At 33.9% G+C, this 72,089-nt stretch overlaps 7 protein-coding genes across 22 annotated transcripts; 3 read left to right on the top strand and 4 right to left on the bottom strand.

The window, feature by feature from the left end:
* Nucleotides 1-11,258: 11,258 nt before the first annotated feature.
* On the bottom strand, nt 11,259-14,685 carry LOC127254973 (uncharacterized). 6 transcript variants are annotated; one of them, XM_051280361.1, is made up of 5 exons: nt 14,554-14,685; nt 14,373-14,456; nt 13,666-13,941; nt 13,471-13,577; nt 11,259-12,244 (listed from the first exon to the last, which is right to left on the bottom strand). In XM_051280361.1, the coding sequence occupies exons 1-5, from the start codon at nt 14,620-14,622 to the stop codon at nt 11,506-11,508; spliced, it is 1,275 nt and encodes a 424-aa protein (XP_051136318.1). In that variant the 5' UTR covers nt 14,623-14,685; the 3' UTR covers nt 11,259-11,505. The 6 variants fall into 6 exon arrangements, with proteins under 6 accessions (XP_051136318.1, XP_051136317.1, XP_051136316.1 ...); XM_051280360.1 differs by having other exon boundaries at nt 14,379-14,456; nt 14,542-14,661; XM_051280359.1 differs by having other exon boundaries at nt 14,542-14,660.
* Nucleotides 14,686-32,475: 17,790 nt separating this feature from the next.
* LOC127254017 (pentatricopeptide repeat-containing protein At5g61800) lies at nt 32,476-34,540 on the top strand. Its single transcript, XM_051278870.1, has one exon. It carries the CDS (start codon nt 32,597-32,599, stop codon nt 34,199-34,201), a length of 1,605 nt encoding a protein of 534 aa, XP_051134827.1. The 5' UTR covers nt 32,476-32,596; the 3' UTR covers nt 34,202-34,540.
* A 266-nt stretch (nt 34,541-34,806) lies between these two features.
* LOC127255012 (sucrose nonfermenting 4-like protein) lies at nt 34,807-39,010 on the bottom strand. Of its 4 annotated transcripts, none has more exons than XM_051280418.1 (14): nt 38,851-39,010; nt 38,632-38,719; nt 38,389-38,476; nt 37,425-37,604; nt 37,184-37,318; nt 37,006-37,065; nt 36,833-36,922; nt 36,398-36,535; nt 36,130-36,280; nt 35,863-36,036; nt 35,651-35,714; nt 35,509-35,578; nt 35,327-35,426; nt 34,807-35,251 (listed from the first exon to the last, which is right to left on the bottom strand). In XM_051280418.1, the coding sequence occupies exons 2-14, from the start codon at nt 38,697-38,699 to the stop codon at nt 35,130-35,132; spliced, it is 1,440 nt and encodes a 479-aa protein (XP_051136375.1). In that variant the 5' UTR covers nt 38,700-38,719; nt 38,851-39,010; the 3' UTR covers nt 34,807-35,129. The 4 variants fall into 4 exon arrangements, with proteins under 4 accessions (XP_051136375.1, XP_051136376.1, XP_051136373.1 ...); XM_051280419.1 differs by having other exon boundaries at nt 37,425-37,599; XM_051280416.1 differs by having other exon boundaries at nt 38,632-39,010.
* Nucleotides 39,011-48,590: 9,580 nt separating this feature from the next.
* On the bottom strand, nt 48,591-67,493 carry LOC127254857 (uncharacterized). 8 transcript variants are annotated; one of them, XM_051280174.1, is made up of 14 exons: nt 67,190-67,493; nt 66,776-66,852; nt 66,575-66,683; nt 66,267-66,491; nt 66,101-66,183; nt 65,842-65,942; nt 65,529-65,652; nt 65,153-65,307; nt 64,893-65,029; nt 64,512-64,682; nt 64,190-64,414; nt 63,854-64,084; nt 63,098-63,222; nt 48,591-48,611 (listed from the first exon to the last, which is right to left on the bottom strand). In XM_051280174.1, exons 1-13 carry the CDS (start codon nt 67,442-67,444, stop codon nt 63,103-63,105), a joined length of 2,013 nt encoding a protein of 670 aa, XP_051136131.1. In that variant the 5' UTR covers nt 67,445-67,493; the 3' UTR covers nt 48,591-48,611; nt 63,098-63,102. The 8 variants fall into 8 exon arrangements, with proteins under 8 accessions (XP_051136131.1, XP_051136130.1, XP_051136129.1 ...); XM_051280173.1 differs by lacking the exon at nt 48,591-48,611 and adding an exon at nt 62,836-63,007; XM_051280172.1 differs by lacking the exon at nt 48,591-48,611 and having other exon boundaries at nt 62,836-63,222; nt 67,190-67,492.
* On the top strand, nt 51,570-52,553 carry LOC127254393 (uncharacterized). The gene is made up of 3 exons (XM_051279485.1): nt 51,570-51,761; nt 51,831-52,172; nt 52,218-52,553. Exons 1-3 carry the CDS (start codon nt 51,570-51,572, stop codon nt 52,551-52,553), a joined length of 870 nt encoding a protein of 289 aa, XP_051135442.1.
* Nucleotides 52,853-54,491, bottom strand: LOC127254392 (uncharacterized). The gene is made up of 2 exons (XM_051279484.1): nt 53,574-54,491; nt 52,853-53,242 (listed from the first exon to the last, which is right to left on the bottom strand). Exons 1-2 carry the CDS (start codon nt 54,489-54,491, stop codon nt 52,853-52,855), a joined length of 1,308 nt encoding a protein of 435 aa, XP_051135441.1.
* On the top strand, nt 59,230-61,232 carry LOC127254391 (uncharacterized). Its single transcript, XM_051279483.1, has 5 exons — nt 59,230-59,758; nt 59,833-59,975; nt 60,063-60,124; nt 60,501-60,618; nt 61,077-61,232. Exons 1-5 carry the CDS (start codon nt 59,230-59,232, stop codon nt 61,230-61,232), a joined length of 1,008 nt encoding a protein of 335 aa, XP_051135440.1.
* Nucleotides 67,494-72,089: the final 4,596 nt, after the last annotated feature.

Raw genomic sequence — 72,089 nt, 5'->3', positions numbered from 1 at the left:
TTACACTTACATATCTAGCAAACAACTAGATAAAGTTATCTTGAAGTTGACACCTAACTTTGCATTGGTAAATTTATGGGTTTGTCTCCCTTGAAAATCTCTTTATATTTCATGTGAAAACTATTTCTATTAATATCTCCATATCAATAAAAGACTTATAAAAATATTATTTACCCAACAAACCATTCAACTTTGGGAATATTTAATAAAAAAAAATTAGGAATTACGTTTTTTTTCCACCATAGTTAGAAATCGGCTCTTTTTTTTTTTTCTTTTTTTTTCTTGAATAACGATCGGGATGATTAAAAATAAAAATTTCAATAGATTGATTGATGTTGGTCCTCATCATCTTGTCTCGATACATTCCTACTATGTGTAAATACGTTTAGTAGCTCGAAGTAGCTAGTGCAAGTAGGAAAAAAAAAATTATATATATGTATATATCTCTTACTAGGAAGTTATTGAATATGTAACCTTAGATTTGTGTTTTATTCTTTACTATCCATTTCAAATGATTCAAAAATCTACAATTGGAAAAGTGTTAATAGACATAGTTTCATTCAATTTTTATACTTTTATTGAAAATTGAAAAACACCTCTAAAATGGATACATCCGACATGAGCTTCATATGGAAAATTGACTGGCAAATGCTCCATGTTGCAATAGAAAAAAAAATAATAATAATCTCTATTTTGCACAGGATAATTGCAATTTTTATATTCTCGTCCAATTTCTCCATATCGTTTACTGTAATCAACTTCATTGTCAGCCGTCGAAAGAAGTTGCTCAATTCAATCAATCATTTCTATATACTTTTAGACAAAAACTCACGAAACTCAATAGAAATTAAGTTATTGCATCAAAAATTATGTTTGTCGTGGCTTTTCGTACAAAATATACTATGTTTAGTCATGTTTATATGTCTATCTAAGTTTGACATGGAGAGGTATTGTGTTGTTCCTGACATAATTCCTCACATAATTCCTAGCAATTTGTCGACAAATTATGTTTGTCTCAAATTTTCTTCAAAAATTATTAAAACTGTGACTAAATGCTTTTCTCTTGACAAATTATGCTGCACAATAAATTTTTTAATTAAGAAAATTGCATAAAAAAAAAAAAAAATCTACCAATTAATGTTAATAAATTCTTCACTACAATTCTCTATTAACTATCACAGATCATATATTATTTTGATCTAATAGTTCATATAATGGTATGGTACTAACTTTTTTCAACATTACAAAATTATAGAATAATTATAATTTATATTTCAAATTTATCCTTTTATTTCTTCAATTTATCCTTCTTTTTAATTTTTTTTTTTTTGTAGTAAATCTACTTTATGTGGGCAATATTATTCATTTTTTTAATCGAAAAATATAGTAATAATTTTTTCAAACACAATATTTGGGCACGTTATAAAATCTCTAAGTGTGATTCTTATGCTTAGACAATTTGGTGTTCTTGTGTGATGTAATTCAACAATTGGTCAACCCACTATTTAACTGGATTGTTTTGCAAGGATTGGTAGCCTTTCAGTTGGCAATTTTGTATTTCCTTCGTCATTCAAATCTATTCTCACTTTTTTTATTTTATTGTCATTCAAATTTATTCCCGTTTTTTTTTTAGTAAAAAATACTCCCTCCGTCCACTTACAATGTTTACATTTACTTTTGACGCGGTATTTAAGAAATAATAGTATTTTAATTATAGTGAGTTGTTAAAAGTAGTGTAATGACATTTTTGTATTTACTTTTTTGTGTAAAAGTAACGATGTCATGTAAAGTAAGAGTATTTGTGGAAAAAAATAGGGTATTTAATGAAATGTTAACTTTGTAATTGGACGTCCCAAAATAAAAATATGTAAATATTGTAAGTGGACGGAGGGAGTACTACTTTTCTTTACCAAAAAAGTAAAATTTTTTATTCTTACATATTTTTTTTAAAACTCGTGTATGGTCAAATGAGCACACAGTTGGACGAGGGAGAGAGTAATAAATTATTGCAATCAACAAATATCTTTGATAGATTTAGTGAACTTGCAAATGGTAGTGATTTTTACAATATATTAATTATTGTAAGTTAAAATTGTAAGTTAAAATTTCTCTATTATCCTTATTGATTTTCTATCAAATTATACAGTGATTTGTGTTTGCTTTAGTATATTTTACTTGATTCTGCAGTTATATTATTATATTTTAAACATGTTTGTATTAATGCTTCGACATATTTCATTCTCCATTTTGCAACAAATGTAAATATATATTATTTTATTATTCCTCAAGTCATCATAATACAACGATTTTCTTACATAGTTTACTAGGGCTTACACGGTCGGCACAATCGTCCCAAACATATCAATCATTCTGTCCAAAAAAACACACTAGTATTACAATCAAATTTCATAACAAATTCATCCATAAATAAATGATTTAAAATATACGCGGCAGTTATAGTGCTGACTGAGTTAAATAAATATTATGCTAATTTGATCTAGTCAGCATATATATATATATATAAGACTGACCGTACATATTTTTATATAGCAAAGCATAATATTATGTCATATAGAAATATATATTGTGCAATTTATATAGTATACTGTACTTTATAAATATATACTTAGGGTGTGTTTGTTTAGGGGTTTGGATTTTGAGTTGGGATTTGAATAGTAAAAATTTTGAATTTGAATAGTTATATGATGTGATATAAATAGGTTTGGTGTGATGTTTCAAATGTAAAATTGATTTTTAGTATAATATAAAAAATAAAAAATAGGTGTTTTACTTGATGTTTTGGGGGGAAAAAATGAAATGAATAGTACAAATCTTCACAAACAAACACACCCAAATTGTGTTAAAATCAATAATATATTGTGCCACATAAATTATATCATATGTTGTATGTGCTTTGTGTGTTAATCAATATAATGCTGATTTGATCGAGTAAACGCCTTGACTGAAATGTCAAATAAATAAACATTTATCAAAAAATAGTAAAAATTTTTTTTTTAAAAAAAAAAAAAAAGAAAGAAAAAAACAATAATTATAATAAATAAAAATAAAAATAAAAATATAGACAACCTTTGAGGATTTTGTCTCTGGAGGGACGCATTGTAAGGTACATTGTACGGCGCATGCACCTGTCACTTTTGAGCCACATTTGGCTTTTATGCACTCTTCGTAACATTTCTGGTTGAGAATTGTCGGATGAACAATTTCTGTAGCAAAATTATTTGGTAAGAGAATCATAACCATTACAACAATGCACATGAAAACTCCCATTTTTTTACTCTCCATTTTTATAAATTTTTATTATGCATTTTTTCTCAACATAGTGCACTTATATATAAAATATAATATTTTACTTACTATGGCATCTAATAATAATAATAATTCTATATCAGCACAGATTTTTTTTTCCTTTTAATAAAATTTTATCAATTGCAGTAATTTGTTTGATAGAATTTATTACAAAATTTTATTATTCACCTAATCTATGTGTAAATGCTCGTTTACATCATTTTTATTTGGATTCATTTAATAAAATATATCCACTAAATATTGAATAGGATTTAGTTGTTTTTGTCTATGGGTTCATCCGTAATTGTCTTATGATTTTATTCTATTTTTATTTTCAAAATGTTGGAAATTAGAAAAAAATAATGAGATTGTCTTATTGATCATCAAAATAAAATAAGAGTCTATACATAGTTAATACAAAACAAAGACTCAAATAAGATCGAATTTAGATATAAATCTAAGTAATCTAATATATAAAACAAAGACTCAAATCTAAGTAATCTAATATATAAATAAGATCGAATTTAGATATAAATCAATTAAATCTAAAACTGAATATCTAAAATATCTCAACATCTCCATCAAACTCAAATGGTATAACAGAAACCAACTTGAGTTTGATAAGAAATTTGAATATAAATGCAAAAAAAAAACATAAATAAAATTAGTAGTCGACTCTCCATCCACCGGAGCAAAAAACGAGATGACTCTCCACCGGGAGCTGAAAGCGATATGACTCCACCGGAAGCTGAAAGCGACATAACTCCACCGGAAGTTGAAAGCGACATGACTCCACCGGAGCCGAAAACAATATAACTCCACCGGAGCCGAAAACACATGATTCCACCGAAGCCGAACACGAGATGACTCTCCACCGGAACCGAAAACGAGCCGAAAACGAGATGACTCCACCGGAGCCGAAAACGAGATGACTCCACCGGAGCTGAAAACAAAATGACTCCACCGGAGCCGAAAATAAGATGACTCCACCAGAGCCGAAAACGAGATGACTCCACCAGAGCAAAAAATGACATGACTCAATCGGAGCCTAAAACAACATGACTACACCGGAGACGAAAACGAGATGACTTAATCGGAGCCTAAAACGACATGACTCCACCGGAGCCGAAAACGACATGACTCTCTACTGGAGTCGAAAACGACAGGAGTACTCTCCACAAGGTCGGAAATAAGGGGACTCTCATTGCAATCAGAAATATGGCTCTGGAGAAACGAAACAAACGGATCGCAGAAAGATGCGATGACTTCAATCGTAGACAAAATCGGGACTCAAGATAAAATCAAAATCAGAAAAAAATAAAAAGAAATGGCTAAAAACTATAGAAAAAATTCAAAATTGGGAGACCTCCAGGTACATCCTAGGTTGAATATACCTGGAGAAACGTGCGGGTTTGCAGGCTATATATACGGCATGAAAAAAGTAGGCTTTCATACAATGTTAGAAATTGGAAAAAAAATAATGAGATTGTCTTATTGATTATCAAAATAAAGAGTCTATATATAGGCAATACAAAACAAACTCGATAGACTCAAATCTAAGTAATCTAATATATTAATAAGATCAAATTTAGATATAAATCTATTAAATCTATAAAACTGAATATCTAAAATATTTCAACACAAAACATAATAAAATTCTGAAGTAGGATAATTGATTCTTCCTAAATAAATATATATATATATTCAAAAAGAATTTATGTTCTTATAAATTAATTAAAATTAACTATACATGTATAAATATTATTTATTTTTATTATATATTTCTATTATTTTTTAAAATAATATTTATTTTATTTAAATATATTTTATTGAAATATAATTTTAAATTATGCAAATATATATTTTAAAATTATTTAAATATATATTTTCAAATTATTTTAGTCATAATACATATATATATTGGGTTTGTTTACATACTATTTTTAATTGGAATAATTTGCCATAAATATTATTAAAAAATACAATATATATACATTAATATAATATATAGAATATATATTCCTTACTTACAAAAATCAACTAACTTAATATAAAATATTATTTTTTATATTACAGACATAACTCTCACATTTTATATAAAAAATACATTTATAAAAAACTATAAAATTAACTAAACAATTTTTTTTTTTTTATTTTTCCATTATATCATAACTATGACATTAAATAAATTTTTTTTTTTTTAATTTTAGAAAATATTATGTGAGCATAAGTGGATCTTATTCATAAATATTATAAAATAAAATTATAGTAGATTTTTATTTGACATCATTCCGATTGAATTGTACAAATTTATGTACATACACTTTGACTTTTGTTTATTAGGCCCTTTTGATAGATTTTTGGAAAGTATTTTAAGTTTTTTTTTTTCTGAAAAAAAAAATTAATTATATTTCTATTAGCTTTTATTGAAAAGCTTTTAGGTTCTAAAAATATTTTTTAAGCATTTTAGGAGGTACTTTTGAAAAAAAAAATATAAAAAATATTTTTACAATTTAAATTACTAGTTATCCATAACAATAATAATATAATTAAGTAAATAAATAAAATTAAACAAAAATAATAATTAATTTATATACTATACTTAACTTCAAATTCAAATAATTATGTTTTAATTATTAATTTATATATTATATTTAAATTAAAATTTAAAAAATATAATTGAGATATAAAATTTTAGCAATATGAATTTTGATTATATAGATAATTTAATATTTTAAATATAATTTATAAAATTTTAAAATATTTTGTAGGGTAAAATTTATTTAAAATTAATTATACTACCTATGTCCCATTTAAATTGTCTTAGTACGAAGTGTTCTAAGTATTATGTAACCAGTAAGTAATTAAGAAATGTATTAGTAAAATTAATTATGATTTCATAAAAATAATTATAGATTAAAATTAAGATTACTAAATAGTTTAAATAAAATTAAAAAAATAGAAATTTGAAATTTGAAAACGTGATTAAAGTTTATAATTATATATTTTTTTTTAAAAAAAAGATAAATTATATGGGATGAACAAAAATATAGAAAGAATGGACAAATTAAGTGAGACAGAGACAGTAGTTTTCCTTTTTTATTCTTAATTAAATTAAAATTAAAAATATATTTTCAATTAGGTTAGATAATCTAAAATTTAAAAAAATATAATTTGTAAAAATTTAAAATAAAATTTAAGTTTAATAAATAATTATGTGCTATTTGATAATTTTAACCGTTTTGACTTATGTTTCCTTTTTTACTTCCGTTTTTTTTTTAAAAAATCAATCCAATCCAATCCAACCCTTATAACATATGTCATGCCTTTTTCATTACTTTTTCACTTTTTTAGAACATGTGCAACGGGCATTTGTTCAGAAAAACCTTATTCATGACCTGAATCCAAAGTGTCCAAGCCTGAATGTACAGCTGAAGTTTTTATTTTTTTTCATTTACATAATAACAAATCAAATTTTCTCACTCTGAGACATCATTTTTTCTTTTAAAATTGAAGTGAAAAATAGGTGTTCTCTTCTCTTTCTCTCCTATATTGCAGATTTCCTTTAAATATTTCATTTTTCTAATCTGAAATTGCCGCCAAGAATTGAGCGTCGAGGAAAATCTTTGTTGTTATTTTTTTTTTGTCATCTCCTTCGTTGATTTCATTGTTGTGCTATAAAGGGAGCACTCCTAGCTGCGTTCTTTCCCTAATTCGGTTTTTTTTTTTTTTTTATTCTTATCTAATCAAAATAGATTTTTAATTTGGGGAGAAATAGAAGAATTCTGTGAAAATATTTTGAGGGATCCTATAGAATATGGAAAGATTGGGAGAGAAAGAGAAGAAAAAGTCCTGCGTCGCCCTAGCCTAGGCCCTTGCTTCACCGAAGTTCTCCGAGGCTTTGTTGCATGAGCCGCCTCTAGGTATGATCCATTGTGGAGTGATTTTTTAATTTCGGCCTCTAGGGCAAATGAGAAGCCTCTAAATAAGCCTCATTGCACATGCTCTTACCATGAAGTATTTATTAATACATACATTTTGTATTTTAAAGAATTTATTGACTCCAATAAAAATTTAAAAAAAATTTAAAAAATAGTTATCATCCAAAAAGTTTCGAAAAATTTTATCATCAAATCTACAACAAGAAGTGTTTGTATTGTGTTTTGATTTGAAAAAGAGAATTTTAATACAAGATATAAAGAATTGTGTAGATAATATAAAAATAATAAATTTGTATAGTATATTAATTTTTTTTTGAAAAAATATATTTTAAAAATTTTAGAAAAAAAAAAACCTCCCGATTCTTAAGTTTATTTTATGAACAATATATTTAAATTTATACTCTCCCTGTCCACCTCTAGGGTTACATTTACTTTTTACTTCATTGTACTTAACATTATAAATATCTTTATATTTGTATTTTTTTTTACAAACTTGCTTTTATTGGTATTATAAAACACTGGAAGTATTTTTGTCGTTTTTCTTTAATTTGTACAATATTGTGATATAATAATTAATATTCAAATATCAACACGTAAAAAATAAAAGTAACCCTTGGAACCAGACGAAGATAGTATTTTATTATACCATTTTTCTTTCAATGTTGTTTGCAATTAATATATACTAGTATATACTAATTCCATAGTAATGCCTTGAAGGTAATAATTAGGGAAAAGAATAATTTTGGTCCAAATATAATCAAAATTATCAATTTTGGTTCAAATATAAAAAATTTATCAATTTTAGTCTCATTATAAACAATTTCAATCAATTTGGTCTCAACGCTAAAAAACTAACGGAAATTGCTGACGTGGACGTAACGGAGTTGATGTGACAGCCGACATGGACAGTACACGGTCATTTTCAATTATACACGGCCATGTATACTTCAGTGTACAATTATACACATTCATATTGTTACACGCCAGATGATCAGTATGCTGTTGGAGATGAGATTTTCATTTTCGCATATTTTTCAGCATCTCTTCATTTCAGTTCCACCAAACAATGACGCTCCTCATGCACCTACACTGGGGCACGGCGATGACACAATTGATACAAATATTTTGTTTACGGATCATCCAAGCATAAACGAGGACGAGTAGCTTTGGGGGTTTTTTGTATTTTGTGTTTAGAATGTAATGATGTTTTGTTTTAAGTATGTATTATTCCTTAAAGTAATTAAAGATTGTTGTTTAGGTTATTTTTACTAATTTTAATTCAAACTTCAAATTTTGTTAATATTTAATTTTTAATTAATTTATTTTTTGGAAATTATTATACAAATTTCAAAAAAAATAAATCAAAAATATTAAAATTTAATCTCCAGACAGAAAGATACACGCCGTTGATGAAATCTCACACGGCCGTGCAAAATACGAGGAAGATAACAGCATTAAACGACCTAATACGGATGTGTAACAACACAATACGGCCGTGTAACAACACAGCCTAAATCTATGGCCGTAAAACCATAACACAGTCGTGTGTACCGTTAAACACAGCTTTGTTTAATCGCGGGGAATTGTCTGTTCAAATGAACACAGCTGCGTTCATGTATATACACGGCCGCGTGTTTACACAGCCAGAGAACATGGCCGTAAGACTGTTACACGGCCGTGTATGGTGACTGGCGGATGCTGACTTGTAGGATCACGGGCGTATAGGATTGTACACGGCTGTGTTCATTCCAGGTCATCCGTCACGTCGGCTCCATTAAATCCACGTCAGCATTTTCCGTTGGTTGGTTGACGGTGGAACTAAAAATAATGAGTTTTGGTTATATTATGACCAAAAATAATGAGTTTTAGTTATATTGGGACCAAAATTGATGAGTTTTTTATATCAAAATCAAAATTAATAAATTTTTGTTATATTGATACCAAAAATAATTTTTTCCCTTAAAATAATAATAATAATAATATTATTAGGTTTAGTAAAATAAAAAATGAAATATGTGATAACATTTTGATAAATAGAATAAAAATTATTGATAATTGAATAGGTACCACAGTGAAAATAGGCTACAGTAACCTTTCTCATTTTTTACCTTCTTAATTTATATTATAACAAGATGTATTAAATACGCAGTCAAATATTACCTTAATGAAAAATGCATTACTTCTACTAAAAATCATAAAAAAAATAATAATAATAATCATTATGTAATTAATTGTTATCCAAAATTTGAGTTTTAAAATTTTTAAAAATTTAAATTTATCAATAATTTATTTTGACAAATATAAAATCAAATTTATTTCAAAAACTAAGACTCACTTACATATTTTTCAATAATTCTTTTATATATCCAATTTCAAACATTTAATTTTTTTATATTCAGTTTCTATTCAACTATTCCTTTAACAAAACTATCAAAAGTTTCTAAAAGAATTGTGCACCAAGTGAAAGTTGAAGGCGATGAATGCATCGTTGCAAGCGAGAATGTCTCATCATTACTCCAAAAAAAGATTCTACTTGTGACACCGCTTAACTCTAAAGTTCTTTTAGGGCTTCCGAAAAAGAATGTGCACATTGTTGACATGAGTAGTCTATTCAATCTATTTAACTTTTTATTCAACCTCGGGGGTATTTCATCATCCCCGACTCATATCATTATTCAACTCCGGGGGTATTACATCCTCCCCGACTTAAAAATGCAACGTCCGGTCAACGACTGCAGGCTGTCGCAGGTCGGCTCTGATACCAATTGTGACACCCCGGCCCACAAGCCACGCAAAGCGAAGCATGTCGGGATTGTAAACTGGTCCCACAGGTCAACACGAGTCATTCCAGCGCATTTATGTCCTCACTCATGCGCATTCTCAGGGGTCACCCATCCTCAAATTACTCTAGAGCAAACAAGTTTAACTCTAGAGTTCTTTCAATAGAGTTTTCGAAAATGAATGTGCACATTGTTGATAGTCTATTCAATCCATTTAACCTCTTATTCAACCTCGGGGGTATTTCATCATCCCCGACTCATATCACTATTCAACTCCGGGGGTATTACACACCAAAGTGCGAAGACCCAGGTATGTTTATAATCCCGTGTAAAAGTCAAACGTGCTATGTTAGATTTAGATGCGGCAATTAATGTCACGCCGAAATCAATTTATAATCGTTGGAATCTTGTACCACTAAAGAAAATTGGGATTGTTATTCAACTTGCTAATTGGACGGATGCATATTCCGAAGGAATTATAGAGGATGTCCTTGTCCTTGTCCAAGTTCATGATTTAATTTTCCCGGTCGAATTCTATGTCTTAGAAATGCATGAATTTAGAAAATTTTATGCGATTGAACATCCTTTAAATTCTCACTATGTTTTTCCGTTAGATATAATTAACTTTAAAATGCAGGATGCTTTTGAGTAGAGGGGCGACGATGTGCTAAAAGTTATTTCGCATAGGTATGCCCATGCTTTTTTATTTTTGCCTAAGAATACTACACGTTTATTGCTTTTGATTGTGCAGCCACCATAGTTGGGAATTAAAGCCGCTATTGAATCACTTGAAATATATTCATTTAAGAGATGAGATATTGCCGGTGATCATTTCATCCACATTGATGAAAGGTAAGTGCAACAAGTTGAAGAACAATATAAAGTATTACATGTGAGATGACTTGTTCGAAGTTGGAGAAAAAGTTTGTTTAGATGGCTCTTGAAGACCCTTTGTCCTAAAATCTAAATAAATAATGTCTAGCCAAAGACGTTAAATAAATGCACTATTGAGAGGCAACTCACTTATTTTTCTGTGCACTAAATTTAATCAGAATTCATTCAACGAAGATATAATGTGATAGATAAGAAAAAAATAAATAAATTAATAGAACAGACACACTGACTATAATGAATAGAAATAGAACAAATAGAGTATAAAAATATATTATGTTTTCCCCAACTTTCCCAACAAATATGCCACCAAAATTTAAGCTTTAAAAATAAGAACAAGTAAAAATAACTGCAAATAATATAATAGCTACTATGGCACAGTTCCAAGGTCATAAATGAGTTTGCCACACGCGCAGCCTTGTGAAGTTACCTTCTTACCAAGAATAATGATACATATCATATGACTACAATTCAAACACAAGCATGGGACAAAAATTAAGTGGGACTTACATACTTCTTTAGGCCCTAGCCATGGAAGATGAAGCCCCAACCAATGATTAAAAGCAAATTCTCCAGTAAGTTTGGATTCATGCTACAGTCCCATCGGCCGATACCTCGTTTCTATCGCTGTCTTTCACATACAGGGGAATTCTTGCGCCAAGTTCTTTAAGCCGGTCAACAATGCTGTAAAGAAATTCAAACGTAAGCTTAGACTGTCCATTTAGATCGTCTCTTAGATGAGGATGGACTCGGAACCACTCTCCCAAAAGCTTGTGCACGTGGGAACGGATCATTCTCCATGGCACTGGATACTGCTCGCAAAATTTCAGATATTCTACCAGAAGCTCAGCTTGATCTAATCCGCCATCACTGCAAGTTTCTTCGTCGCCAGATGCCCATTCAGGAGTTCGGTAACCAGCAAAGAGCGCTGGATTCTCAAGAAGTGACTCGGCTGAAAGAACCCCTTGTGCACCTGTCTCTTCCAAGCATAGCGCGGCATCTTCTACATGTCTTATGTTACCATTAGCAAGGACAGGAATTCGCACTGCTTCCCGGACTGCTTTGATTGCGTTCCAGTTGGCCCGAAATTTCTTCATGTCTTTTTCATCTCTAGTTCTTCCGTGAACAGCTAAAAGTGCACAGCCCGCCTCCTCCAACATTTTTGCGTACTTAATTGTGTCCTGCAAATCAGGGAAGATTCGAACTTTGCATGACACGGGAACATCAAGATTTTGGGACAATTTCTCGACCAGAGACTTCACTAGAGGAAGATTGTCCATGAGGAAAGCTCCATAGTTCCCCCGTCTGGCAATACGCTGAGGGCATCTGTATTACAGAAAAATTATGAGACATGTCTATACTATAAGAGAAGAAGAAACATTTCAAGCACATATATAGCAATTGAGAACCGTGAAGGAAGAATCGCAGTTGATTATTGACAATAAGTAGGCACATTATGAATACAAACAACAATAGCACGCATCTGAATAATCCCACATTTTACAAATGTTCGTATGGCTTGGTACATATTTATGGGTGGAGCTTAAGACCCGCAGCATCCACACCTCGACACAATCGCTTACATGTTCGTTACCATAATCAAACTATAGAGGAAAGAAACATCACACCACACTGACTCAAAAATCAGCGTCAAATCCAAAGCAACCTCACCAATAAAATTAACAGATTTTTGAACATGTAAGCAATAATTTATTTAACTACTTGTAATTACAGATGGAAATTAAAAATTAAAAACAAACACAAAAGACAGTTGGTGTTGGTAATGGAAACCAATGAAATAGAAGTGATGACTGAGCAATCATAAAGACACAAAAATCATCAAGTTTGATCCTCCAGCTATTACTAAGCGAACACATACGACTACAAAAGTAAGAATATGGTGCAATAAAAATCCCCATATCAAGGAACAAAATTATGGATTTGAGTAAAGGAGATTGTCGATTATGACTAGCTAAAATTAGAAAATACTCCCTCTGTCCCGCATATAACGTCACACTTTCCATTTTTGTTTGTCCCACATTTCATGTGACTTTGCTTTTTTGAAAAAAAGTTACACATATCAATCACAATTTATAATATTTTTTAAATTTTAATTAGACGGGTTAGATATATTAATCTTAATTTATAATTATTTGTATTATATTATAATTAATTTTATTAATACATTCTTAATTATTTACTAATCATATCTCTACTAAATTTCCTTGTTACAGTAACCGTGACGTATATCCAATACGGAGAGAGTATAACTTTTCCCAGCATCTCTAGTGTTATTTCTGTTTCTGTTTCTCTATCAATCAGCAATTTTACTACCGTAAATCAATTTCATTAATTTCATCCAAAAAGACAAGAAAACAGTGGAGGAAATTAGCATCATGTTTATCCATGTCACAGTAGGCGAGGAAAGTGCAAAACTACTAATATTGCCTCCATACTTGTATTGGGATGAAAATTTCTCTGAAACAAAGCATCAAATGATAAAAGCAGCAAAATTTAGTATACAAAGTGATGTATAAGCAATCCAAAATTACCCAAAATTGATGTCAACATAATCGCAGTAAGGCTCAACTCTCCGCGCTGCCTCCAATAAAACATCTGGATCATTTGCACAAAATTGCACAAACAGTGGCCTGTCCTCCTGCCATCGGCAACAGCATTCAGTCAAAGAGAAAAAACTGATCATGCATTCAAATCCATATCCTCGCTGGCAAGAAAAACAGACACACCTTACAAGTTGTGAACTCTTGGGAACGGTACTTCTCAGTCTCAGTAAAAATTCTGGAATGGAGCATCGGAGTGTATGCAGCTTGAGCACCATACTTACGACACAGCAACCGAAACGGAAGCTCAGAGTTGTCGACCATGGGAGCCACAATGTGCTTTGGCCGGCCAAGCTTGTTCCAGTGTGCCCAGGCTCTCTCGATTTGGGCTTCTCCGGCTAAGTATCCATTTGGACGCATGGTGGGGAGGACGATTTCTCCATCAGAATTAGCAGAATCGGTCTGGGAGGAACAGCGAGCGCCATTGCCATTATGAAAACAAGTTCACCCTAGTCAGCAAAAGCTAAACTTAATAACCATCGCACCCTCTCTTACACCCAAATTAGTACTCAATCAAGGCAGGCAAAGTATGAAGAACCCTAAAATTTCACAAAGGGAACAATAAGCCTATGGGAGTGTCAAGAATTGTCCAGAAAATGATAATTAAAGAAGAAATAAAGAACCAAGCCGTGCAAATACTCCAGTATTCTTAACCAAAAGCAAGACAATTACTTCACACTACGAAAACGTTCCAAAGCACGAACTTGCAAGAAACAGTAGCTAACAGCAAATAATCAGATTCAAAGATTATACACGTAAATCCCACCGGAAAAAAATTTCCACCAATGCCAAAATCGACGACGCCAAAGGATCAGTGAAGTTAATATACTTACCCCTACCTTGCCCGGGATCGAACTGTTCGGCACCATTAAATTAACAGCGCCATCGGGAAGAGTCTCAGGTTTAGCCATAAAACCCTAACACAGAACAGAAAACAATTTACCACTCAAATACAATATCCCAAAAGATAACCCACAACCACAACACAATTGAAACACACACAAGGAAACCAACATGGGTATGGTTCTTCCGCAAGGCGTTCAATTCTTCAGCCAGCCGCCCGCGAGCAGTTCCTCCCGACATTGTTCTTCCTCTCCCAACTCGGGCAGACAGGAGGAATATGAAATTTTTAAATTTTTTATTATATATGTTTTTTCTTTCGAATGGACCAATTTAGATCTCGCACTGCGAGGGAAGAAATGCAAAAGTCCAAATATGGGTTGTTGACGACTACATTTTATTGGGCCGTAAGTTTACAAGTCAAGGCCCAAAATATCTTCTACGGTTGTGTTGTTTGGATGTTTGAATTTTGAGTTTGAAACTTAAATAGTAAAATTTTTGAATTGAAAAATGATGTGATACAAATAGGTGTTGATTTAATATTTTGAATGTAAAATTAATTTTTAATATAATATAAAAATAAAAAATAGGTGTTATGATTTGATATTTTTTAGATAAAAAAAATTGATGAATGGTATAAATTTGGAAAAGTCTCCCAAACAATCACCACCCTAATTTTACTATTTTTCCAGAGTGGATTCTCCAAACATGAGAGGGTGACTTTTTATTTTATTTTAATTGAAAAATTATTTTTAAATTGTATTTTTTTATTTTTTGTGATTTTTATTTTATTATTTATAAAATATATTAATTTTGTATTTATATTTTTTTATAGTATTAATTTTTATATTTTATTTATTATATTTAATAAATAATATTATATATTTTTATTTATATTTATATTTTGCATAAATGTTATTTAATAATAGTAAAAATTTTATTTTATTTTATTTAAAAAATATTCATTATTTTTTTATGATTAAATAATAGAAAATATTAATTTAATTTATTATTGTAGTATTAAAATATTTTCAAAATTAACTATATAAAAATAATTAAATATTTGATGTTATTTATAAATTTAAAAAAAAAAATTATAAAATTATATATTTACAATAAAATATAGATAAAATATTATTTGATCCTGCAATAGCCTGTAAAAAATAGAAAGTATGATCGGAAATAACTGACTGTATCATCTCCCCCGTAAAAATGAAAAAATTTGCGATAATCCTACAAATATGAAGTTGTAATTTGGAGATGATCTAAGGAGTTTAATTAGATAAGCTTTATTCCAGCATGGAAACCGAGCTATAAGTACACGGTTCCGTTGAAATTAAAAGTAAACGTATGATTCTTTTTATTTTGATTGGTTTAAGAAAAAGTTTAGTTTGAATTTGATATTAAAATAATATTTGATGAGATTATTATGAAAAAAAAAATTATAATTTTTTTTAAAAAAAAAAGTTCAAATAATAAAAATTTGAAAATTTTAAGCTAAAGAAACACAAATATTTCATCAAATCTAGAAACAGAACTATCAGAGAAATCTTCTTCTGATAAATTTTGTGATATAGAAAATATAAATAGTCTACAAGATGACAAATTCTCTTTAATGATGTCAATCATGTATTATTTAACAACAATGTAGGTAAAGAATGGCCTAGTAGCTATATTTGGATTTTGACCATATAATTATGAGTTCAAACTCATACAAATTTATAAATTTATAACACATCATTAAAATACTTCGGATAAAAAAAAAAAAAAAAAAAAAAAAATCAATATTTTCAATAAAAATTTACTTCAATTGCTAAAAATTGACTATATCTAAAAAAAATGGTAGTATAAAAAATATCTCTTTTAATAGAGAATCATTATTCTTATTTCTTCACAGGACTTGTCAATTGTGGCACCCAGAACATATTTCAGATGCTCAGATTATGTCATGTGGCACAATTTAAAAAAAATAAAAATAAATCAATTTTTTTGTTGTTTAAAATTTTAAAATCCTGTATTCTTCCACTGGGTCTTCTCTCATAAGCAAAAAAAAAAAAAATAAATTTAACATGTATATACTTCTTCTATTTTTGGCATTACTGGTCATCATTTCATCTTCTCTTCAACAAAGTAATACATTACAAAAAAGTTGAAATTTAGTTACAAAAAAATCTCGTAGCAAAAGATATGAATTCATAGCGAAAATAGTTTTTCGATGAAACTCATTTCGTCGGCTATACCGCGTTAGTGAAGATTTTTTGCGACAAATATGATTTTTGTAACAAAAAATAATTTTTTTTGCAATAAAAGTTAAGAAAAGAGATATACCTACAAAAAAAAGATTTCGTAGCTAAAGCTCTTTTGCTATAACGTTAAAATTCATAATAAAAGAGTTTTAGCAACAAAATATGTATGATTTTTGGGTAAACTATTTTTTTAGTCCCGTAATTGGACCCCCTTATCATTTTAGTCCCGTAAGTAGAGCCTATCGCAAATTAGTCCCATAAGTGAAAAATTTTCGTTGTTTTAGTCCTCCGACGCCAGAGATGTCCGCGTGGCTCGCCGGAGGTGACGTGTCCGCTAGGTGTCGCTGGCGGACATATGGATTTATTTATTTATTTATTTATTTTGAATTTTTTTTGAATTTTTTTTAAAATTGGACTAAATAAAAAATAAAAAAATGCAAATAAAATTAAAAATAAGTTTTTTAAAAAAATTAAAAACCACGCGGACACGTCACCTCTGGCGAACCACGCGGGCGTCTTCGGCGCTAGAGGACTAAAACAGCGAAAAGTTTTTACTTATGGGATTAATTTGCCACAGACTCCACTTATGGAACTAAAATAATAAAGGGGTCCAGTTACGGGACTAAAAAAAACAATTTACCCATGATTTCTATAGCCAAATAGTTTTAGCTATGAAATATAATTTTTTAGTTAAAACCTTTTTGCTATGAAAATATAATTTTCTAGCAAAAAAAACTAGCAACGAAATTAATTTTGAACTACATAATTTTTTTTAGCGATGAAATTAATTTTGTAATACATAATTTTTTTTAGCGATGAAATTAATTTTGTTGTCAAATGACACATTTTTAACTACAAAAATATTCCGTAGTTAAAAATATTGTAGCTAATTAAATATCTTTTTACAAATAAAGAAAATATCAAAGAAAACAATCTACGAAGTGCGGCTAATTTTGGCACTTGAGCAACTTGTTGCGTGAAAGAACATCAATGAAAAAAATCAAATTTTGAGTGAATGATTGTCTGCTCTTATTCCATCGAAATACAAGAATTACAAATATGTATATGTTGTGAATTTATTCCTGAATCCTTTAAATATATCGAACAACCTCGTATATAAAAATACGACAATAAATGAATTAGCGGAAGCGAATTCGAATAAAACCAATACCAAATCGAAATGAAATTATCACTAATCAAACTGAAGGCATAATCTGATTTTCTGGAAATCAAAAGCAAACAAACACGCCTAACCAAAGGTAACTGAAATTGAAGAGGCAAACTCCCTGTTTCGTGTTCTACTTCTCTTTCAATCGACGACCACGACTATTCGCGAAGACGACGACATCACCGGCGAAAAACAACAGCGGGCAGCAACTTCAGTTTGTCTGGCAAATAGCAGACGATGATGGTTCTCTTATTCTCCGACAGACTCCTCCGATCGGACCCAAACAGCTTCGACTCCGGCGACCTCGATTTCTACCGATTTTGTTATTTCTTCTTCAAACGTCACTGGAGACTAAGGGATGATGATTATCGGCTCAGTCCATGGAGCGAAGTGGCCCGAGGTAATCACGCCTCAAGGTTGGAGGTCGGCTCGTCACTCCTAGCTAGCCTCGACGTCCACCAGAATCGGCACAAGAAAAGGGTCCCGAACCTCACCGGGAACTCACTGGAATCGCTCGGCTCACCGGAACTCCATTCGTAGTTCTCTCCCTCACATTCAATCTCTCTAACTCGGTTATGGTGTATCTCACTTATCCAAAACCGACTCACCAAAAAACCCTTTTTAAACTAACCTTTAATAACTTTCCAAAACTAAAAAACCGCACACGATTATAACCAACATAACAACCTAACAAATTGACTTAGTTTTTTATATATGGGTTTGGGTTAAAGGGTTTGGGTTGAATCTGGTGGGTCGGGCTACGGAGTGGGCCAACTTATTAATTTATCGAGGGACTTGTCGGGTTAGGCCTCGAACGGCCAAAAATCCCAACAATCTCCACCTATTTTGGTTGTGATTTAACCAAATCCCAAATATGTAGTTACTAGATATAGACTTACCTAGCACCAATGGATTTCATCATCACCTTTTGTCCCTCGTTGCATCTACGAACAAACGTTAATGCAGACAAAATATATCATACATAGTACACATAGATCCTAACATCCACCTAGATAGATCACATAGCAACCTAGCACATACAGCACAAATATTACACAATCAAACAACATACGTGCATATACACAAAGGAAAACAATCACATGCCAAATACAAAAAACATAAGAAACACATAATAGCAGCTTCACCTTATTTGACATCTATTAGAGAACACACTAAGCTCTAGACACAGAAAACCTTGGGCACTATGACTTTAGCACACACCTCTACGGGCTAAGCACAATCTAAGAACCTGGATCGATCGACCATTATCACTCAGCTCTTCGGAGACACAACCACTGAGACATCCTACCTAGAAGAACACTCAGCAACCTAGGAGGAAACTTAGAAGAATACTAAGCAACTAGGACGAAATCTAGAGGAACACGCAGCAACTAGGAACAAAGCTAACCCTAGAAAAACACTAAGCGACTAGACAAAAAACAAAACATTAAACACCTAGTTCGATCGAACACTACCACTTAGAAAACCCAGGAGCGCAATCACAAAGCAATCAATCAAAATATGATATGACAAACAATTACTCACATAGTATACAAATCAAGAATTATGCATTAACACCAAGAAATCACATAATGCAACAAAACTAATTTTATTCTTGATTATCCTCCAATTTACAATTCTATTTAGGCATTTTCCAAATAACAACTAACATGCAATATCTAATACACAAAGAAAAGATTTAGCAAGCATTCTACTACTACAATTTGGCTAGCACAAAAAATTTCACTAGGCTATCAACATAACCCAAAAAACACAACAATAATATAATCAAGGAACAAAAAACTCCCAAAAAATATCACCAAGGAAAAATATAAGGAAAACAATCAATTCCAAGATTATACACCAATCTAATCACCAAGAAATGCATAGCCAACCAACACAAAGAAATTCAACATATTATTTAACAACAATTTCACCAAGATTCACCAAGATTAATATATGCTGAAATTAGAGAGTTGAGGGTTTAGCCTTTTACCATGATTCGAGTCTTACTAAACTTGAACCAAATAATTCTTTCAATTTCAGGAATCTGCCGGGCTCTGATACCACTGTTGTGAATTTATTCTCGGATCCTTAGATATATCGAACAACCTCGTATACAAAAATACGAAAATAAATTAATTAGCGGAAGCGAATTCCAATAAAACCAATACCGAATCGAAATGAAAGTATCACTAATCAAACTAAAGGCATAATCTGATTTTTTGGAAATCAAAAGCAAACAAATGCGCCTAACCAAAGGCAATTAAATTGAAGAGGAAAACTCTTTGTTTCATGTTTTACTTCTCTTCCAATCGACGACCACGACTATTCACGAAGACGATGACTGATGACTTCAAATATGAGCATATTCTTATGTTAACAAAAATGTGTATTACTTGAATTTCTGCATAAGAACCATCAAAATAATTCGTAATCGGCATACAATATTGATTTATATCACTAGGCATGATCCAGAATTCGTTGTTGAGACTATTAACGATTTTTGCCCTCTTAAGCGGTAATCTGGAACCAGAAAAGTTAAGGCAGACGCCACAAACGACAGCCGCCTTCGCTCGCAAGCGCCCAAGACACACTTTGAAAACACTAAGGCATGAGAGGCAAGCGGCCACCTTCATAGCCGCAAGCGATAGCCTCTCCCGCTTACAAGCGACAGTCCAGATACCCACCACTGCAGACTCTCACTAGATTTCAACAAAGTACTTCAACTGCAGCGGTACAGTCATTCCAATTCCAGCTAGCACAAGCGAGCCGAGCTACGCTGATGCCCTCCTGCTCTCCGGCAAGCGAGGAAGATCTGTGCCCTTAACCTTCAACGCAAGCGAAGCGGGCACCCTGGGAGTTATGGCCAGCAACTACTTCAACAGAATAACCACCAGCAACCGCCTAACTGCCCAGTGGTTGGAACTGCCTAACTGCTACTTGCAACCGCCTTTTCACACCTGATATAAATAGGGCCAGATATCTTTATGTAAAGGAGATCGAATTCTTGGACAATTTCAGCATACATACAGCGTTCGTCGTCTGCCTGTTTCCGAGAGCTCCAACCCTGTAAGGGAGTTCTCCACAGGAAAGGCCAAGGGAGTGGGCGTCTTCCCTCTCCCTTGGCCACGTCTTTAATGTTTTCTTAGATTAGATTACTGCTTTCATTTACAGCTTTGTAGTCTAATTTTTTTCGCGCTTTCGTAGTATATAAAGAAATATCATTCACTTCTTCAAATTAAATTCTTTCACAATTTTCCATACTTATATAAATCAATTTTAGAGAATTTCATATCACTGGTATAGAGCGAGAGAAGAATTGATTAATTAAGCCTTGTGATGCGCCAAAAGCGGTCTCAAGGTAGTTCAATGTAGTTAAGTACGCGGGAGCCTTGTCGACCTACTTAACTACTGTGCTAAATTTGATTCTGATAAAATAGTAGCAACATCAGGGGGTAAAGCCACTAATGAGGCAGAAATTGGGAAAATTAACGGGACATAGACGGGGGTCTATTAGGTCGCAGAAATTCCTAGTGACAGTAGGGTTTCTTTCTTATAATGTCTTAATTCTGGGTGTCATTGAAGTCTTGTTGTAAATCCCCCCTAGGCCAAAAATACCAGTGTGATGAGTTCTTTATAATCCATTTTATATAATTACAACATATTTCTATCATCATTTTCATAATATACATATATGCTTCCGATAACACACTTACGTCATTCGCTCGCTACATCCAGGGAAATCTACCCATTTAGTAACGCACAGTTCAGACACATCACCTCTCATTCACTCTAATTCGCTCATATACATATACATATAATATGCCGCTCATTCACGTCCCAATCCTCTGGTAACCGCGAGTCATCCATGCCCCGATCATCTGGTTGCCACTGGAACTCTGTCTCTCACTTCCGCTTCGCTCGTCTCCGTTCACCTCATCCTTACTGCTTTATTTACCGCTTTTAGTAGTAAAAGATTTGCGCCCGCTCCAAGCGGACCCTCCTTTTCTTTTCTTCGTCGCTTCTCCAAGATTTTTACCATTGAAATTTATGACTTTAAATCCTTGTGTTCGACCTGGAAACTCACCAGTAAAAAGAGTATAAATAATTGTGATAACTATCCAGGGTCTACAACCACACAATTGCTATATCTGATCGTTCTTCTATAAAAACTCTACTCATTGATTTTCGAATAAAATTCCCTGCGAATTGATATACAAATTACAATAACAAATTATAGTTATCAATGACATCACCGGCGAAAAACAATGACGGGAAGCAACTCCAGTTTGTCTAGCAAAGAGCAGACTACGATGGCTTTCTTCTCCGGCAGACTCCTCCGATCGGACCCAAACAGCTTCGACTCCGGCTACCTCGATTTCTACCGATTTTGTCGTTTCTTCTTCAAACGTTCACCGGAGACTAAGGGATGATGATTATCGGCTCAATCCATGGTGCGAAGTGGCCCGAGGTAATCACGCCTCAAGTTTGGAGGTCGGCTCGTCACTCCAAGCCTCGACGCCCACCGGAATCTGCCCAAGAAAAGGGTCCCGAACCTTACCGGGAACTCACTGGACTTGCTCGGCTCACCGGAACTCCATTCGCGGTTCTCTCCCTCACACTCAATCTCTCTAACTCGGTTATGGTGTATCTCACTTATCCAAAACCGACTTACCCAAAAACCCTTTTTAAACTAACCTTTAATAACTTCCCCAAACTAAAAAACCATACACTGTTATAACCAATATAACAACCTAACAAATTGACCTAGGGTTTGATATATGGGTTTGGGTTAAAGGGTTTGGATTGAATCTGGTGGGTCGGGCTACGGAGTGGGCCAACTTATTTATTTATCGAGGGACTTTTCGGGTTAGGCCTCGAACGGCCAAAATTCTCAACAGTATATAATACTATCGAAACCTTCACATACCAAATCACCAACCTATTTACAAAAAGAAATTACAATCCTTACAAACCTAATTACTAGGGAAAATAAGAACAAATATATATGGTAAACTACTAAATATAATTTAATTATATAGACGAGATTTCAGGGCCTAATATTCTGTAAGCGGAGCTGACCTTTGCTCTTCTTCATATCTCCGATGGACCCATCATATATTGTAAATTTGAAGGGTATTTGTAATGTTACGTAGATATTACAATTACTAAAAAAATGAAATTGATACTTTGTTATGGGACATATTAAAATAAAAAAAAATAGATAGATTGTTAAGGGAATGTGGGAGTAATATATGTGCATTAGAGTTGGTGTATTATTATTGTCGTTGTTGTTGTTGTTGTTAAATTCCAGGAGAGAATGTAGAAAATAGATTATTATTGAGTGGTTTTTTATTCAAACAAAATATGCATTATTTATAGGCAATGATACATGTGATTAGTCATCAAATTTGATGACATACCATAACCAAATTAATACACATTGGACTATACATGGCATTCTGCATATATTCCAAAATGACATCTATTAAAAATAATACGTAAGCCATAACATTTCCTCTTAGGTGTCATTAGTTTCAATGAATACGCCTTATTAAAATCTTATTATAAAAATAATTAGTTGGATAAAAATCCTAATTATGAAAAAATAGTACGCAATTCATGCTTTCAAAATTGCTCCCCCTAATGTGGACTTCACTTGAAATCTCGTAGCCAACGCATCATAATGTTCCTCACCAATTTCTCGAACGTTGTGATTGGTAAAGTCTTAGTCAATAAGTCTCTTAAATTCTTATCTAATCGAATCTGCTGCACATTTATTTAACCATTTTTATGGAGATCGTGAATAAAGAAAAAAATTGATGAAATATGTTCCATCTTATCTCTTTTAATATATTTTCCTTTTAGTTGAGCTATACAACCTGCATTATCTTTGTATAAGATAGTAAAAGGATTGTCGCTTTCAGATTTCAAGCCACAAATTTATAAAATGTGATGAATCATCGATCTCAGCCAAACATACTATTGATTAGCCTCATGAATCGTTATTATTTCTACATGATTTGAAGATATGACAGTTAAAAAGTTTTTTGGTGGATTTTCATGATACCACTGTACCTCCACAAGTAAATATATAACCAGTCTGAGACTTGGCTTTATATGGGTTAGAAAGATACCCAACATCTGCATATCCAATCAATTCATGTCGATATCCATTTGGATATAATAGGCCGAGATCAATAGTTTTTTGGAGATAACGAAAAATATATTTAATTCCTTTCAAATATCGTGGTGTTGGCATTGCACTAAATCTAGTTAATAAATTTACAACAAATACTATATCTGCTCTTGTACAGTTAGCCAAATACATTAATACTTCAATAGTACTTAATAAGGTACTTAAGGACCAAGTGTTTCCTTACTCTCTTCTTTCGGTCTCAAAGGATCCTTGATAGGATCGAAAGTTCTAACGACCATTGAGTACTTAATGAATGTGTTTTATCAATTGCAAATAATTTTAATATCTTCTGGATATATGCAGATTGATGAATTAAAATTTCATTTTCCAAGTGTTCAATCTGTAGACCAAGTAAGAATTTCGTTTTCCGAAATCCTTGATTTTAAATTCCTTTTTCAGGTATTCAATGGCTTCTTAAAGCTCCTTGGGAGTTTCAATTAAGTTTAGACCATCCACATAAACAACTATGATTAAAAATTGTGTATCATTCCTCTTTATAAAAATATATGAGTAAACAAAATCATTAGTATATCATTCTTTCATCAATGATTGACTGAGCGATTGTACCACATGCGACCAGATTGCTTGAGACTTTTGTAATTTAATAGAATAATATTCTTTTGGCTTTGATTTGTATGCATCAGTCATACTAAATTCTTCAGGGATTTTAATGTAGATATCACTATTCAATGAGTCATATAAATAGGTAGTTACGACGTCCATCAGAAGCATATCCAAAATTTTATTAACTGCCAAACTAACAAGATATCAAAATATTATTTCATCAATTACTGAAGAATATGTTTCATTAAAATCAATTAGAAGGCCTTTGTGAAAAGCCTTGAGTTATAAGTCTTACTTTATATCTGGCAATTGCATTGCTCTCATTTCGTTTTCAAACAAATACTCATTTATACCCAATAGGCTTAACACCTTCAGGTGTTTGAACAATGAATCCAAAAACTTTTTGTTTTGCCAGTAAATTTAATTCAGACTAGATCACATCTTTTTATTTTGATCAATCTATTCTTTTCCGACATTCATCAACTGATCTAGGTTTTGGATCCTCTTCATTTTCCATAAGATTAAGTATGCAAAAACATTATCCATAATCATATCATTTCAGTTCCAATGTTTTTCGGATGATTAAATTTCTCATGAAGTTTATAAGGATCAATTTCTTTAGGAATTTGATCCATGTTACTTTATAAATCTTGAGGATTTTGATTAATATTCATAACCTCAACCCCTTTATTTGTTCTTTCTTTCTTTTGAGAATTTGTATCTTTGAAACTTACAGGTCTGCCACGGTTCAAACGTGCATTTGATTCACTAGCACTTTGTATTTTTATTTAGGAATAACAATTTTAGCAAGTGCATTTTCTGCAGCTATATATAATATAGTGACTCTGCTGGAGTTACAAAAAATATCAGGCAACTGATTTACTATTCGCTGCAAATGTAAAAATTTTTGCAATTCCAATTCACTTTGACTTGTACGAGGATCAATAAAACTGAATGATATTTTCCAAGTAATTTCTTTTTTCAGTTGATCAGTTTCTCCCCTTAATATCAGGAAACATAACTCGTCAAAATGACAATTAACAAAACGAGCCGTAAACAAATCACTAGTTAATGGTTTAAGATATTTAATGATAGATGGTGATTCGTACCCGACATATATCATCAATCTCCGTTGAGGGCCCATTTTTGTATGTTGGAACGGTGCAATTGGCACATACACTTGGCACCCAAAATTTTGCAAATGTGAAATATTGGGTTTTTTATTGCACACTAATTGTATTGGCGAGTAGCTATGATAACTTTTCGGTCTTAACTTTATGAGTGATGTTGCATGAATAACTGTATGTCCCCAAGCAAATATGACAAGTTTAAATTTCACTAACAAAGGTCTTGCAATTAATTATAGTATTTTTATAAGCGATCAACTAAACTATTTTGAGTGTGTACATGAAGTACAAGATATCCAATATTAATTCCAATAGACATGCAAAGATTATAAAATGTCTTAGATGAAAATTCACCAGCAATATCAAGACGATTTTTTTTATTGAGTGATAACAAAATTGTTCTCTTTATTTAATTATTTGAGCAAATAACCTCGCAAATATCAAATTGTGTGTAGATGACAAACATACATGCGACCATCGAGTAGATGCATCAATAAGTACCATAAAATATTGAAATAATCCGCATAGTAGATCTACAGACCCACATATATCATCTTGAATTCGTTCTAAAAATGCAAGAGATTCAATTCTCATTTTTGCTGGTGATGCTCTAGATAACAACTTCTGTTATGAGTAAGCAACACATTTTAACTCATTGGTATCTAATATAATTTGAATTTTCAAATTACGGCCTTGAGTATTTTCAATAATTCGTCTCATCATAGTACTATCGAAATGCCCAAACCGGTCATGCCAAATTATAAAATCTGTAGACTTCTAGTCTACCAGATATGTTTCAATTGCATTAATCTTTGTGTAATATAATCCAGAAAACAATGAAGACAAATTTTCTAATATATATATATATTTGTGTCCATCAATGAATTTTGTAATAAATAAAAATTCATTAATTGTCTAATTTGATGTCTCAATATGATATTCATTTCTCAAAATGTCATTAAAACTTAGCAAATTTCTTTGGGATGTGCATTTGGGATGTTCAATTTTATTTATTCGGGGGAGAAATATTATCGCTCTTCCGGAGCCCTCAATCAATTTTGCACAATCACCTGTAGTATTCACCTGAAGTTATCCCAACTTCAAGTTGATAAAATATTTCATATATTTTAAGATAGTATGCATTGATGCACTATCAATGAGACATAAATTATCTTATGTATTATTTATTATAGCGTATTTAGCATTCGTATTTTGTCTTCTGGAAGAAAATATAAGAATAAATATATCAATAGATTTGAAAGAAATACATAGCTCATATTATTAAAAAATATGGGGAGCAAAAAGTCAGGGCTTACAAAAATATATACACCTATCTATATATATTATTACATTACACTTTCCGGATTTTTATAGTATTCACTTTCAGGGTGTACCAGAAAGTCAAATACATTTAACATTGTATTATCAGTACATTTATCACTACAACTAACAATATTTTTTGAAAAATTCATTTCCGGGGCATTGGCAATTTTCGGGGTTTTAGCATCTTCAGGTGCTTTATTTTTCTGCTTCAAGGAGTTTTGGTACAACTCTACGAAATAAGAGTTTGAGCGACAAGTTATGGACCAATGTCCTGTCATCCCACAACTATAACACTTATCCTCAATTTTCTTCGAACTTTGACCAGATCATCTAAGGTCGTTTTCAGAGGCCTATTTGGTTCCTATTAATCAAAATATCCCCTACGGTAATAATATGAAACAAACTTGCCACGACCACGACCATGGTCGGATCCATGTCCATGATTCATCCCATGTCCACAGTTAAATCTATGTCCACGGCCTTGTCTGTGACCTCGTCTGCGGTTGTATCTAGACATATTATTCAAATACTGAGCCGCGTTCACTTCAGGGAATGGACTTGCACTAGTTGGCCTCGATTCGTGATTTTTTAGTAATACATTTGTATTCTACTCATAAAAAATAGACAAGTAATAAGATCATAATATTTAGTGAAACTTTTTTTCTCGATATTGTTGCTGCAAAACTATATTAGAGGCATGAAACATGGTGAATATTATTTTACAGAATACCCATATTAGTGATATTTTCACCACAAAATCTTAATTGGGACGTGATTTTAAATATCATAGAATAATAATTGACAACTGTTTTAAAATTTTGCAAACACAAGTGTTGCCATACGTGTTTCGCTTTTCGCAATATAACCGACTTCTGGTGGCCAAAACGATCTTTTAGATTTGTCCATAATTCAAATGGATCTTTTACTATGAGGTATTCTATTTTTAGAGATTCGTCAATATGATGATGAAGAAAAATAATTTCCTTTGCACGTTATTGGCTTGTGAATTCATTCTTCTTAATTATTATTTTTACAAGTCCCATGGACTCGAGGTGCATTTCAACATCCATTACCCACGACATATAATTACTTCCGATAATAGCCAATGAAGGGAATTTAAATTTTTCTATGTTAGTCATAATTATATTGAAAATAGTTGAGTAATTACCTAAAAATTTGGCAAAATCTCTGTAGCATTTTGATATATTCTTTTTGTATCCGAGATGGAACTTGGAAAGAGTTTTGACAACACTATGATGCTTTCTTTTAATATATGGGACAACACTTTGATCTAAGAGTCGGACAAAATTTTTACAACTCGTGCTAATAACGTACTCCCTCCGTCCCATATAATTTGTCCTATTTGGCTTAGGCACGGAGTTTTAGGTATTGTGTAATTAGTGAGTAATTAAGAAGTATATTAGTGAAAATAATTATGATTTAATAAAAATAATTTTAGATTAAGATTAAGATGACTAAATAGTTTAATTAAAATAAACAAAATTATAGATTATGAATTTTAAAAATGTGATTAAGGTGTATAATTGTATTTCCAAAAATGGAAAGGACAAATTAGTTGGGACAGACTAAAATAAAAATAGTGGACAAATTAAGTAAGACAGAGAGAGTATTATATATATATGATATATATAACAATATATAATTAAACAATAATATTATGTATGTGTGACAGATATATTTAAACAATACTATTGATGTGTGATGTATTGGAATTCAAGTGTGGCGTATGTTTGTAAGTATTGTCTACTTCTCAGGGTCCGCAGCTAAGCGGTATTTTATTTACCTTTTGATTTTTCTGTGATGGTTTTTACATAGTTGTCTACTTTATTAGGATATGCTTGCACGCAACCTGTTATGAGGAATTATACCATTATTTTTGGCAATTTTTGAATTGGTCTATAATGCTCATGAATTGTGTTGTTTTATAAATTTTATTTTGTGAACCGTTTCAAGGATTGAAATTTTGATAGCGAGATGACATCACCAATACACAGTCACCTTAATGTATATATTATACATAATTTTTTCGCTTCCGTTTGTGTTATGCAACCACATCATTTAGCTTTGTTGTGTAATTGAAATGACACCATCGAGTATGTATAAGCTAATATATAACTTTTTTGCCAACTAATAAACTATTTTAGCATGAAGGCATGTGCAAAATCAATAAATTCTATGTTGAACTTTAGTGTCAATTGTTTGCAAATATATTATATAATGAACTAGGCATATGCAAAATCCATAACAAATTTTAGCTTGAACTTCGCTTCAAGCTTCTTCATAATACAGGTGTTGTATAAGTGAGTTAAGACATATAAAACCATTCTTATAACATTAGTTTATAAAATTTGTGGAAGTCTAAAATTGCTAATAGAATATTTCCACTGTTCAAACTTTATTCCCACACAATTTGAAATATTATGCAAACATAGTCAAATTTTGCAAAATCAACCAACTAAGATCATTCCCAAATAAGTACATGTCCCATAACATACAACTACATACAACCTCTAATACAACAATGACGTACAACTACCCATCTTCCATTATATTACACAACTTTTAATAAAAAATAAAACATACAGCCACATGTCTTAGGATAATGTGTCAACTTTGATCATATCATCTGCATTACAGTTCAAATTACTTAATCAACGCAACACATCCTATGATTACAATAGCAACGAGGATAGACACCCCTTTTTTTTTTGAAACGATGCAATCGAATATTAGTTTCTTCACATAGTTTGATCAACCACACAAGCTCTTTAGACTCACCTACTTCTAAATCGGGCATATTCATCCCCGAAACAACTTCATCTCCATCAAACTCATATAGTGTGTGCGGGCTTCCCATATTCTTTAATGGTGGATTTAAAGGTTTCAACTAACAACAAAAAATCACATTGCCCGAGTTTACAATTGAAAAATAATTTACCTTTGGTATCTTTTGTAGACCCAACAACTTTTAAAGAAACATATCTTCTGCATCGACAAAACAAAGTCTTATATCTCAAATCCACTCTATGTTTCGTCTTCTATGAACTACTAGACATAATTAGTTTAATCAAAGCCTGCAACAATTATGAAAATCATTTAGAAAAATCACAAATGCGGACCAGACATTTACTACTTTTATCTAATGCGACAACATAACTATTTTGATGAACTTTTCTTAAAATGAATATCATAAATTTATATTTGGTTTACATACTTTCATTTTTATATATCATTCTAATTGCAAATAAAAAATCATTCATAAAAAGAATTACTACATTGGGTTTATTTTTTTCCGAATTTCACAAAACTCTAATTTTTATAATTAAACACAAACCAATCAACACAAGAAAAAATTGCAAATCTAGACAGTATAAGGATCGTATAGAGCTTGTACAACGATAATGAGAAAAAATTGGTAAATTGACTAATTTGTAAAAATTTGATAAAATTGGATCCAATCGGACATGTATAAAACTAGTAAGAAAAAATTCCAATCGAGTATGTATCAACTAAATTGACTTATTTCAAAGAAATATGACATAAAAGTCATACAAAATCTATCAATAATTACATTCTCACAAACAAAATTACAATTATTTCTCTCAACCCAACGCATTCGCGAAACATTCTCATGAACAAAAACTTAATTTCAACTAGTAACGCATTCGTGAAACCTTCTAATGAACAAAAACTTAATTTCAACTAGTACTTAAATTATAGATTTAGGAACAAAAACTTACCTCCTAATTTGAATGGACCGCTGTCGCTATTTTTTTTAGCCAAATGTAGCGCTGGTGAACTCACAGTCGTAAGCCCTAAACGTGATTCCCAACTTAATCTCCAATCTTGATTCTTTAATATAATACAGGGAGGGTATAATAGTCATTTCAAATAACACCCTTAAATACATAAACTCATAGTCGCATACACAACACGCGTTTCTCAAATTCCGTTGGTTTACAATATTTTGGGGGTCTTGTATTTAATTCTACAAAACACAAATATGTTGGGTGTTATTTTTAAAATAGATGGGGCTATGCACTTTTAAAGTAAAACACGTGGGGACAATGGACTTTATCCTATATTAAAAAAATAAAATGACCAATATTCAGATATTTAAAATATACTCTTAGGGATATCAAATGGGGCGGGTTAGCCCCGGACCTGGTCTTAATGGGGCGGGTTCAAGTCTAAAAAATTTGGTTCGGGACAGATTGTGGATTTTAAGTTGTAGACCCGGCCGGGTTCGGGGCTGATTACGAGTTTTACTATAAACCCGCTCCACCCCGGACCCGGAACCCGAATATTTTAATAAAAATGATAATTATTTATATTTTTATACAATATAAATTATATTATTTTATTTTAAAAAATTTAAATATAAAATAGAACCTTAATTTTAAATCAAATTTATTTTCGCATTTATTTCTCCTACAATTCTCTTTATAGTCGGGAATACTGTTAACCGCCATCACTACGGACTATCGTTAATATTTGATTGTTCTTATTTTTAAAACTATAATTTTTTGGTACTTTGACGCATACTTCTTTTAGTATTAAATTATTTTTTTTTAAAAAAAAAACAGGTTTATCGAGTTGGTCCCGAACAGGTCCTGGGGCCGGGTTGAAGCGGAAGGCGGGTCTTGGGTCCTAATATTTTCTAACGAAACGGATCCCGGGGCCTGCAAAACCTGTCCCGAACCCGCCCCATTGACATGGCTATATACTCTCAATCTTTAGTTGGTATCCAAGCCAAATTTAACAATATATTCTCAATCTTTTCTCCACAAAAATAACTAATGTATCTATTCAAAATTTATTTAAAATTTTTTATTTATATAATATATTTTTTTAATAAATAAATATATTTCTAGATATATATATTCAAAATTCTAGTTTATTCATAAAGTTAATTTATATTAATTATATATAAATATTCATAGTATTTATTTATATCATATAAAATTATATTTATTTTAAAAATACTTTCTACTATCTATTACTTTTTTAATAAATACTTATTTTTTTAATCTTTATGGTGAACCAAGTGGACTAAGTGAGTAATTAATTAAATATTAATTAAATAAAATTATTTCCATCTCAACTTTTGGAATTTATTTGTAATTTTTTTTAGTACAATTCCTAATATATATTTTATTATATCATATAAAAAAATAATATTCATTATAAAAAATATTATTTCTTTTGTGATTTTTTTATTTAAATTTTTACTATTTAGTTTTTTTCTTTTTTTAAAAAAAATATAAAATCAATCTATTATTTTTATTTTTTATATTATATTAAAATTCTATTTATTTTCAAAATATTAAATAATTATTTAAATTTAAAAAATTAATATTAAAAAAAATTCAAATTAAAAAATGAAACCCAAAACAAACAAAGAAACACAGCCTAAGCACACAAACCCCAAATATCTGTCTACACTGTCCACAAAACCACTCTGATAATCGCCATGGATATTGAAACAAAACCAAAATGACTGATCAATAAATCAATGAATCCCGACTAGAGATTGAGGAGGAACTCCTAATAAATGAATAAATAGATGCAAATAAGGTGCGTTCAAACATGGAATCTCGTAGCCACACTCCGACGCTGCTGCAGAAGCGCTGCACATATCCACCAAGTCCACGCCCAGGCCATCGCCCGCGGCCTCTTCTTCCTTCACCCCTCCTCTCTCCTCCTCTCCCAAATCCTCCACTCCCTCGCCAATATCATCATCCTTCAAAATCATGTCTCCCAATCCCAATACCTGACCGACATTTTCAACCTCATTCCCAACCCTTCCGCTTTCGATCACAATTCCCTCATCCGCGCCCACACCCTCCTCCAATCCCCCCACGCCGCCCTCCTCTGTTTCACCCAAATGCGCCGGAAATCAGTCCCCCCTGATTCCCACACCTTCCCCTTTGTTCTCAAAGCCTGCGGCCTGTTGCACAACGCCTCGCCTCTGCTCGCGGGGAATCTCCACTCGGAATTGATCAGGTTTGGGTTTAGAGCTGATGTGTTTGTGTGCAACGCGCTGGCCAGTGCCTACTCTAAATCCGGTGACCTTCATCTTGCCAGAAAGGTGTTCGACGAAAGTCCGCATAGAGATGTTGTGAGTTACAATGTTATGATTGATGGGTTAGTTAAGGTCGGTGCAGTTGATGATGCCAGGAAGCTGTTCGACGAAATGCCTCAAAGAGATGCAGTTTCTTGGGGCACTCTTTTGGCAGGGTATGCAAAGTTGGATTATAAATGCAATGAGGCCATCGAGTTATTCGATCGAATGATTGATTCGGCGGTGAAGTTCGACAACGTGGCAATTGTTTCGGCGCTTTCGGCCTGCGCTCGTCTTGGGGAGCTGACAAAAGGCCGGAAAATACACGATCGCCTTTGTCAAAACAATGTTAAACTAGACGCGTACTTAGGTACCGCGGTGGTCGACATGTACGCCAAATGCGGATGCATCGAGACAGCGAAGGACGTCTTCCATTCATGCGACGATAAGAACGTGTCGTTGTGGAACGCAATGCTCGTCGGATTAGCCGCACACGGCGACGGGGCATTGTTGCACGAATACTTTTCAAGAATGGTGGAGGACGGGACCAAGCCAGATGGGGTGACAATTCTTGGCGTTTTATCGGGGTCAAGTCATTCCGGGCTCATCAACGAGGCGAAGAAAATATTCGCGGATATGGAGACTCTTTACGGCGTTCAACGAGAACTAAAGCACTACGGCTGCATGGCCGATCTCCTCGGTCGCGCTGGGTTGATCGGAGAAGCGGTGGAGATGATAGAGGCGATGCCGATGGGAGGGGACGTGTTCGTGTGGGGAGGGTTGCTCGGAGGGTGCAAAATACACGGAAATCTTGATATTGCCGAGGAGGCGGCAAGGCGCGTGATGGAAGTGAGGCCGGAAGACGGCGGCGTGTACTCGGTGTTGGCGCACATGTATGCAAATTCGCAGAGATGGGATGACCTGGTGAGGGTGAGGAGATTGAGGGATTGCAGATGGGGAATCAAGAAGATGGCTGGATGTAGTTTGATTGAATTGGATGGGACAACACATGAATTTGTTTCTGGGGATTGTTTGCATCCTTGCACTCAAGATATACACTCTGTGTTGAATGGGTTAGAACTACAATTCGAATCGATACAATACTAATTGTTCTAATCTGTATGAAAATACTATAAATAATGGCTAAATTACACCAAATCCACGGGTCGTTTTACTAAACTGTGTCAAATTTTCCGCACTTCTAAAAGTACGTCAATCTGTATGGTTTTATAAACTTTGTGTCTAACCGCTGCAGCGGTTCTTATTTAAAAATATTAGATTTATGCGTGCTCAAACTGCGAATAAATTTCAAAATTTCAATTTATAAACCTCCGTTATAAATTGAGATTCTAAAATTCGTTTACAATTTGAGCGCATTTAGATCATATGCCGCTAAATAATGTCTGCCGATGGAATTAGACGCAAAATTTATGAAACTATGAGAGAGTTTAACCCAATTTTAGAAGCATGAATATTTGACGCAATTTCGTAAAATTACATATGGATTTTGTGCAATTTCGTCAAAAATATAACAATCAAACACCGTTAAATAAAATCTTCCGATGGAGTTAGATACAAAATTTATGAAACTATGAGAGAATTTAACGCAATTTTAGAAGCATGGATATTTGACGCATAAAACTACAAATAGATTTTGTGCAATTTAGCAAAAAATTATAACAAATAATATATTAATTATATTTAATCAGCACCGTCAAGAGCGAATGACTCCCTGTTAGAGTGCTTATTGAAAATTTATCAACATCGTGCTGATTGCCTCAATCAATACATAAAAATACTATAAATAATATACGAAAATATAACAAGACATCATGAAGTATTAATACGTATCGTTGGTTCTATTTTATATTAAATTAGCGTCGCAATCGCCGCTAAATCCGAATAATAGCCTATATGGAATCGAATTCCATACTTGGTAGTATATTAGTACTATTTACAAACAAAGGAATTTTGGTTTCCATAAGTGAATGTAGTACCTAGTTTGAAGATGTTGCCTAGCCTAGCCTAGCTTAGCTTAGCTTGAAGGAGGGCTTCTGGAGCTGTTGCCTAGACAAAAGTAGTTAAATATGTCCTGCAAGGTGATTACGCCTTCGAGGCGACCGGTGGAAGCCTCGACGACAATGATGCGCCGCACATCTGAGAAATGACACGATGATAAGTTCTTATCTGTGGAAACAAGTATGGAATTATCTTGGTCTTGTGGAGGCTAACCTGGTTCGGAGAGAAGTTGCATCACCCAATACAGGGAATCAAATCTAGTGCATGTCCGGTATCTGGTTCGACGACCTGTGACGTTGATCACTTCCAATGCCTGTATATGATTCATAGTTAGCATATATATTAGTAGCAAATGAATATGGTAGCAATCGATTTGTGCCGAAGTTTCATTTTACCTGAGATACTGACATGTGCTCGGGTTGAATACGAGTATACAAACTGTCCTTTGCCAATGCTGTAATATCACTGCAGAGAAGAAAACGACGAAATGATATGGACATACAGCAGTCGAAATAAACAATCGCAAGGTTTGATTACCTTCTGGAGTATACATTGATGATATTACCGGCATCGTCAACTACGGGAACTGAACTTATTTGAGCTGTACTAAAGTAAGTAAAAGAACCATTTAGCAAACAGGGAAGTTTCAGAGATGTATTGATATTCAAGGAAGCAACGAACAAACGGGCGATCAAAAGACCATTTCGTATGCGCAGATTTAACCATTTCAGAAGGAAGTAATCGTTTACCTTCCAGAAGTAAAGTAAGAGCAGAACTAAGAGGGTCATTGGGGTGCACTGTCAAGAGCGCACGACCACCTGATCTTCTAACATTAACAGCCCAAGTACCTATCGGTATGTAACCAATTGGTTTCTGTAAAAGAGGAACATGCCCAAGGCGGCCTTCAAAATGGCTGCATATATCTTGAAAATCATTTTAAGAAAAAACAATAATAAGCATCAACTAGCATCCATCACAAATACTGTGAAATATATTCGATATTCAAAGAAGTTCACCGCACGCACTCCTTAATATTCCAGCAAGGCATGCAATGTGTAACAAATGAGTGAAGGACCCATCCGCCGAGTGCTGTATAATAGGGACAGCAGAAATGTTATTTCTAAGAATCCACAGAACTGCATTCCATAGCGATTCATCCGGACCAGCCTGTTGTAGATTGCGGAAATACAATGGAAATGCACAAGTTAATTATAAAGTTTGCAACATCCAATTTCCAAAAAAACAAAAAAGTCATTATCAATCTATGTCGATCAGAGAATTTACATAGATTAATGGTCTCCTCTGGATGGGATGCAGAGTCCCGACTATATCTCTATAGTTTTGGAGCTTCCAGGCTTTCCAGGAAGATATTGTGCGTATTTCATGATCTACATCGGCAAACATTGCCCTGTTTCTCTGAAGCTGCAGGATGTAAGAAGCTATATCTCAGACAGAAAGATTTCAAAACCCAATAGGTTAAACAAGAAAGTCGAGATTATTAAACTTGATGTAATGTTATAGATTGATTAATCTGATTTCAATAAATAAGTTACTCCATCATTTACTACATAATACCACCTCTACTATGCTATAAAACTCAGTTAAAGAAAAGAGTTCAATTCGTCGTATTTATTTTACTTCTCTACCGCATACCTGTCCAATTTTCTGCAACGAAAGTAGGCTAAATACATTCTAGTGTCGATTAAGACGTGCAAATACCTGAAGTAAAACCAAAATAAAATCTGAAGCAGTCAGCATCCCCACCATTTGTCCAATACTTTCATTCCATAGAGGCACAGAATTGATTCCCTACAAATGCACAACCAAATAATGAATGCCGTATTTGTCACACATCCATACAGAAAACAGAGGAAATGGCTGAGAATTTATACCAGTTCATACATAACATTGAAGGCCTCCTCTACACCCACATCAATATCAAGTGCAATGACCTAACTACCATGAATAATTATGAGATTAAAACATTGTAAGTAGAGGCAAGAGCACAGTTTATGTCCAGAGTATATCGAGACCAGAAAAGTGCTGAACAGAAGCCAACAGCAGTCAAACCTTGCCTGATTTTGGAATCAGCTCGTATGCTGTAGATGATAACAAATGTGTAGACAAAACTCGATGAAAGGCATCCAGATCTCCATCTGATAATTGCTCAACCGGTTCACTAAGGAGTCTGCCTGAAGACGAGCCCTAGTTTGCAAGTAGCAAAAGAATATAAATGACAGACTCAAAAAACCTAGGAGAAGATATATTATCGACTAGATTAGATGTTAATTCGGGGTGTTTAGAGAGAGACCACAGATGGCATGACTTCATTGTTTCCGCTAGTACTAGCCTCAAAAGGTGCAGCATTCAAATCTTGAAACATGAAGTTGTTTCCATTCACTAGGACTATATTGTTCATAATTCCATGTTCGTCAGTCTCACATATTTGCTGCTGATCAACTCTCCATGTACCATCAACCAAGAATCTGAACTGAACAGGCATTTGGAGAAAGAAAATACAGTCATCAGTAGGCAAACATTTTGTGAAGATACTTTGTACACATTCTCTAATATACTTATTACGAATAGGAGATGCAGTGTGAGTCTACTTAATTCAAATCCCACAGCAGACACTGGTCTAATCTCTGCATTACTTCAAAGAAACTAGTATGGGAACAGCAAGACTACAATGATTCAGATCGAGATACATATCTATCTATTTATCTATCTATATATATATATATATAAATAAAAGGCAAATGCAGTCTTCCCAGTTTCTGATACTAATTAGCTTAAAGAATTAAGAATTAATGTTTTGATCTTCCCCATTTCTGTGAAAGTTTCGAATTAGAGTGAGCTGTTTCAACCAATCCCAAATGAGTTTGGTATCAAATAAAATTCCTAAGATATAAAAATTCATGGTTCGAATCTTCACAGATATCTAGTTCTATTGAATCTCAAGCTAGACCACAATATTCCAAATTAACTTACCCTCAGAACACAACCTATTTTACATATTTTAATCATATTCCAACATTATTTCCTATAAACATGATAGTGTTTCAACCATTCTTGCCTATAACTACTGAAATTTGAACATTTCAAATAAAGAGAAGTCACTAAATATTCTAAACAGCCATGCTTAGTATATTAACAAGAATCTAATCATATTGAATCTCAATCCAGACCACACAATTCCATATATATATATATATATATATATAATATTGGAAAACACATCCTATTCACAAAATTTGATCGTAATCCAGCATTACCTGATAGCAACCTGGTGGAAGATCAATAATTATCTGGAAAACAGTTCCAGAACCTTCAATCAAAGGCAACCGTATCCCCTCTCTCCACCTGTAAACACAAATATATACATATATATATATATATATATATTCAATAGCCCAAAAGTGCAGAAACAAACTTACTCATAACACCACCATAACTCGGGCTAATCTCAACCCTAAAAATCTGGTAAATACAAAATTGGGGAATCTGAGAATTATTACCCATTGAAGGAGCCAGATAGCGAGACCTGGCGACCTCCATAGCGCCATGTAAACGGAGTCGGCACCATCCCAATGTCACAATGTGTCACTGCGGACCCAACACAATTTATATGTCTATAAACCAGCTCGATCGAGCTGATGGAACCCCTAATTATAATAATATAAACAGCGCTATCAGGAAAAGCTGTACTCCGACAAAATCTGTGATAAATCCGTCACCTTAAACTGCAGAAGAAAAAATATATCGTACTGACTTGGCGAGCAAACAACCGAATCGAATGGGTATTCAACAGTGCGAACGCAGACTTGACTTTTTGATGGAATTTCCAAGAGAAAAACTTCCCCAAGCAGTTTGGGCAGCTTTGTCTTCATTGGATCGAAAAAAGGGATGGAGAGAAATGGAATATATATATATTTTTAAGTGAAGAGGTGTGGGTGTGGGGCTTCACGTAGCTTTCCTGCCATGGAACGATCATGCCACGGTCACTCATTCATTTTATTATTATTATTCTCATAATTCTAATGTTTTTGTTTTCTTTTTTTTTTTTTTTTTTTTTTTTTTTAATCACGATTAGAATCTGCAGCGGCTATCCCAAAGGTGCGGGTAAACCCTCAGCCGAAAATCAAATCCCATAAAAATGTCATACTGAGCAAATTATATGTGACAGGTGATTTGATGGTCCGAATTTGAACCTGATTCTAATGTTTTTCCTGCTTGCTTTATAGTCTATGTTTTATATTATTAATAATTTTACACATTTCACCTTTAATACTCTTTTTCCAATAAATAGTTACACGTTTTTATTTTAGATTGTAGTTTAAATTTGAAGTAAGCAAAAGTATCTTTTAATTAAAATTACTATTTTATTTTTTTAATAATAATAATAATAATAAATACAATATTATAATATAATATAAAAATTATTAATTTATAAGAACTATTATATTTTAATAAAAAATAAAAAATAGAATTATATTATTATTTCTTATTTATATATTATTTAAATTAAAATTTAAAATTATATTCAAGATACTAAATTTAAATAGAATAAAAATTTTTTAATTGTACTAAAATTATTAAATATAATTTATAAAATTTTAAAATAAAATGTAAAATACAAATAATTAAATATTATATTATAATTTTATTTTTATTTTATATATTATTCTTAAATTAAAATTTTAAAATACTTCTATAAATAATCAGTTTTCTAAAATATTTTTTATATTTTAATTTAAAATTTTCAAAGATAATTAATAGTGTAAAATTTAAAAATAAATTATAAGATTTTTATTAAAAAAATACAATTATATTAATAATATGATAATTAATTTAAAATAACTCTATTAAAGTATCTCTTCACCTCAATAATTATTTTTTCAATTTTTACTATAAAAATTAGTTATTTATGTCATTAGCTTTACAAATAGTTATTTAATATTTACTACATTTTTAAAGAACTTGTTAACTTTAATAAAAAAAAATTTAAAAAAATAATTAAATATTATTCAAAATTTTTAAATTTTCGACTAATATTTCAAATTTAAAAATAATAGATTATATATTTCAATTATTAAAATTTATATAAATTAATATTTAAAAATTAAAATAGTATAATATTATATAAAAAATTATTAGACAAGATAAATATATAAAAATATGTATAAATAATGGGTCCTATAAAATGTCAAAGGTGTAATGTGTTGAATGGGATTACTATAACGAGTGATAAAGAGAATAATTTGAATGTTGAGATGAATATGACGTGGATGAGAGATAAAATGGATAATGAACTAGATGAAATTACTAATAACAATTTTTCTAAAAGTTATTTTTATAATGATTCATTCAAGCACAAAATCGAATGCTTGTGCTTTTGGCTTCGATTTGTGCTTCTATTTTTTGTTTTAACTTATTTTTTAAACCAATCCAAACGGGCTCTTAGATCACTCAATATCTCTTAATTTTTATTGTTCTTCAAAAAACAAATATTTTTACTTACATTAAACACTTCATATTTTTATAAAATTAATTTATGTTAATCATAAATAAATATGATTTTTATTTATTTATATTATTTAAAATTTTATTCTTTACAAAATGATTACATATTGTATATATTTTATTGATATATAGTATTTAAAACATTTAAATATTTTATTTTTTTAATATATACTCGTCCGTCCTAATTCAAAGTACATTTTTTACATTTTTTATTGTGCCACTCAAAATTATCACTTTCTTTTTCAATAAAAATAATCATACATTAATATCAAAATATTATTAACTTTTATTTAAATTATAAATATACAATTATGAATACAATTTGTTGAAACTTGATTTGGATTTAGCAGTATACCAGACCTGAAACCAAAGCGAAAAGGCTGTTTCAATTGGTAGGGTTCCTTTTGGACTCATCCTAATTAATAAGAAATGGGCTTAGGGTTTAGGGTATTTTGGGGCGCTTATAAATAGATAATTATGGTTCATATGAATTAGTATAATAAAATCTCTCCGATTCTTACCCGTGGACATAGGCTGACACACCGTCACCGAACCACGTAAAACTTTTGTGTTCTTTATTTGTTTTCTTTCTCATTTTCTAAAAACAAATGGTATCAGAGCCATATCTGATTGATTGAAGATGTCCTCGCATAAATTTGATTTGGAGAAGTTTAATAGGTTGAATGATTTCACGCTCTAGAAGGTTAAGATAAGGACACTTCTTGTTCAACATGGATGTGCGACTGTGTTGGAGGGAAAAGACAAGTTTCATAAAGACACGAAAGATGAGGTGAAGAAGGAGATTTTGGCAAATGCTCATTCCACGATCTTGCTGTCAGTTACTGACGAGGTGTTACGGGAGATTGTAGATCAGATGACGGCTTCAAGACTATGGGATAACCTGTGTGAGAAGTACTCGAAGAACTCTCTCACGAACAGACTATATCAGAAGCAACAACTTTACACCCTCCGGATGTTCGAAAGTACTCAGGTAAAGGATCATCTTGATACCTTTAACTGTATTATTCTTGATCTTCAAGGGGTTGAGGTTAAAATAAATGATGAAGATCAAACTTTAATTTTACTGTGTTTACTACCTGGTTCATATGAGAATTTTGTAGATACTATGATATATGGTAGAACTAAAATTTCTGTTAATGATGTGAAAGATGCTCTTAAGTCCAAAGAATTGAAAATAAAGGTTTCTTTAGAAAAGGGTTTTGGTTCATGTGCAGGTAGGGAAAGACCACAAGAGAAAGGTAATGGAAATGAGAGGTCGCGTTCAAAATCAAAATTCTCTAACAAAGTTAAATGTTACATTTGCAAGGAGAATGAGCATATTAAAAGAGATTGTCCAAAGAATAAGGGAAATACAAAAGTTGAGTCTAGTAATAGTGGTAGTGCTGTTGTGGTACAAGACAGTTCTAATGATAGGGACCTTGGTGAATTTCTGACAGTGTGTAGTGCTAGTCCTGCTGATACCTGGATTATGGATACCGGTGCTTCTCACCATATGACGTTCTCTTGTGATCTACTCACTTCTTTCAATGAGATGAATGGAACGGTGAAGTTAGGTGATGATGGGGTTCTAGCCATAAAGGGGAGCGGAATAGTGCAGATAAAATTGCATGACGGTACTGTCAGGAAATTTGACTAATGGTATGTTCCTAAACTCATAAAGAATTTGATTTCTCTTGACACCTTAGCCAAGAATGGTTTAAAATATCAAGGTGAAGGTGAGTGGGTGAAAGTCCTGAAAGGTGCTCTCATGATTATGAAGGGAAAACTGCAACATGAAATTTCTTTTCTACAGTGCAGTTCAGTGATGGGAACAACGCCGGTATCCCAGTCCTTGGATAAACATGATGCCATGAAAAATTTGTGGCACCGTCGATAGGGTTACATGAGTGAGCAATGGTTGTCTGTGCTGAACAAGCAGAATTTATTTGGTGGGGATGTGACATGTAAAATTCAATTATGCAAAGCTTGTGTAAAAGGGAAGCAACACACGGTGAGGTTTAGTACCGGTCAACACACTTAAAAAGAAATTCTAGAGTATGTTCATTCAAATTTATGGGGTCCTTCTCCGGTGAAATTGCAGCGCAGTTGTACTTACTTTGTCACTTACATAGATGATTATTCAAGAAAAGTTTAGTTGTACTTTTTGAAGACTAAAGATGAGGTGTTTGGGAAGTTCAAGGAGTGGAAGACCACGGTTGAAAAATGAAAGGGTAAACAGGTAAAGACTTTAAGAACTAATAATGGGTTAGAGTTCTGCAACGCTCCATTTGATAATTTCTGCAAGAAAAAAGGTATAGTGAGGCACTACACTGTACGACACACACCACAACAAAATGGGGTTGCAGAGCGTATGAACCAAACCCTCATGGCGCGTGCTAAGTGTATGCGCATATTTTCTGGCTTATCTAACCAATTCTTGGCTGAAGCAATTAATACTGCTAGCTATCTGGTTAAGAGATCTCCATTAACTGCAATTGACTTAAAGACTCCTCAAGAGGTATGGTCCTGTAAACCCTATGACTACCCTAATCTAAAAATATTTGGATGTCCTGCATACGCTCATGTGAATGATGGTAAGTTGGAGACGTGGGCGGTAAAATGCATATTTCGAGGGTATGCAACATGAGTCAAAGGTTATCGACTGTGGTATACAAAAGGTAAAAATCCTGGTAAACTTCTTATTAGCAAAAATGTAGCTGCTATGCTTGATCAGAGTAGAGGTTATGAAAGTTTTGCAGGTACAAAAGATTATGCTGCTAACCAGAAGGTGGAGTTTGAGACTCATGACAGAGTTGTGTTAGAGGAAAAGCAACAAGATAATACTATTGATCAATCCGATCAACCAGATCAGTCAAAACCTCAAGGGAAACCAGTTTGGGAGGAAGCTGATGATACTGGTACTGGGGTTGAAGATTCCATAGCAGTTAGAAAGGGAAAGAGAAATATTCAGAAACCAGCTAGGTTTGCAAGATGTGTCAATACATGTGACATGGATTATGTGGCTTATACATTGGTGGTTGGTGATGATCTTGGCTCTGATGAGCCAAAGACATATAAATAAGCTGTGGCAAGTAATGATGCAGAAAATTGGATTATAGTGTTCCCACTGGCTTCACCCTTTTTTAAAAGAACAAGACTTCGGATCTCGTTGCACTACCAAAAGGGTGAAGCCAGTGAGATGCAAGTGGGTCTTTAAAAGAAATGAGGAAATTCCTTGTGTTGAATCTACTAGTTCAAGGCGAGACTGATGGCAAAAGGGTTCTCACATAAGGAATGAATAGATTACCATGAAGTCTTTTCTCCTATGGTGAAACACAAAACCATCTAGGTTTTTTTGGCAATGGTGGATGCTTTTGATTTGAAGTTGGAGTAGCTTGATGTAAAAACAACATTTCTTCATGGTAATCTAGAAGAACGGATTTACATGTCTCAATCAGAGTGGTTCAACAGTTCTAAAAGGGACCAGGTATGCTTGTTAAAGAAATCTCTATATGGCTTGAAGTAGTCTCCGAGGCAGCGGTACAAGAGATTTGATTCTTTCATGGTGTCTAATTGTTATACTCGTAATCAGTTTGATAACTGTGTTTACTCGAAGAAAGTTTCTAGTGATTCATTTGTGTATCTGTTGTTGTATGTGGATGATATGTTAATTGCAGCAAAAATATGGCTATAATTAATGACTTGAAGGCTCTACTAAAGGGTGAGTTTGAGATGAAGGATTTGGGTGCGGCAAAGAAAATATTGGGTATGGAGATCTTGCGTGATAGAGAAGTAGGACGGCTATGGGTTTCTCAAGAAAAGTATATTGAGAAAGTTTTGCAGACATTCTCTGTTGATCAGTCCAAACTGGTAAGTACTCCTTTTGTGGCACACTTTAAACTTGATTGAAGCACTATACCGGTTACAGATGAAGAGGTTAGCTACATGAAGACGGTTCTATATTCAAGTGCAGTTGAAAGTCTTATGTATGTGATGGTATGTACGAGACCGGATCCCGCTTATGTTGTTAGTGTGGTGAGCAGGTTTATGACTAATCTGGGTAAAGCTCACTGGGCAGCTATAAAGTGAATCTTGCGATATTTGAAAGAAACGTCTGATATTTGTCTGGTATATGATGATAAAGGCCATGGTGATGGTCTGGTTGGCTATGCAGACTTTGATTACGGGGGTGACTTGATGAAACGAAGATCACTGACTTGCTTTATCTTCACACTGTTTGGATGTTTAATCATTTGGAAGTCTACTTTACAATCTATGGTTGCATTGTCGACGACTGAGGCGGAATACATGTCAATGACTAAAGGTATTAAGAAGAGTATCTGGTTATATGATATGGTGCAGAGTTTGGGTCTGAAGGTGGAAAAAAACTAGTGTTATTTCGTGATAGTCAAAGTGCTTTGAGTTTGACTAAAAATCCGGTGAATCACAAGAGAACCAAGCATATTGATGTAAGGTTGAATTTTATCTGTGATATTCTGGAGGAAGACATGTTTTCTATTCAGAAAATAGCTACACACAATCCAGCTGATATGTTGACAAAGGCACTACCAATGGAGAAGTTCGAGCATTGTTGGAACTTGGTAAATATTTGCAGGAGATAAAGTCCCCTTGGGGCATCTGGCTGGAATGAGATGACTGAGAGAAATACTGAGGAATCTTTGGCGGTTAGAGAACTCCAAGTCAAGGTGGAGATTGTTGAAATATGACTTGAATTTAGCAGTATACCCAACCCGAAACCAAAGCGAAAAAGCTGTTTAAATTTGGAGAGTTCCTTTTGGGCCCATCCTAATTAATAACAAATGGATTTAGGCTTTAGGGTGTTTTTGGGGTGTTTATAAATAGATAGTTATTGTTCCTAGCGGTTTGAAAATTATTGCAACTCTCTGAATCAGTATAATAAAATCTCTCTGGTTCCTACCCGTAAACGTAAATTGACACACCGTCACCGAAATACGTAAAACTTTTGTGTTCTTTATTTGCTTTCTTTCTCGTTTTCTCATAACACAATTACTTTATACTTAAAGTAAAAGGACAAAAATATCAAAACTTCTTACATACTTTTACTAACTAATAAAATACTTATTTTTTTTTAATCTACTAAAAAACTCCAAATGGTCATTTCAAATGGAACGGAGAGAGTATATATTCATTTTTATTTTAAAAATATCAAATATACTATTCATATAATAATAAGAATAATAATAATAATAATAATAATAATAATAATAATAATCATCATCATCATCATCATCATAATAATATTATAATATATCATCATTAACTTATTAATCTCTATTTACTTAAATATCGTATCAATAATCAAAACGTCAATTGTCCCGAATTAGAGAGAATGCAAATATATCTATTCTTTAGGCCAACTCCATTTATGCAGCTGTAACTCAAAAAATGCAGCTGCTACATTATTTTTACTCCAATCCCCAATTATATTTTTAACTCTAAAACAAATATTCTCCAAATATTACATTTCATCTATTGTTTTAAATATTTTTTTATATTTACAATTCACACCAAAATTTTATTATTATTTACATAATTTTTTATTGTTTTAAAAAATATTTTTTACAAGTTAAATATAAAAATAAACAAATATTATAACATATACAAAAAAATTATAAAATGCTATATAAAAACAAATATTACATTAAATACGAAAAGTTATACAATGCCAAATTAAAACAAATATTACATTAAATATGAAAATTATATATGGGATTAATTATTCAAATTACTATATTATTGGTATCATAGCAATGGCTCATTTGTTGTCGACGAGCAACTTTACTGGCTTGAGTTCTTGTTTCGTCAGTTCTCCCAATAAATTTCTTAGCCACAATGCTTGACAAGTTGCGGATGTTGCTACCATAAATTCAACTTCACATGATGATAGTGCTACCGTCTTCTACTTCTGTGAGTTTCACCTCACAAGGGAGTTGTTGATGTAAAACACCATTCCTCCGGTACTTTTCCTTGTATCCAGGTCTCCTGTCATATCACTGTCTGAATATCCGGTGATAGTTTCCTCAATTCCATCTTTTTGATACATTAGTCATGATGGATTGTTCCCTTCAAGTATCTTAAGATCTGCTTTACAACCTTTTGGTGTATGGTTGTAGGTCTCTCCATTAACGTGCTTGCAAGTCCAATTAGAGGTGGAAATATGCTAGACGGCTTATGAGGGGCCTACCTCTTTACCTACATAAGGTCTAGTTTGACATGACCTATTTATTTAAACAATTCAATTTAGGTTAATTTTAAAGTCTATTTAATTAATTAGAATATACTTGGACTTTACAAAAGTATGTTAGGCCTATCAGATCGACCTATTTATATATAATTTTAATTTAATATATAAAATTATTATATTTTTAAGCATTTCTATTTTTTTTAAAAAAAAATTAATTTAGTGAAAATAATTAAATATAAGATTGATTTATTTTAACTATAATTATATATATATATATATAAAATAATAATTGCATTTATAATTTTTTTACTAATATTGAATTTTAAAAAAATATAATCCCTCCATCCGCCAATTTAGGGACATTTTCTTTGTCATTTACAAATAAGTCCCTAAATTTGGCGTACGGATGGAGTAATTCTTATATAGGCTTTTAAATAGACTCGTAGGTCACACAAGCTTAAAAATATGCTAGACTCGTAATCCTTTTATTTCAAGCTAATAGGCTAGACTCAGACCTTAGTTTTTCAACATAGGTTTGGCCTGTTAAGCCAAAGCTTGGCTTGACCTATTTTCATCCCTAGCTCCTATGGATGTTTAATCAACTCATTCAGAAGTGATATGTGAGTTTCTCTATCTATAAGTTGTTTGTATCACTCAAAAAATGCTTCACGTTGATCTTGTTGGCCTCTTCTCAAGTCAACTTCAATAAGCGGTGCTTCCAACCGTTCAATGATTGGAGCACTGAGATCACGTTCCTCTGCTATTATCATATTATTCATGATGATACAAATAGTCATTATATCATGCAAAACATATTTTTGCCAAAAATGAATAGGTCCAACAATAATTCCCCAATGCGACTGTAGAACATCAAATGCACGTTCAATATCTTTTCTACATGATTCCTGCTTTTGTGGAAAAAGTTTCTTCTTCGGACCTCATGGATCATGAATAGTTTGCATAATCGTTGACCACTTCAGATAGATACCATCAACTAAATAATAACCAATATTATATTGTTTCCCTCGGATAACATAGTTTACTGATCATAGTAAAAATTTTGAATTGAAATAATTATATAATGTGATATAAATAGGTATGATGTAATGTTTTGAATGTAAAATTAATTTTTAATGTAATATAAAAAATGAAAAATAGGTGTTTGATTTGATATTTTTAGAGAAAAAATAAAATAGATGAATAGTAAAATTTGGATGAAATCTTATAAAAGAACATAAGTGTTTTTTGTATTTTTACTAAAACAAAAGTGAGTATTATCCAATTTACCCAATTTTAAATTTACTTGAATCGCGTATTAATAAAGAAGTAGATTTAGATATTCTAAAAGTAAAATGCACGGAATTGACTATTTTACCAAATACATCGATCTAATCTTGAGAAAATAAGTTTCCTTGGATTTCATCTTTATTAGTATCAATTTAATTCAATGAAATTGTTTGAATATAATACTTCGATTCTCATAAGATCAACAAATATTCTATAACCATCGATGCAAGTTCATAACTTATTACATATTTTGGTATGGTTACGATGGTGGTGGTGGTAGAGGTTGAACAACACAACCCTTCAAACAAACACATTGTAGCAAAGGCTCGACACACATGCCATGTTCGAACCCTTCTTTCTTACAACCCATGTTACATTTCTTGCTAAAATTGTTGTCGAGCCTACAAATTCCACGGAATGATTGACTTTGACGAGACGTGCATACCTTAGCTTCAACACAAACTAAGAAATATAGAAGAGGGAAAATTGTATATAAGTTGAAAGGTTTCATCATAAATTCATAAGCAGAAACAATGAAATAAAAATAAAAGATCTTGAAATATTTTTTTATTTTTACAAAAAAGTTATTGCTTTATGTCGAGGAAAACTTAAATACCGTGAAGCAAATTAGAAATGTTAGGGAAGAACTTATCTCAAAGATTTTTATAAGGTTCTATTGTTTTATCTTGTGATGATATATTGATGGTTTCATGAAGTGTTTAATTTAGATTAACTATATTGGGAATGATTATCTCGTATTTGTTATTATTATTATTATTATTATTATTATTATTAGCCTAGAAAGTTTTTAATGAATCAATTCATTTCATTTTATTACCGCAAGAATTTTTTTAAATATTGTTAATATATTTATAAAATCTTAAAGTTGAGAAATATATAATATATACACGCTTATACAATTTATAACAAATCTTTTTGGTGATACAATTTTCAATAAACATTAAAAAAAATACAACATATAATATATATACTTTATCTCCTAAATAAAAATCAGCAATTTAATAAAAAAAAATTATATTTAATATTTTCGACACTTTTCAAGACAACCATAAAAAAAAACATATGTAAACAAAAAAAAACACATACACACAATTAGAAAGATCACTAGTTTGATATTAACTAGATAATTCTAGAGAATCTCCGTATATATATAAAAAAAAACCTACATACTATACGTAGTGTTGCATATATATACATATAATATTTTTAAATCAAAAGAATTAAATCTAAAACAAAAAATTTCATACACCATAGTAAAGGAATTTTAGAAAAAAGAAAAGAAACAAAACAAAAAATTAGTGATATAACGAAACTAAGAATGTTTATTTCACTAAGAAGTAGCTACAACATATGGTTGTCGATCTAGTTTTTAAATTAGTTGCACATTGAAGCAATCAAATAAATATATTTGATCCTTTTGGGGATATATATGCATATATATTATTTAGTTTAACGATTTGGTGATAGGTTAAACCAACGCTAAATTGCCGGCCAAATCTAATAGTTTGAAAACTAGATTCAACAAAGCAAGTTATATTAGGCGAACCATGTGTGGTACCCATGACTGAAGGCGTTGGGGGCTTCATTTGATTCTTTGTCAAACAAAAATATATATTTACTGAGAAATGTAGATATTGAATACTACAACACTCAAATAAAATCCGAAATAAACAAACCTTTCTTTAGATGGATTTGAGAAAAATTAATTTGAGTTTGGTATTAAATGTATGATATTATATTTTGTGAGAGAAAAAAAAAATATTTTTTTCGGAAAACGCAGGGCCCAAATAGTAGAATCTTGGATTTAAAAAGTAAAAGAAATAAACCCAAGATACAATTTGCACGTGTACTTTGTATTGTAAAAATCAATATAAATATGAATTAATCCTAGAAAAATGAACAAGTTATATATATATATATATATATATCTTACATGAGAAGAAGCCCGCGAGAAAGATCCACAGCATCATAATTCTGTAGAGTTTCCACTCCATTTTATTTCTTTGAAATTTCTAAATATTTTCGAACTCTGGACTTATATATATATATATATATATATATATATATATCCATTCAAGGCTGTGTAGTTAAGAGAGAGTGTAATCACAACTAACAACCAACCATAGATATGACAACTTCCTTTCAACGTCCTCTTTATGTTTACAAGGAAAAAAACATTAAATAACGATAACTTGTAGTAATAAATTATATAGAAAAATGAAATAGCAAGTTTTCTAATTTCTTTAGGAGACTTGTGTACATCTTTTACTGATATTTTTGGAAATAAAGTAGTTGCCAAGTCGACGGATGTGGTGATTGATGAAATAAAAAAACACATTAATACTCAATTGTATAATATATATATATATATATATATACTACAAAAAAGTTAAAATTTAGTTAAAAAAAAGTTTTGCATAAAAGAAGTAATAAAATCATAGCAAAAAAAGATTTTTCCGCGAAATTTATTTTGTCGCCTATACCATGTTAGTAAAGGTCTTTTGCGAAAAATATAACTTTTGTAACAAAAGATAAATTTTTTGCAATGAAAGTTAATAAAAGAGATATAACTACAAAAATATCTGAAGCTCATTTTCAATAAAAATAAAATTCATAACAAAAGAGTTTTAACAATAAAATATATATGAATTTTTTAGTCAAATGATTTTAACTATGAAAAATAATTTTGCAGTTAAAACTCTTTTGATATGAAATAGAATTTTCTAGCAAAGAAATTTTAGCGACTAGTACATATTTTTTTTAGTGAAAAAATTAACTTTTGTTGCTAAATAACACGTTTTAACTACAAAAATATTTCGTAGTTACTGCATTACAATCCGGCCTTCAAGATTTTATGCACGAAGTGTCGCACCAATTGGCTGACATTCTCCGGCAGGCCGTTCATAATGAAATGGCCGCCGTTCGATATGAGAAGTCAAGGCAAGGTTTAGTGCTGAATGTGAATTCGTCGCCAATGGCCATACAACACCAAATGTCATTAGCGCCAATTCAAAATCTGGGGCATACCATTTCAGCAATACAATCTACTACAGGCCCGAGTTCTACGGTGTCGTCTACGCAGTCCCGAATGAAATGTTGCCAAATAATATGCTTCAACCTTCAGCGTCATCGGAAGTACGACCATTACAGTTTGGACAGGTGCAGATGCTCCGTCGGGAGTCGCCAAATAGAGTCGCGGGGCAAGCGGTGCAAAACATTCCGTACGGTGGGATTCCGATGTATGGTTCAGGGGGTAATGCCACAAATTCATTCATAGGACAGGGAGTTGTACCACAATAGCAAACACCCGGGAGGCAACGCCCATTTGAAGCTCCAGGCGGTTCCCAAATATATCCTCAATATCAAGAACAACAACCGCCAATGGGACAACAACCGCCAATGGGTCCGCCGGCTGGAGATTATAATGCCGCTGGTATAGCACTTCCAATGCATCCATTGCCACCCGTTGCCCCACTAGCGAATCTAGAGGCAATTGATCCACAGACATTAACAGAGGTTGTTCGAAGAGTTTTTGGACAACATTTACGCCCTTTAGATCGTCCATCATATCAACGACCATACCCCGATTGGGTATGAGCTACGATGTCATTGCCACACAATTTTAGAATTCCCAAGTTTATACTCTTTTCAGGCTTTTAGGACGGACGTTCTAGTGTGGAGCATATAAGCCATTTCACCGCACAATGCAGCAAAGCAGGCTATAATGGTTGGCATAAACTTCAGCTCTTCTCATTGTCGTTAACAGGTGCCGCATTTAGTTGGTATTCGGCACTACCGCCAAATTTTGTAAAATCTTGGCAAAATTTGGAAAGGACGTTCCATGACCGATTTTACAGTCCACCAGCTGAAGTTACATTGCTCAATCTGATGAGCTCAAGGCGAAAAATCGATGAGTCGTTGGCGGAGTACATTGAGTGTTTTCGGCAATTGAAAAGTCGTTGTAATATTCAAATTCTAGATGCTCAAGCGACGAACATAGCTGTGGAAAACATGCACCCGCAACTAAAAGACAAATTCGTGCTATAGGAATTCAGCGACTTTCAGCAGTTGGTTGTTCATGTTGTGGAACAAATGATAAAAGAGCGACAAGCTGCTCGGGTGATTCGAACCCGACCGGCGAATCAATCTGTTTTGATTATTGATGAGAAGACGGCTGATGAAAGTGCTATGGAGGAGGATGAACAACCAGAGTTGTGTGCCGCTGAATTGGTGCAAGGCAAGATGCATACTTGTCCTACGCTTCGGCTGGCCAAAGGAAAAGAGGTTAGTCCGAAGGTTACTTATTCATTCGACATTAGTAAGGTGGATCAAATTTTTGATTTCTTGTTGAAAGTCAAACAAATTAAGTTGAAGGATGGCTAGAACAAGGTTGTTACGGCTTGGATTTAGGCACGGCGCCGTCGGACTGCCATATCGCCTAGGCGACACGGCGCCCGAAATGGCGGCAATATGGCGATATGGCGACTTACCTATTATAAGTTTTTAATATTTAATTATAGAATATAAAATTATAACATCAAATCACTATATATCAAATAAAATATCAAAATACCAAAACATCAAAGTATTAAACATAACTATCAAAATACTAAAATACCAATAGTTTAATATATTAAAGTTTCAAAACACCAAAAAAAACCCTCAGTTTCTCAAATTTCACATCAATCTTCACTTTCATTGTTCATATTATCATCTTCATTCTCATCCACCAAATATCTGTTAGAAGAGCCACGGCGACGATCATACATGACAGGTGGACCTGAGGATTCACCAACACCTCTACTACGAATGTTGGAATTATTGAGATTACTTGAAGCACCTACGGCTTCATCAACATGATGCCATTCAAGATCTCCATCTTCATGAACCAAATATGGAGAATCATCAACCCATTCATTGTCCCATTGAAATTCTTCAAGAACTAAGGGACTAAAATTGCTTCCTTCTTCCCGTCGCTTTGGAAAGCGATGTTCAATCTTCCGATTATATTGAACATACACCAAATCATTTAGCCTTTTGTGCTCTAGTCTATTTCTTTTCTTAGTATGAATCTAAAAGAAAAAAAAAAACAAATTAACAAAAACTTTATATCAAAAACTAAAAATTATTACTAAAATATTAATATAAGTAAATTTCGAATGAATTTACTTACAAATTCAAATGTGCTCCAATTGCGCTCACAACCGGCAAAAGAGCAGCATAGACTAATAGTTCGTAGGGCAAGTAATCGAAGCTCTTCGTTGTCACCACTATATGCATCCCACCAATCAACTGATATATATATAATATATTAAATATTTGAAATTAAGTTTCATAGAAAATAAAAAATATATACGTTAAAAAAAACTTACGAGGACTCTTTTGCATTTGGTGTTTGATTGCCAATTGACGGCCAAAGCTTTCTTGTATTTTATCGTAATCATCTGCTTGACCACTAATCTTATCCGTCAACTCTTCATCTTTAACCATCTTTTCTAGAACATCATTAAACAATTGACGTTGCTTACGGGCAAATACGGGATCACTTCTTTTCAATTCAAAATATTTTGAAGGATTTAGGAATAGTGCAGCCCCATATAACTTCACCTCCATTTGATCTCTCCATCGATCCTCAATTATTTCCATCAACTTGGCCAACAATCTTGTTTTGTTTTTGCTCATAAAAGATTCAGTTATTTTCTTCTTCGCATGATTCATAGCCGAGGAAAGCTCGGGCATGGCTGGGTTTTCATCACCATCAACTAGCCTAAAAACAATCAAAAGAGGAAGTGTTGCACATAAATAATCTTCTACTTGATCCCAAAATTTTGATGAAAGAATGGTTTCCATCACTTTTTTCCCTTTTGACGTTTTCGACAGCTTATTATCACTCCAATAATCACTCACAAATAACCGCCTCAATTCATTCCTGTGTTTGTTCAAACTCTGCAAAGTGAGAAATGCAGTAGCAAATCTAGTAGTCGCTGGCCTCACCAGATCTCTGCCACCGGTCTTTTCCCTCATTGCACTTAGAAGTCTCCCATGTCGATAAATAAACGTGGTGACATCTCTAGCCTTTTGAATGTAGGGTTTAAATTCATTCATTTTTCCAATATCTTCTAGCATAAGATCGATACAATGGGCCGCACATGGTGTCCAAAAAAGACCAGGAATGCGCTGTTCTAATAGTCTTCCCGCTGCTTTATAATTTGCTCCATTATCCGTCACAATTTGCACAACATATTCCTTGTCAATTTCTTCAATTTTTTTTCTCAAGCAAATCAGCCAACATTCTTGCATCATGTGACTCCGCTGATGCATCAATAGACTCTAAGAAAAAATTTCCCTCTAGACTATTGACAAGAAAATTTATCAAGTGTCGTCCTCTTTTGTCTGTCCACCCATCTGACATAAGGGAACACACATACTGCTTTCAAGCTTCCATGTGCCTTTTTTTCAACTTATTTGTTACATCTATGGCATCCTCAAGATATAGTTCCCGCAACTCATGATAACTAGTAGGTTTTAAACCGGAACCATACTGTCCAACGGCCTCAATCATAATCTCGTAACTTCTTGATTTGAAAGCATTGAATGGAATGTCATTTTCGTAGAAAAAGTCGGCAATACGCCTTTTCACTTCTCTCGTTTCCTCTTTTCCTTTTGTAGAAGCTTCGATGGTTTTCTGAATATAACCCCCCATATGTCTTTCTTTAACAATCTCTTCAGGAGTCTTTCGAATCATTGCAGCAATTAACTTACTTTGTTTTTCAACTCTCGGAGGTTCAGAAAACTTCAGAGTTGATTGAGCCAACTTTCTTTTGCTACTTGTTCCTAAACTTGGACGCAAAAAAAAAGTGGGATGATGAATTTGTAACACCTAAATATTGATCCTCCTCTAATTCTTCATTGGCTTCATTATCCTCAAAACAATCAAACTCAGTAGTTCGTGAAGTTTTGTCCATCTCTTTTTTGCTCATAAATTGATGTATCTCCTTGCGAATTTCTTCCGTGGTGTTTGGACATTTGACAACATCACCATAGTTGCCAAGTAGATGTTGTTTCAGTCTTTTTACTCCCGAATGCATTTGCCTATGGCAAAGAGTGCACTCAATTAAATCTTTATTAGTCAAATCCGGCCAAAATCCATACTTCCATCCCGGATCCGATGATTTAGCTTTTCTTGCCGGATCTTTTGACAAATCTTGAATACTTTCGTTTTCAACCATAGAATTAAAACTAGTAAAAATAAAAAAATATATTAAAAAAAATACCATATTATCATGAAAAAAGAAATACATATAATAAACAATATAAAATCAAGATCATAATGTTTCAATAATAATCTCAATATAATAAAATATATTAAATAACTTAAGATATAAGATATAAATTATACAATACATAAAAAGAAAACAAAAAACAAAAGAAAAGAAAAGAAAAAGTACTATCACTGACACACCCACTACTAACTACACACGTAATATATAAATATATTATTATTTAACAAGTCAGGCACTCTCATCCATTCAATTCAACTTTCTTCCACCAGAATTTCTTTCCACCACCGAACAGTACAAACATAACAAAATGTAACTCAACTTACTTCGACGGTGAGGAAGGGAGACAGAACGACCGGCGGCAGCAGAGAAGGTAGAGGAGGCAACGCAACGACACAGGTAGGGTAGGAAAAAAAATACCTAAACTAGGTTTAGACTAAGTTATGTATTAGGGCTGGGTTTGTTTTAGGGCTGGGTCTTCTTGACCCACTGTTTGGGCCAACTCGAGTCGCCATTTGGCGTCTTTTGGCGAGATGGTGCCGCCTTGGCGACGACTGGACGCCGACCTCGCCAAATGGCGAGGCGATCTGTCCTGGCAATACTGATGCACTGCCAGGATGCCTAGGCATCGCCTAGGCGACGCCGTAACAACCATGGGCCTGAAGATTCCTGCGTTAGACGAGTTAAGAAGTCGAGTGTATTGTAAATGGCATAACTCTTACAGCCATTCGATTGGAAATTGTGTGGCATTTCTAAATGCTATACAACAAGTGTTGAAGAGAGGTCTTTTAAAGTTAGTTGAGCAGAAGGATATGAAAATCGATTCAAAACCTTTTCCTGCGGCTATAAATGTTATGTCGATAAAAGGTGGAGAGCAGCAGCGTAAATCTTTTTGTGAAAGGATAGGGAGTTAACAAACTGCGCAATTCAAAGGAAATCAATGGCAGCGATCTGGATCAGTGTTCCAACAACTTGGAAATTTTAAATGCAACAATGAAAAGGACGGTTCCTCAAAAAAGAGGCCGACGTTGAAGGATTGCTTGCGCCCATCATCAGCGGTTGTAGAAGTTGATGCCAAGAAGGGAAATACCTTTTGCAATGTCTCCACAGGTGATCGGGTAGTTATTCGTCCCCACACGATAAGGAAGCCTTCTATGGTACGATCAGTGGATGAATAAATTGTTAATCGTAAGGTGCGGGATATTCAGGGGCAAAGTATCTTGACTCGAACACAAAGAAGAAGGCGTCAAAGAGAGAATTTGGCTCAGAAATTTCAGGAGGCAATTTCAAAATAGAAATGAGAGACCGAATTGAGTAAACCAGCCGTGGTAGTTGAGAAGACATTTGGGAATGATAGCTCGCTTCGCAGTCAGCCAAATATTTCTGGAAAAGGAACTTGGCGGGCTTTTTTTGCTTCCAAGAAATGAATTGCCAACAAAAAAAAAAAAGGTGCAGCTTGTATCAACAGGAGAGCAATTGCCAACTCAAGTGACTCAAAATAATGTTGGAGAAGAGGCTTGGCGGGTCGTTGGCCACCAAGAAATTAAGCGTCAGCAACAAGAGGATCCCGTTGAGAAAAATGTTTGGTGGACTGCTCGTTGCAAAGATACAAGCTGCTAACGATAAGATACAAGGATTCTTCCAATAGGGGAGCAAATGCCGAGTAAAGAAACTCAAAATAATGCCGAAAAAGATTTGTGGCCGTCCGTTGGCCGCCAAGGAAGAAATCGCCAGTAACAGGGGATGCATGCTGCTTCAGTTGAAAAGCGATTTTTTATGCCGGTAGTTCAGAAATAGTTGCCAAGGAAGCCACAACTAGCAAAAATTCGAAGATGGGTGCCGATCAAGCGACAAAAATCCAACAAATCTGATGGCGTGCCTGGAAGACTTGGAAAATCTGTAGTGAGTGAGGATGATGATTTGGAAGAGGAAATTGAAGTTGATGAAGAAGCTATCGAGAGAGAAGTTGATGAGTTTTTTAGCATGATCAATCCCGACGAGGTAGATGTTTTGGGAATACTTTCATCTGAATTTCATCCCAAAAGCTCACAGCCTAACCGTTTGGATGGAGACGTGAGGTAGAAGAGGCAGAAGTGGCTGCTCTTATTGGTGATGATAATGTTTGTTCAAAAGTGTTGGCATTTCCAAAACCTTCCGATGAACAAAGTCAGCATCTTAAGCCTTTATATTTAAGGGCGGTGATCGATGGGCGCCCCATGGGAAGAGCGTTGGTTGATAGAGGGGCTTTTGCTAATGCTATACTGTTTTCAACCATTCGTAAGATTGAGAAGACGCAAGAAGATCTTATCCTAACCCAGATTCAAACAACTGGTTTTACTTGAAATGCACATAAACCATCCGGAGTGTTAAAAGTCGATGTAATAGTTAGGACAAAAACAATGCGATCAACTTTTATAGTTATTGAAGGAAAACCGGCTTACTCGGCGTTGTTAGGAAGAGATTGGATCCACACATGTAAGTGTGTGCCATCAACTTTACATCATAAAGTGCATTTTTGGGATGGAGAGACGGTTCAAACGGTTGACACTCAAGCCGATCCATTCGCCTCTGAATTGGCTCCCATGGATGTTCCTTATTATTTAACCGATTTGCAACCATTATCTAATGTGTTAAAAGATAATGTGCAAGGAGATGTCGAGTATGTTCTCATATCCGCTAGCTTTGAAATAAGGCCGCGGGTTGAGTGTCGGACAGCCCGAGTTGTTATTTAATGATGGCAATTGATGAAAAGACACTTGAGGATTTGAGCCGCTCCCGCCGGCACAGAGAAGAGCGCCAACATTTTAGGCGCAGGACCCTTTAGTGTAAGTGAATCTTGGAACGCCCGAAGAGCCGAGGACTACAAGAATCAGTGCACGACTTTCTGATCATGATCGTCTGAGAATGGAAAATTTGATTTTTTGGTATCGTGATTTTTTCGCTTGGGACTATTTGGAGATGCCGGGGTTGGCTAGGGAGTTGATTGAGCATCAATTGCCAATTTATTAAGTTATCGACCACACAAGCAGCTGCCTAGAAGGTATAATCCCGAATTGCTTTCGGCGATCAAGTCGAAAATTGAAAAACTATTGAGAACGGGGTTTATTCATACTAGCCACTATCCGAAATGGATATCAAACATTGTACCAGTTAAGAAGAAAAGTGGCGCAGTTCGAGTATGTATAGATTTTAGAAATCTTAATCTTGCGACGCCAAAGGATTATTACATTATGCCGGTCGCAAATATGTTAATTGATTCAGCGGAAAATCATGAGATATTATCGTTCATGGACGGTTATTCGGGTTACAACCAGATTTTTGTCGCCGAGGAAGATACCGCCAAGACAGCGTTCTGATGTCCAGAGACAATTGGTTTATTCGAGTGGGTTGTTATGTCTTTTGGTTTGAAAAATGCCGGGGCTACGTATCAGCGTGCCATGAACTTGATTTTCCATGATCTCATTGGCGGATGCATAGAAGTTTACATTGATGATGTGGTGGTGAAATCTGATAGGATGGCGATTCATTTGGAGCATCTGAAACAAGCATTTATGTGAATGAGACATCATCGGCTAAAAATGAACCCCGCAAAATGTGCTTTTGGTGTTTCGGCGGGAAACTTTTTGGGTTTTCTTATTCATGAGAAATGAATTGAAATTGATCGAAATAAAACAAGAGCCATCAGTGCAATAGATCCTTCAAAGTCGATTAAAGAGTTGCAAATTTTGATAGGAAAAATAAAATTTTTGAGGCAGATCATTGCAAACGCAACGGGAAAAATGAAGGCTTTCACAATGCTTTCGAAGGGAGGAAGGTCAGCTAAATTTATTTGGGGGCCAGAACAACAAATTGCGTTCAACGAGATGAAGAAAGTTATGTCCAGCCCTCTGATCTTAGTGTCACCGAAAAAATGCAGGCCTTTGAAGCTTTATGTCGCAGCGTCCGAGGAGACAATTGGCAGTTTGATGGCGCAAGATGACGATGAAGACAAAGAAAGAGTGATATACTACTTGAGCAAAACATTGAACGATGCGGAAGGGAGGTATTCTACTATAGAAAAATTGTGCTATTCGTTGTACTACGCATGTACAAAACACAAGTATTATCTTGTTCCGCATGATGTTTATGTCTTTTGCAAAGTCGATTTAATTAAGTATATGCTGAATCGCCCTGTTCTTAAGGGTCGTCTTGTGAAATGGTTTGTTCGATTAATGCCTTTTGAGTTGAAATATATGTCTTTGAAGACCGTCAAAGAACAGGACATTGCTGACTTTCTTGCTGAGCACTCGATTTCTAAATCAATAGAAGGCGCTAATGTTATTTTGTGGGGGCAGCTCTTTGGATTTTACAGTTTGATGGGTCGAGTGCTCATACATCGACAGGGATTGGCGTCGTGATATTTAGCCCTTGTGGCGAAGTTTGGAGGCATTTCCTTCGACTTCAACAAGCAAGCACGAATAATCAAGCTAAATATGAGGCTTTCATTTTTGGACTGCATATGTTGGCGATTCATGAGGCACGACAGGTATTGATTCAAGGCGATTCACAGTTGGTGATTAACCAACTTATCGGCAAATATGAATGTCGGGATCCAAATTTGTTACATTTGTAGGATGAGGCGCGAACTTTGTTACGTGAGTTTGATGATATCGTTATGTCACGTGTTAAGGCGAGGTAATGGTGAGGCAAATGATCTTGCGCAAGCCACGTCCGGCTATCCTGAGGCCGCTAAATCGGCAGGCCAACAATGGCAATTTTGTGCCAAGATGCAAGTCAGGGTCGTGATTTAGATTGGTGACAACCTTTTATACAATTTCTTGCCGATCCTTCCCGGGATGTGACTTCTGAAACTAAGCGCAAGTCCCTTAGGTATACATTAATCTCCGGAGAGTTATACCGACGAACTATTAGTGGGGTATTGTTGAAATGCCTAGATAAAAAGCAAGCGTTAAAGATAATGAGAGAGATACACGAAGGTATTTATGAAGCACATCGAGCAGGCCCACGCATGAAATGGTCATTGTTGTGGTATGGATATTTTTGGCCAAAGATGGGAGAAGATCGTGTTGCATATGCTCGGGGCTGCCAAGCTTGTCAAATGCATGGACCAATTCGTCAAGTGCCAGCTGAGGAGTTACATCCCATTATTAAGCTATGATCTTTTAGAGGTTGGGCGATGGATATCATTGGGAAGATTCATCCACTATCCTCGAAAATGTATGCGTTCATTCTTGTGGCGACGGATTATTTTACGAAGTGGGCAGAGGTTGCTTCATATTTTAGCATCACTCAAATGTATGTTATTCGGTTCATCAAAGAGCATATAATTAATCGCTTTGGGATTCCTCAAACGATTACGGCTGATCAATGGACAGTGTTCACATAAGAGCAAGTTAAAGCATTTGTGGCTCAAGACGGGATTAAACTTATTCATTCATCGTTGTATTATGCTCAGGCCAAGGGGCAAGCCGAGGCTACGAATAAGAGCTTGGGGATGATCATCAAAAAAATGCTGGAAGATAGCCCTCAGAAATAGTACGAAGTTTTATCCGAGGTGCTGTGGGCATATCGGAACACCAAGAACACTGCGACTGATTTTTCGCCCTTCCAATTGACATATGGACAGGATGCCGTGTTGCCAGTAGAGATCGGGGTTCCTTCTTTGCAGGTCGCTCAACAGCATGGATTGAGCATCAAAAATTATCATTGGGCATTGTACGATGAGCTCGATCAAGCAGAAGAGGAGAGATGGACTGCTTTTAAAAAATATTCGGGCACATAAAGCCAAGGTGGCACGGTGGTATAATAAGAAAGTTAAGGGCCGGTCATTTGCGATTGGTGACTTGGTTTTGGAATGTCTTTTGCCAATTGGGACAAAGGATCATCAAAAAGAAAATTGCTCGTTGAATTGGGAAGGTCCTTACGTGATTAGTGATATGCTACCGAATGGAGCGTATCGAATAATGTATCCCAATGGGTTGGAATTAAAAGGAGCTATGAACGCACGGTTTTTGAAACTGTATCACATGTCTTCTGGGTTTTGATTCGATCGTATTAGAGTTGGCTTAGAAATTGTGCTTGGTATTTAAGGAGTTGTGGTGAGTTGGAAAGAAAAGTTGGCGATAGGTGTCGTTTGTAGTTTCGAAGGCTGATCATTGCTAGTCGCTGATGGGAATGGTGGGTTTACAATTGTTTTGCCACAGTGAAATTGCGATAAAATGTTTTCCTAGATGGTAGGTGTTGTAGTGATTGAACGCCGCTTTAGGAAATTCATTTTCAACGATGGAATTTCACGTTATGGCTATCTCTATCAATTCTTCTTCACGTCCGTGAGTCAACTATCGTTACGCGAAAGACCGTATCATAATGATAGTTTTGTGCCAATAATTCATCTACTGCGGATCAAGATTGATCGATCCAGGTATGTATATTTCACAAAATTTACTTATTTGATTGATTAATATTTTGTGAAATATAGGGGATATTATGTTAGCGTATAAAAAAAATGTTTGGTGGGACAATTGGAAATTCGCAATGAGTTGGACAAAAAGGCAAACCAGATCGGAGAAAAATTGGTTCAAGACTTGAAGAGATATTTGAATTTGTAATTCAAATACCGAAATCATTTCAGCCCCCACTTTATATATGAACGGTTTTTTTTTGTGGTGATGAGAGGAAAATTTAGGAGTAATTAAAGACTTGGTAGTCTTGGCAAGAGGAATTAATTGGCCACTAAAAAAAATTAAATAAATTGCTAATGAATTATTAGTGGCCGATAAATAATCAAGACAAAAAAAAACATTTCAGCCATTTCTAGTTGCATTTCAAAAATAGAGTTCTGTAATAATCGATATAATCCATCCAATACAATTTATCGCTTTTTCTTGAGTTGATTTTAATTTATCTTTCCGGAACGCATATCACCGGGAGCTCGCATCGAGTTGCCCGGAAACCCACCATATCTTACAAACAAAAATTTTAAGGCCGAAATCAATTTCCAAGCCAACAGGTCCAAAACCATATCGGTGATTCTACTATACCGGTAATATCACTCTAATCGGTGATTCTACTACACCGGTGATATCACTCTAATTGAATATTATATCCTGTGCAAAACACTTTATAAAAATTTTATTTTTATGTTTTTGATAAATATCTTTATAAATTATAATTTTTTCACTTTTTGTATAATATAAAATTTTATTCTTTATAAAATGATATACATATTAATAAATCTTTTAAAAATTTTTCATAATCATCAAAACTTTAAAAAATTCAATTAAAATGAACATAATACATAAATTTTTTAATTTCATGTACAAAGTAAAATGTCCAGACCTTTTAAAATCGGACAAAATCAGACAAAATATTGTGTGGAGCAATAGTACAAGAAAAGCCAAATTTAAATATTTGAACAAAGAAAATCAATATTTTACACATTAGTACAATCTTACACAAAAAGATTACTCACTTGCAGACATAACATAAAAAGGACTTATCATATAGTCATTCGTACGAGTTGTCATATATACGTCTTAGATATCTATCATGATCATCCTGGTAGAATCAAGTACACTTATAAAAGCTTCTCTCATATAATATAATATATTATATTCATCCTGATATATCATCAAATTAATTAATTACCTTTATCAAGCAGCTGCAGCAGCAGGTTGATTGGGTATCGAGTCGTCTGGGCCAACCTCGTCAATTGGTGGCTGCTGCTTATGATGCTCAGTCGCCGATTGATACGCCATTGCCAATGCCAGCGCCTGCAATTAATAATAATAATAATATATAATATAAATACAATATTCCACGCACCCACCCAATATATATATATATATATATATATATACACGAGTGTCATTGTGATCGTGATCGCAATAAACACATCGATTAATGCCATAAATAATCCCAATTCAAAAATACATATAACGAAAATCATATAATCTTTCCTATTGATAGACTAGGCTACGGGAGAATGCTGACTCGTCAAATCAGCGCCTAACTTTGTTGTATATTTATTATCATATACTTCCTCCGTCCATTTTTTATTGTCCTAAAATATATTTACACAGTTCTAGTGATTATCTTTTTGTTATGAATTGACAAATTTGTCCTTAAGTGTATGGATGAATGAAGGTAAAAATGTAAAATTTGTGTTTAAAAAAAAAAAGAAATAGGACAGTAGTTATTGGACATCCCAAATAAAATAGTAGGACATTAGTCAGTGGACGAAGGAGTATTATATAGTGTAATTTTTCCTAAATGTGCATAAAAACCGGTCACTATTTATCTCAAACTCCGATACATTTTCAGTAACGATTGCAAGCTCCCATGTTATAAAAAATAAAAAATAAAAAAATAAAAAAGTTAAGTTAGTTAAAGAGTAAGACTTACAATGTGATCGTGTTCCGGTGGAGCATAAATTCCAGTGTTCACGGTCGTTCTCCTTCGGGTAGAGTCTGCTGCATTGGATATTTTCTTGAATCCAGTTGGTACTACAATTACAGGCATCCCCACAAGATTGCCGATGCTGATCTTCTCCCAATCTGTTGCATTTCCAACAAATGCATCCACACTAAACCCCTCCCGCACCTCCCGAATCAGTTTTCCTCGTGCTCTTTGCGCCTGCCATGAGTCTCTCTCTACTTATTGACATCTCAACCAAGAACACAACATAATCGATCAAATCTGCGCAAATATATATATATATATATATATATTATAACATACTTGAACATAATCAACAGCAGGTATAACACGGGCTCGGCGAAGTTCCACTGGCCATTGATCTTGAGCTTCGTATTCGTCATCCTGGCCTGAACGCTGCCACTCGTCAAAGTGAGCCAACGTGTCGACATCCATCGTGAACTCCAGGATGCCTTGAGCAGTATCCACTGTGTAATTCAGCTTAAAAGGAGCCATCTTGACCCCTTTCGATTGAAGAATTTGGACAACCTGAACTCAAGTCGAGGGTACCACACATCAAGTTGTGCCACTTTGCTTATTACAACATTACATTGTTATCAAACAGACAAGTTGTGGGTTCACTTACTTCCATCTCAGCATCTTCAAGGTACCCTACTTTCAGCTTTGTTATATCGACAGCAAATGGATCAGAAAGAGGGATGTTTCTCGACGAAAGATCATCTGGATCCTTTCCCCGTATCACATCCAGAATTATTGCACAATCTGCAGCACTTCTACACATAGGTCCGAGTTTGTCCTACCAAGTATACAGCATCCTTTCAGTTTTAGTTCCCGTCAAAATTTTTCATAGTAAACAATCCCAAAAGGTTAAATCGTGGCACTTATGAGTCTCACAAGATTCTCGGTTCAACGACTTTTTTAAACATTTGAATTTCATCAAAAACGCGAATCAACATGTTCAAGACTCAATCAATCATCCCCAGTGGGGCAGATATGAGAAATTTACCAAACTATGCGATAAGCTCATGACACCAGTTCGACCAACCATTCCAAATGTTGGACGCAGGGCAGTCACACCACAGCGAGCACCGGGATAAATCAATGATCCAGAAGTTTCTGACCCTATCGCAAAGGGAACCATACCTGCATAATACCAAATGTGCAACCACTCAGCCCTGTTTTAATTGTATAACCTCATTGCCGTAGACAAAACACAGATTTTTGGACCCTGGTTGTAAAGAATGGTAACTAAGATATGCACCATACCTGCGGAGGTACTGGAAGCTGGTCCAGCAGATGAACCTGTAGAAAATTCCTCAATATTCCAAGGATTCCGGGTTCGACCACCAAACCAGATGTCATCATATGCAAGCGAACCTGTCACGAGCTTTGCAAGAAGAACTGCCCCAGCAGACTTTAGCCTGAATCGATTAGCAAATGCACAAGTATATCTACATCAATATGAGGGCCCCAAATTGGCTGAAAATATTCCATCACCTCATTTGCGGCTAGACATTCATTCTCCATATGTTCTCCATATTGGATTGTAATTAAAAATAATAAATAAAGACAAGCACACACACAATGATATCAATGTGACTTTAAACCTTTCTGTATTTTTGGCTTACAATATTCCAAGTACCTTTTGTAAACCCATGCTTCGGTGTCAAGAACATGATCTTTGTATAGATTTGAGCCCCAAGTCGTCTTGTATCCGGGTACTGCAATTGTATCCTTCAGACCATATGGAATTCCATGGAGTGGACCTAAATGAAGTCATAATCACAAATCTGGTTTCTAGTGTTCTATCAAGACAAGTAGTAACAATATAAATCAACATGTTGTCTAGATGATTATGAGTTAATTACTTGAGGAAGTTCTGTTGCCTAATTGTTCTTGGGGGGGGGGGGGGGGGGGGGGGGGGGGGGGGGTGTGGAGGGAAGAGAAATGCTTACCTAAATAGATCCCTTTTGCAAGTAGTTCATCAGCCCGTGTTGCTTGCTCGTATGCTAATTCTTCCGTTATAGTCACTACAGACTCGAGGATTGGACCATATCTATTGCAATGCAAATGATGGACGTACCAATAAAGTTACATTACTATACTATAAACCTTAGCTTCAATCTTATATGCATTCAATGACAACACAATAATTTCTATCAAATCAAAACTAATTTTACTATTCAAGACAGTTCAAGCAGATAGGCATAATACCTCTTCAATCTATTCAGAAAGATGCGTGCAAGCTCCACCGATGTAATCTGTTTGGACTTCATCAGTTCCCCCAGTTCAAGAATCTGATTCAACATATGAAAAATGAAATAACGGATCAATCACAAGTAATGAGCATTTTCCAATTGTATCTGTAGCAATTGCTTACACTCATAAAAGCAGTTTCATTGTCGTTACTCGGCCTCTGTACACCTGATAGATGGGGATATTTAAATCCTTTCGGGGCATCCGGAACATCGTTGTGATTCCACGTGGAAGTGAAGGCCAGACAAGATGGATTTTCTAATCCTCCATTGACTGAGGCAACGAGTTTCCGATTCGATCTCATTATAGGAATGTTGGATTCCCTGGCTCCTTTTTCAATCTCCAACATCTACCAACCAAGTGAGATAAAACATTTAGCTCTAACTTCATCACATCACAGCCATGAAAATGAATACTCAATAGGTTAGGTACCTTGGCATTGGAGAAGAAATCCGCATCCAACATTTGAAAACCAGCACGCAACGAATAATCATGATCCATCTTTACAGAACACTTTGTATCGTTACGATGATGATGCGCACTGCCCTGGCATGGCATGGCATACACACAAAAACAAAATATGTCAAGAGAGGAACAACATCATCAGCAATATGTCAGACAGACATGCATTACCTCGACTTAAGTGACCAGGAATAACTCCTCACTCTCCGAAGAAATTCGTTCCATAATTTTTCATAGGTTTTACTAACCTGTTTTAAATTTGTTAGACCATATATAAGTATATGCATGTACAGACGCACAATCGATTATGTTTAGAGTGAGTTTAGGCTTCATCGAAATCGGAGTTGGAAATGGAAATGGATGAAATCAAATTAATGTGCGCAAATCGCACAGATTTGGCAGTTCTATTCTAATTATCGCAACACTTAAAATCACGCTGTTCAACAAGAATTAATCCAGAATCCCCAAATTTTCGAATCCGCACAAAGAACCAGCGAAACATTTGAGATTATTGAACACAAGTGTGCGCGTGATTTCAAAAATAGCAAGCAAAATATTGGAACAGGAGAGAACGCTATGCCGTACCATACCGTACCGTGAGAAGAGGGAGCAGCAGAATCTGTAGCAACGATCGATTCGAGTTCCTGCGACAGAATCGGAGAATTGCAAGAGTGCTGTTGAAGAGGAGAAGCAGCAGGAGGAAGAGGGAACGTGGCGAGTGGGGGCAGCGTGTGGGACACGTGGCGGATATCGAAATCGCCATTTGTAGAAACTGATCCGGAGGCGCTGGGGTTCAGATCTAGGCAACTCCACTACTGAACTGCACTGATCGATGAACATGAACGTGAACACGAACTGAATAACCACATCACAATTTATTAACTTACTTATTTCGCCGTGCTTGTGGTCACTCTCAAGTCGTCTGCTGCTTGGTTCGGTATACGTCAATTACATGTGTTTTTTCCGTGTTGTCTTTGCTCACTGATAAATTACAGTACTAGTAGGGTGTGTTTGTCTGGGGAATTGGATTAGATTTTTATTATTCATTCCATTTTTTTCTCCAAAAATATCAAATCAAATACTTATTTTTATCTATTTTTTATTTTTATATTATACTAAAAATAAATTTTACATTCAAAAGATCACATAACACCTATTTATTTCACATCATACAATTATTCAAATTTAAAATTTTTACTATTCAAATCTCAACTCAAAATCCAAAATCCCAAACAAACACCCTAGTGTTTTGATGGATACTTTTTTAATAAATAAAAAATATATAAATATTTTAAGAGAAATATTCATAAAGTATATGTTATAGTCATTATCTTTACTTATTATTTCTTTTATTTTTTATCAATATTATATTTATTTGAACATTCAAATTATTTTATTTTTTTATCCATTATAGTAAATTACATCTAACATATTCATTTTATTATTTTATAAATTCACAATAATTTATTTATGTATACATATTTCTATATAATTTTATTATCTAATAATATTTTGAATATTATATTTTAACTTTTAAAATATTAATTTATATAAATTTTAGAAATTACAATTATTCAAAATAAACATACGTATTAATTAAAAATAGCATAAAAATAATCAAAATATAATATAAACTCATATAATAAATATATTAACAATATAACTTAAGAATTATTATTTTTATAATCAAATCGTGTCCAATAATTTAATTTAAGCACTGATTGAAAAGATAAGTATTTTTACTTGCAATTTCGTTTAATTGAACCTGAAAAGGTAGAAAATTTGTTAATCTCCGATACCTCCGCGCCCGCCAATGATGTCTTCTCACGGCGATGATGAGCAGCGACGAATGGCGACAGTTTCTCTCCGGGACAGCTGCGACTTCTTCCTCAGCCATCATCACCTAACCGAAAAGATCGAACTTACACCTCATCCGGCGGCGCACAGCTAGGCAACGGCAGGGCGTCATTCGGTGGTCGGCGATTCCTCCAACTATCTCATTCGGCAACGGATTTCGGACTAACCAGCGGCTGCACCGATCTTCTCCGACAAACTCGAATCCGGACGGACAGTTGCGGCACCCTTTCTTCGAAGAATAGAGACAGCGACCCCAGTAACTTCTCATTCACCGAAATTGCTCCGGACAAGATCGATTTGCTCCGATCATCTCTCCGGCGTTAGGGATGACATGTTTCGGCTCAGCCCCACGGTGCAAGAATGGCCCGAGGTAACCACGTCTCAAGGTGGAGGTTGGCGCGTCACTCGAAACGTCGACACCTACCGGAATCGGCCATCGGAAAGGCTCATAATCTCACCGGAAAACACTCGTCGGAATTCACCCAAAAAACCTCTCTCTCTCCTTCACTCTCTGCGGTTTTTCTCTCGGTTTTAATCTCCCTTCCAATTCATGGTTGGATAAAGTGATCATCACCAACACAGACTAAACCCACAATCTAATATAACACTTAGTAACTTTCCCAAACTAAATAGGCTTAGGGTTTGATATATAGGTTTGGGAATGGGGTTTGGGTTAAAGGGTTTTGACCGAATCCGATGGGCCGGGCTAAGGAGTGGGCCAACTAATTATTTATCGAGAGACTTGTTGGGTTAGACCTCGAACAGACAAAATTTCCAACAATCTCCACATATTTTGGTCGTGATTTAACCAAATCCAAAATACATATTTACTAGATATAGACTTACCTTGCACTAATGGAATTCATCATCGCATTTTGTCCCTTGTTGTATCCACTAACAAACGTTATGTGGAAAAACATATGACACATAGAACACACGAGTCCTATCATGCACTTAGATTGATCACTCAACAACCTAGCATGTAGTACACATAAGTTACTACGAAAAAAAAGTATACATGGAAGTTTAAACAGATTCAGCACAATGAACCTACAGATTATAAGAGAGAAAACAAGCTACTACACAATCCAACAACGTACATGCATATTCACAAATATAACGCAATCACATGCCGAATATAAAACTTAGAATCACATAACATGAGCTCCACCTTATTTGACATCACCTAGAGATCGCATAGGCACACAAAACAGCAAAGGCACATAACTCTATACCTTATACACACAACTCTACAGCTCAAACACATAACTCTCCAGCTTAGACACACTATTCTACAGTCCAGAACACTACTTTACAACTTAGATACACTACTTTACAGCATAGACAAACTATTCTATGACTCAGACACATTACTTTCCGAACTTAGACACACTACTCTACAGTTTAAGTATACGGCCCTACAATTCAAACAGCAGTCTTGCAACCTAAGCACAGAGTCTTACAGTCTAAGTATAAAGCCCTACAGCCTAAGCGTGAAGTCCTACAACCTAAACATAAAGTCCTACAGTCTAAGCACAACGTCCAACAGTCTAAGCACTAAGTCCTACAACCTAAGCACAAAGTCCTACAGCCTAAGCACAAAACACACAGCCAAAGCGCAAATCTACAGGCTCGATGACCACAAACAATTAAATAAGGAGACAACATGCTTTAATCAAACAAAAGTAACTAGTCCACAAAACATACAATCCAAGTAACAAGCATGATCACAAAATATTAATGCTAGTCTCTATCACATCAACAAGACAATTCACATAATAGGATCAGATCAAGAAGTCAATCCACATACTACCAACTAAACAATCAAATCGCAAAGATTTCAAGAAATACATGCAACTCATCACATAGCAAACAACATTATCCATCAAAGTGTTCTAAAGTTTCTACAATTAGTTTTAATTTAGCATCTCATGGTTATTTTCAACTAATTCCTCACAAGAAATATGCAATTTGATTTTCACACTTGACATTTTATTATTTTCACAAAGAACCTATGGAGGAAAAACTAAGTCAATCATATAGTATACAAATCAGGAATCTAATACATGCATTTCAATTATTTCATCAAGGAAATACATAATGCAACAAAATCATTTTATTCTTGATTATCCTCCAATTTATAATTCTTTTTAGGCATTTTTTAAATAATACTTAACATGTATTTTCTATCTTAAACGGAAATATCAACATGCATCCAATAATTGGCTATAGCAACTCAAATTCTAATACTAACACAAACATAGCCCAAGAAACTATACAATAAAAAATAACCAAGGAATAAAAAACAATTTTCAAAAAATTTCACCAAGAAATAATATGAAATTACGACAAATTCTAAGATTACTCAATCAACCACCAAAAAAGAATAGCCAACAACACTTAAAATTTCATCATATTATCAATCAAAATTTTACCAAGAAAAAATAATATACTGAAAATAAATAGATGAGGGCTTATCATTTTACCACGATTCGAGTCCTACCAAACTCAAATCAAATTTTATTTCAATTTCACAGTCGGTTGATCACCCGGAGTTCTGATACCATTGTTGTGAATTTATTCCCAAATCTTTTGGATTTATTGAACAATACCTCGTATATAAATATGACACAATTATTAACGAAAACAATTAAATCGAATAAAACCAAATCAATACTATAATACCGAAATCAAAATTGAAATTAGACTAAAACAAAAAAGGCAAAAGCACAAACTGGAAGTTTGATTATCAAATCAAACAAACACGTCTTAATTAAAGAAACCAATTACTTCATTTATGTTTCGTGAACTGCTTTCTGCAACCACAAATTGGATAAGCCAATCTCCGATACCTCCGCACCCGTAAACGATGTCTTCTCACGGCGATGATGAGCAGCGACGAACGGCGACGGCTTCTCTCCGGGACAGCTGCAACTTCTTCCCCATCCATCATCACCCAAGCGAACATATCGGATTTACACCCTCATCCGGGGGCGACAGAGCTACGCAGCGACAGGGCGTCATTCGGTGGTCAGCGATTCCTCTGACTATCTCCTTTGGCGATGGCTTTTGGAGTAACCAATGGCAGCACCGATCTTCTCCGATGAACTCGAACCCGGAGGGACAGCGGCGGAACCCTTTCTTCGAAGAATAGAGACAGCGACTCCGTTAGCTTCTCCTTCACCGAAATTTCTCCGGACAAGATCGATTAGCTCCGATCCTCTTTCCGGTGTTAGGGACGACATGTTTCGGCTCAGTCCCACGGTGCAAGAATGACCCAAGATAACCACGCCTCAACGTGGAGGTCGGCGCATCACTCTAAACCTCGACACCCACCAGAATCGGCCATCAGAAAGGTTCATGATCTCATTGGAAAACACTCGTCGGAACTCACCCAAGAAACCTCTCCCTCACTCTCTGCGGTTTTTCTCTCGGTTTTAATCTCCTTTCCGGTTCACGTTTTGATAAAGTGATCATCACCAACATACACCAAACTCACCATCTTATATAACACTTATTAACTTTTCCTAACTAAAAACCACATACACAGTTATAATCAACCTAACAAATGGGTTTAGGGTTTGATATATGGGTTAGTAAATTGGGTTTGGGTTAAAGGGTTTGGACT

The sequence above is a fragment of the Andrographis paniculata genome, unplaced genomic scaffold, assembly GCF_009805555.1.
Source record: "Andrographis paniculata isolate CXL003 unplaced genomic scaffold, ASM980555v1 Contig52END, whole genome shotgun sequence".
Lineage (NCBI taxonomy): Eukaryota > Viridiplantae > Streptophyta > Magnoliopsida > Lamiales > Acanthaceae > Andrographis > Andrographis paniculata.
This window is presented reverse-complemented; position numbering and strand designations above follow the sequence as displayed.

Bases quoted from the DNA above. Each gene is read 5' to 3' on its own strand.
- LOC127254973 (XM_051280359.1), bottom strand. From the start codon at position 14,622: ATGTCGGGAGGAACTGCTCGCGGGCGGCTGGCTGAAGAATTGAACGCC. The intron at 14,457-14,541 runs GTGTGTGTTTCA...GTTCTGTGTTAG, and splicing joins ATACCCATGTTGGTTTCCTT to GGTTTTATGGCTAAACCTGA. The intron at 12,245-13,470 runs GTAATTTTGGAT...TCTGTAATACAG, and splicing joins TATGTTGACATCAATTTTGG to ATGCCCTCAGCGTATTGCCA.
- LOC127254392 (XM_051279484.1), bottom strand. From the start codon at position 54,491: ATGCATCAGCGGAGTCACATGATGCAAGAATGTTGGCTGATTTGCTTG. The intron at 53,243-53,573 runs GCAATCAAACAC...TTTTTCTTTTAG, and splicing joins AAAGCTTTGGCCGTCAATTG to ATTCATACTAAGAAAAGAAA.
- LOC127254391 (XM_051279483.1), top strand. From the start codon at position 59,230: ATGAAGGCTTTCACAATGCTTTCGAAGGGAGGAAGGTCAGCTAAATTT. The intron at 59,759-59,832 runs GCGCTAATGTTA...ATACATCGACAG, and splicing joins GATTTCTAAATCAATAGAAG to GGATTGGCGTCGTGATATTT. The intron at 59,976-60,062 runs GTATTGATTCAA...TTACATTTGTAG, and splicing joins CGATTCATGAGGCACGACAG to GATGAGGCGCGAACTTTGTT.
- LOC127254393 (XM_051279485.1), top strand. From the start codon at position 51,570: ATGGGTCCGCCGGCTGGAGATTATAATGCCGCTGGTATAGCACTTCCA. The intron at 51,762-51,830 runs GTATGAGCTACG...TCAGGCTTTTAG, and splicing joins AACGACCATACCCCGATTGG to GACGGACGTTCTAGTGTGGA. The intron at 52,173-52,217 runs GTGGAAAACATG...TTCGTGCTATAG, and splicing joins CTCAAGCGACGAACATAGCT to GAATTCAGCGACTTTCAGCA.
- LOC127255012 (XM_051280416.1), bottom strand. From the start codon at position 38,699: ATGGTGCCGACTCCGTTTACATGGCGCTATGGAGGTCGCCAGGTCTCG. The intron at 37,605-38,388 runs GTAATGCTGGAT...ATGCCTGTTCAG, and splicing joins TTCCACCAGGTTGCTATCAG to TTCAGATTCTTGGTTGATGG. The intron at 36,037-36,129 runs GTGAACTTCTTT...ATGATTTTCAAG, and splicing joins AATATTAAGGAGTGCGTGCG to ATATATGCAGCCATTTTGAA.
- LOC127254857 (XM_051280174.1), bottom strand. From the start codon at position 67,444: ATGTTCATCGATCAGTGCAGTTCAGTAGTGGAGTTGCCTAGATCTGAA. The intron at 66,184-66,266 runs GTAAGCAATTGC...ATGTTGAATCAG, and splicing joins ATGAAACTGCTTTTATGAGT to ATTCTTGAACTGGGGGAACT. The intron at 65,308-65,528 runs GTACTTGGAATA...TAATCGATTCAG, and splicing joins GAAGCATGGGTTTACAAAAG to GCTAAAGTCTGCTGGGGCAG.
- LOC127254017 (XM_051278870.1), top strand. From the start codon at position 32,597: ATGCAAATAAGGTGCGTTCAAACATGGAATCTCGTAGCCACACTCCGA.